The 71,860-nt window shown below is 48.6% G+C and overlaps 3 protein-coding genes across 3 annotated transcripts; all 3 read right to left on the bottom strand.

Moving 5' to 3' along the window:
- Positions 1-9,679: 9,679 nt before the first annotated feature.
- LOC100274568 (uncharacterized) lies at positions 9,680-10,908 on the bottom strand. The gene has a single exon (XM_008657837.2). The coding sequence runs from the start codon at positions 10,396-10,398 to the stop codon at positions 9,925-9,927; it is 474 nt and encodes a 157-aa protein (XP_008656059.1). The 5' UTR covers positions 10,399-10,908; the 3' UTR covers positions 9,680-9,924.
- A 580-nt stretch (positions 10,909-11,488) lies between these two features.
- On the bottom strand, positions 11,489-12,392 carry LOC100286352 (oleosin Bn-V). Its single transcript, NM_001159239.1, has one exon. The coding sequence runs from the start codon at positions 12,312-12,314 to the stop codon at positions 11,841-11,843; it is 474 nt and encodes a 157-aa protein (NP_001152711.1). The 5' UTR covers positions 12,315-12,392; the 3' UTR covers positions 11,489-11,840.
- Positions 12,393-13,353: 961 nt separating this feature from the next.
- LOC109941797 (protein CHUP1, chloroplastic-like) lies at positions 13,354-43,210 on the bottom strand. Its single transcript, XM_023300878.1, is given in 19 exon segments — positions 13,354-13,735; positions 13,829-13,861; positions 13,864-13,980; positions 14,121-14,181; positions 14,183-14,230; positions 14,386-14,567; positions 14,653-14,784; positions 14,927-15,082; positions 15,249-15,297; positions 32,781-33,805; positions 34,164-34,889; positions 34,983-35,100; positions 37,509-37,997; positions 40,788-40,975; positions 41,849-41,950; positions 42,436-42,591; positions 42,677-42,880; positions 42,975-43,024; positions 43,105-43,210. Coding segments are annotated over 19 exon segments (4,023 nt in total). The 5' UTR covers positions 43,193-43,210; the 3' UTR covers positions 13,354-13,636.
- Between the last annotated feature and the right edge of the window lie 28,650 nt (positions 43,211-71,860).

Genomic DNA, 71,860 nt, shown 5'->3' on the forward strand with positions numbered 1-71,860 from the left:
GTCCGAGCGGCTTCGGCGCTGCTTCCGGTGCCACCTTCCGCCGCGGCAGCCGGAAGAGGTTTCTCCATCGACGAGATAGTCGGTGCCGCCCGCGGATTGACCTCCAACTCTACGGCCTTCTGCTCGTCCTCGCCCCTCGAGTGGGGACGTGGGCGAGGGCCTTATGGCAGCAGCATCCGCCCTGAGGTCATCGCTGCTGCTGTTCGGCCGCTCGAAGCAGAAGTCGTTGTCGCTACTGGTGGAGCGGGCGGCGGCGAGCCATCTGTCGGCCTTCTGTTGCTCCGCAGGCCCTCCAACCGTGGGGGGATGTTCGTACCTGCGGAGGTGGAACCGGAGTTCCGTTTGTAATGGCACCTTGAGTGCCGGTGTCTTGTTCATTGTGGCTGTCGGGGCCTGAACATGTATGTATTTTCGGCACGGAGCCGTGTTTTTTCCTCATTTCGAGCACTAGGACTCACCTGCCGGCTAACTGAACCGCTTAACCAAGTGTGAGTTGCCTCGTGCGAAGGTGACGAGTGAGGTATCCGTATCCCGGAGGTGTAGGAGTCACTCAGCTCGGTCGGCCTTGCCGCCCGAGGCTTCTCTTGCTTAGTTAAGGGAACCCTCGGCCGCTCTTTGATGAGCCGAAGCCGGAGGCAGCGGTGTTAGCATGGACCGAGGCTGAGTTGGCTTGAAAAGAAGACTTCGTCGGCCGGAGCCTGGCCGGGCCGTCCACTGGCGGGACCAGCGCCGGAGTCGAGTTGTCGAAGCCACGAGCCGGGCCGGTGTCCTCGGAGGACAGCTGGCTGAGGCTTCGGGGCGGCCGGCCGAGCCGTCTGCTCGGGCCGGATTCCTAGAGGAGACCCTGGCGGCGGTGGCCCGGGCGTGGTGTTGACGTCGTCCTTCGTAGTGGAGATCCTTCGACCGCGTTGTCGTCCGAGGCTTGGTCGGACTTGCCGAAGGTGGAGTTGACACCAAGGGTGCTGCTGCTCCCCCTCCGTCGATGTCTGAGCCTGCAGGATCGGTTCATCTTGTAGTGTGCGTATGTTTTCTGCGGCCGCCGAGGCCCAAACATACTGTCGTTGTGTTGTAAAGCTGTGTTTCCTTTCCTCTTGTTTCGGATATCAAGACTTATCTGTCGGTAACAGAATTGTTTGTCCAAGCGAGAGTTACTTTTCACGGAAGGTGATGAGTGAGGTATCCGTATCCTGGAGGCGTAGGAGGCCCTCGGCTCGGTCAGCCTTGTCGCTTACGTGTACTCTTACTCATCCGTAGGATTCTGCTAACGATGTAGTCGAGAAGGCCCGAAAAATCGTTTCGGTAGAAAGGTTTCCGAGCATTAAGACTTGTTCGGTCAGCGGAATCGCTTATCCGAGCGTGAGTTACTTATCGCAGAAGGTGACGAGTGAGGTATCCATATCCCGGAGGCGTGGGAGTCCCTCGGCTCGGTCGGCCTTGGCTGCTTACGTGTACTCCGTCGTTTTCAGGATCCCACTTTTGAAGTAGTCCAAAAGCACGAAAGACGTTTTGGCAGAAAAGACTTTTTCCGAGGAAAATTTTGATGCAGAGGGGGTTCCCCCCTTCTAGCCCCCGAGGGAGGGTCGGGCTTTGCCGAGGCAAGGCTGACCCTTCCTTGATGGTTAGACTTTGTGCGTGGACGAGATGTACGAACAACTTGAAAACATCTTAAGGGTAGAAGCGACGTAGCTGTCGGATGTTCCAAGCGTTGCTGTAGACCTCGCCTTGACTGTTGGCCAGCTTGTACGTCCCGGGCTTCAGAACCTTGGCGATGATGAACGGCCCTTCCCAGGGAGGCGTGAGCTTGTGCCGCCCTTGGGCGTCTTGTCGCAGCCGAAGCACCAGGTCGCCCACCTGGAGGTCTCGGGACTGAACCCCTCGGGTGTGGTAGCGTCGCAGGGACTGCTGATACCGCGCCGAGTGTAGTAAGGCCATGTCCCGAGACTCTTCCAGCTGGTCCAGTGAGTCTTCTCGGTTAGCTCGATTGCTTTGGTCATCGTAGGCCCTCGCCCTTGGGGAACCGTATTCTAAGTCTGTGGGCAAGATGGCCTCGGCCCCATAGACTAGAAAGAACGGTGTGAAGCCCATGGCTCGGCTCGGCGTTGTCCTCAGACTCCAGACCACCGAGGGGAGCTCCTTCATCCATCGCTTGCCGAACTTGTTGAGGTCGTTGTAGATCCGTGGCTTGAGTCCTTGCAGAATCATGCCGTTGGCATGCTCTACTTGCCCATTCGTCATGGGGTGAGCCACGGCGGCCCAGTCCACCCGGATGTGGTGATCCTCGCAGAAGTCCAGGAACTTTTTGCTGGTGAACTGGGTGCCGTTGTCGGTGATGATGGAGTTCGGGACCCCCAAGTGATGGATGATGTTGGTGAAGAACGCCACCGCCTGTTCGGACCTGATGCTGTTTAGGGGTCGGACCTCGATCCACTTGGAGAATTTGTCGATGGCGACCAACAGGTGCGTGTAGCCCCCGGGTGCCTTCTGCAAGGGACCGACGAGGTCCAGGCCCCACACAGCGAACGGCCAGGTGATGGGTATTGTCTGCAGAGCCTGAGCGGGCATGTGGGTCTGTCTTGCGTAGAATTGACACCCTTGGCAGGTGCGGACAATTCTAGTGGCGTCGGCCACCACGGTCGGCCAGTAGAAACCTTGTCGGAAGGCGTTTCCAACAAGGGCTCGGGGCGCTGCGTGGTGATCGCAAGCCCCCGAGTGTATTTCTTGTAAGAGCTCCTGACCTTCGGTGATGGATATGCATCGCTGGAGGATGCCTGAGGGGCTGCGGTGGTAGAGCTCCTTCCCGTCGCCCCGCAAGACGAATGACTTGGCGCGCCGCGCCAATCGCCGAGCTTCGGCTCGGTCGAGGGGCAGCTCTCCTCGGTGGAGATATTGCAGGTACGGGGTCTTCCAGTTTCGATTAGGCGTGACCCCGCTCTGCTCTTCCTCGACGCGCAGTGCCTCACCCTCGGGGGCCGAGGGTGCCTCGGGCTAGGCCGAGGCCTTCTCGGGCTCGGGCGTGTCGTCGGTCTTGACTGAGGGTTGATGTAGGTCTCGGGAGAAGACGTCCGGGGGAACCGTTGTTCGCCCCGAGGCTATCTTAGCTAGCTCGTCCGCAGTCTCGTTGTATCGTCGGGCGATGTGGTTGAGCTCGAGCCCGTAGAACTTGTCCTCCAGACGCCGAACCTCATCGCAGTAGGCTTCCATCTTCGGGTCGCGGCAGTGGGAGTTCTTCATGACTTGGTCAATGACGAGCTGCGAGTCACCGCGAGCGTCGAGGCGTCGGACCCCTAGCTCGATGGCGATGTGCAACCCGTTGACCAGAGCCTCGTACTTGGCCACATTGTTGGACGCCGGGAAGTGGAGGCGTAGCACGTAGCGTAGGTGCTTCCCGAGGGGCGAGATGAAGAGCAGGCCCGCGCCTGCCCCTGTCTTCATCAGCGACCCGTCGAAAAACATGGTCCAGAGTTCCGGTTGGATCGGAGCTGTTGGGAGCTGGGTGTCGACCCATTCAGCCACAAAGTCCGCCAAGACTTGGGACTTGATGGCCTTCCGAGGGGCGAACGAGATTGTCTCGCCCATGATTTCCACCGCCCACTTTGCAATCCTACCCGAGGCCTCTCGGCACTGGATGATCTCCCCCAGGGGAAAGGATGACACCACAGTCACCGGATGAGACTCGAAGTAGTGTCACAAGTTCCGCCGCGTCAGGATCACCGCGTACAGCAGCTTCTGAATTTGTGGATAGCGGATCTTGGTCTCGGACAGTACCTCACTGATGAAGTAGACTGGCCTCTGGACGGGCAATGCATGCCCCTCTTCTCGTCTCTCAACCACGATCGCGGCGCTGACCACCTGAGTGGTAGCGGCGATGTAGATCAAGAGGGCTTCTCCGGCAGCGGGGGGCACCAAGATGGGCGCGGTCGTGAGGAGCGCCTTCAGGTTTCCAAGGGCTTCCTCGGCCTCAGGGGTCCAAGTGAAGCACTCGGCCTTCCTTAAGAGGCGGTACGGAGGTAGGCCTCTTTCGTCGAGGCGCGAGATGAAGCGGCTCAGAGCCGCAAGGCATCCCATGACCCTCTGTACGCCTTTCAAGTCCTTGATGGGCCCCATGTTGGTGATGGCCGCGATATTCTCCGGGTTGGCCTCAATGCCCCGTTCAGAGACGATGAACCCCAAGAGCATGCCTCGGGGGACCCCAAAGACACACTTCTCAGGGTTGAGTTTTACGCCTTTCGCCTTGATACACTGGAATGTCGTTTCAAGGTCGGAAAGGAGGTCAGAGGCTTTCCTCGTCTTGACTACGATGTCATTGACATAAGCCTCGACCGTTCGACCAATGTGTTCGCCGAACACATGGTTCATGCACCTTTGGTACGTCGCACCCGCATTCCTCAGACCAAATGGCATAGTAACGTAGCAGTACATGCCAAAAGGTGTGATGAAAGAAGTCGCGAGCTGGTCGGACTCTTTCATCCTGATTTGGTGATACCCTGAGTAGGCATCGAGGAAAGACAGGGTTTCGCACCCAGCAGTGGAATCCACGATTTGATCGATGCGAGGCAGGGGGTAGGGAACCTTCGGACATGCTTTGTTTAGACCAGTGTAGTCTACACACATCCGCCATTTCCCTCCTTTCTTTCTCACAAGCACAGGGTTGGCAAGCCATTCGGGATGGAATACCTCTTTGATGAACCCTGCAGCCATCAGCTTGTGGATCTTCTCGCCTATGGCTCTGCGCTTTTCTTCGTCGAATCGGTGCAGAGACTGCTTCACGGGTCGGGCTCCAGCTCGAATATCCAGCGAGTGCTCGGCGACATCCCTCGGTATGCCGGGCATGTCCGAGGGACTCCACGCGAAAACGTCGGCGTTTGCGCAGAGAAAGTCGACGAGCACTGCTTCCTATTTGGGGTCGAGCTCGGAGCCGATCTGGATCTGCTTGGAGGCGTCGTTGCTGGGGTCGAGAGGGACGGACTTAACCGTCTCCGCTGGCTCGAAGTTGCCGACATGGCGCTTCACGTCTGGCGCCTCCTTGGAGAGGCTCTCCAGGTCGGAGATGAGGGCCTCGGATTCGGCGAGGGCCTTGGCGTACTCCACGCACTCCATGTCGCATTCGTACGCGTGTCGGTACGTGGGGCCGACGGTGATGACCCCGTTGGGGCCCAGCATCTTGAGCTTGACGTAGGTGTAGTTGGGGACGGCCATGAACTTGGCGTAGCATGGCCTCCCCAGCACTGCGTGGTAGGTTCCTCGGAACCCGACCACTTTGAACGTGAGGGTTTCCCTTCTGAAGTTGGAGGGAGTCCCGAAGCAGACGGGCAGATCGAGTTGTCCGAGGGGCTGGACGCGCTTCCCGGGAATGATCCCATGAAAAGGCGTCGCGCCTGCCCGGACCGAGGACAGATCGATCCACAGGAGCCCGAGGGTCTCTGCGTAGATGATGTTGAGGTTGATGCCTCCATCCATGAGGACCTTGGTGAGCCTGACGTTGCCGATGATGGGGTCGACAACGAGCGGATATTTCCCCAGGCTCGGCACGCGGTCGGGGTGGTCGCCCTGGTCGAAGGTGATGGGCTTGTCGGACCAGTCTAGGTAGACTGGCGCCGCCACCTTTACCGAGCAGACCTCCCAACGCTCTTGTTTGCGGTGCCGAGCCGAGGCGTTCGCCACTTGCCCACCGTAGATCATGAAGCAGTCGTGGACCTCGGGGAACTCCTCTGCCTTATGATCCTCCCTCTTGTCGTTGTTGTGGGCCCTGCCACCTTCTGCAGGTGGCCCAGCCTTGTGAAAGTGGCGCCGAAGCATGGCGCACTCTTCAAGGGTGTGCTTGACGGGCCCCTGATGATAGGGGCACGGCTCCTTGAGCATCTTGTCGAAGAGATTGGCGTCTCCGGGAGGTTTCCGAGGGTTCTTGTACTCAGCAGCGGCGACAAGGTCCGCGTCGGCGGCGTCGCGTTTCGCTTGCGACTTCTTCTTGCCCTTCTTCTTGGTGCCGCACCGAGTAGACGCCTCGGGGACATCTTCCGGCGGGCGGCCCTGGGGCTGCTTGTCCTTCCGGAAGATGGCCTCGACCGCCTCCTGGCCAGAGGCGAACTTGGTGGCGATGTCCATCAGCTCGCTCGCCCTGGTGGGGGCCTTGCGACCCAGCTTGTTCACCAGGTCATGGCAGGTGGTGCCGGCGAGGAACGCGCCGATGACATCCGAGTCGGTGACGTTGGGCAACTCGGTGCGCTGCTTCGAGAATCGCCGGATGTAGTCCCGGAGAGACTCTCCCGGCTGCTGGCGGCAGCTTCGGAGATCCCAGGAGTTCCCAGGGCGCACATACGTGCCCTGGAAGTTGTCGGCGAAGGCTTGGACCAGGTCGTCCCAGTTGGAGATCTGCTCCGGAGGCAGATGCTCCAGCCAGGCTCGAGCGGTGTCGGAGAGGAACAGGGGGAGGTTGCGGATGATGAGGTTGTCATCGTCTGTTCCACCCAGTTGGCAGGCCAGCCGGTAGTCTGCGAGCCACAGTTCCGGCCTTGTCTCCCCCGAGTACTTTGTGATAGTAGTCGGGGTTCGGAACCGGGTCGGGAACGGCGCCCGTCGTATGGGCCGGTTGAAAGCCTGCAGACCTGGTGGTTCGGGCGAGGGGCTCCGATCCTCCCCGCTGTCGTAGCGTCCCCCACGCCTGGGGTGGTAGCCTCGGCGCACCCTCTCGTCGAGGTGGGTTCGACAGTTGCGGTGATGGTGCTCGTTGCCGAGGCGACCCGGGGCCGCAGGCGCTGTGTTGCGCGTGCGCCCGGTGTGGACCGAGGCTTCCAGCATGAATCGGGAAGTCGCGGTGCGATGCTCCGAGGGGTATCCCTGCCTTCGGGAGGCAGAGCTTTCGGCCCGTCGGACCGCGGCATCCTCCAGGAGATTCTTGAGCTCTCCCTGGATACGCCGCCCCTTGGTGGTTGATGGTTCCGGCATCGCACGAAGTAGTATCGCTGCCGCAGCCAGGTTCTGGCCGACCCCACTAGAAGCCGGTGGCGGCCTTGCCCTGACGCCATCGGCAATGCAGTGCTGGATGCCCTGGGGTAGATGACGCGCTTCTCCAGCCGGAGCTTGGCCTGCCCATTCCTGCCCGATGTCCCGGCGGAACGGCTCAAGTGTTCCTACTCCCTCGTCGAGCCTGGCCTGCATCTCGCGGATTTGCTCGAGATGTGTGTCCTGACCCCCCGCAGGGACTGGGACCACAGCTAGCTCCCGAAGGATGTCAACGCGAGGCACAGGCCTAGGGGGACCACCGTTTTCCGGTATACCAAGATGGTTGCCTTCGCCGGGACCCCCTAGATCAACGTGGAAACATTCACGACTTGGGCCGCAGTCCTCGTTGCCGAAGCTGCGGCTACCGTCGGAAAAGTCGGAAAGGCAGTAGTCGCATGCGGTCATGAAGTCCCGCATGGCACTGGGGTTACCAAGTCCGGAGAAATCCCAACAAAAGTCGGGCTCGTCATCTTCCTCGGAATCCGAGGACCCGTAGGTCGAGACGGATGTCAGCCGGTCCCAGGGTGACCGCATACCGTACCCCGGAGGGTTTGGACATGCCTCTATGAAGGCTTCCACCGAAGCGAAGTCGCTTGGTGGGTCAAGGCTGAATCCAAAAGGCACGAGATGGGAATCGGTCGGTACCTCCTGGTCGACGGGCGATGATGAAGTCGCGTCAGGGGCAGACTGCGCTGTCGTCTCGGGTACGAAGGTGATGCCCAGCAAGTCCTTTGCGAGCATGCTGGCGTCGTCCGTCCGCTTGGAGTTGGCGTGTCGCGGGGAAACGGCGCTCGTCTTCGTCTCAGACGCGAGGTCGACGCCCGACGTGTCCCCCGTTGGGGCGCCGGCGCCGTCGATTCGCTCGACAGCCGACGAGATGCCGCCTCCTGCTTGGCCTTGGTTGACTCGCCTCCTCCTCCATCGGTGGGGGAGGCGACGGGACAAACCCGAATGTTGTTCTTCCGCCACGTGGGGAAGACGTCGTCGATTCCGCCGCCGGTGGGCGGGTTGTCGGCCGCCATTGTCGCTGTCGCGCGGCGGGGGAAGGAGTATCATGTCGTAGCTGCCGTCGAGGGACATGAACTCAAGACTCCCGAAACGGAGCACCGTCCCGGGCTGGAAAGGTTGCTGGAGACGACCCATCTGGAGCTTGACAGGAAGTTGTTCGTCAACACGCAGCAGGCCCCTACCTAGCGCGCCAACTGTCGGCGTTTCGACCCCGGGGGGTCCCTGGACCGATGAGTAAATTGTCGCCGCGTGCCCCAGCCCAGATGGGTCGGCGCGAGACGGAGCGCGAAAGGGGGAAACCAGAGGGAGACAGGCGTAAAGGGGAAACCCGCGGCCTTCGTGTTTGTCCCGCGCCCAGGTCGGGTGCGCTTGCAGTAGGGGGTTACAAGCGTCCGCTTGGGGGAGAGCGAGAGGCTTTTGCGCGCCGTCCCGTTCCCCCGCGCGGCCAATCTTCTTGTACGAGTGCCCTGGACCTTCCTTTTATAGGCGTAAGGAGAGGGCCCAGGTGTACAATAGGAGATGTAGCAGTGTGCTAACGTGTCTAGCAGAGAAAAGCTAGTGCCCTAAGTACATGCCGTCGTGGCAGCCGGGGAGGTTTTGGCACCCTGTTCATGTGATGTCGTGGCCGTCGGAGGACCGCTGGGGCCTTGCGGAAGGACAGCTGTCGGGGCTGTCGAGTCCTTGCTGACGTCTCCTTGCTTCCGTAAGTGGCTGAGAGCCACCGTCATCATGGAGCACGCGAGGCGCCATCATTACTTGTTTACCGGAGCGAGCCAGATGGGACGCCGGTCTTGTTCCCTGTAGCCTGAGCTAGCTAGGGGTAGGATAATGATGGCCCCCCTGTGGCGTGGTCGGTCCGAGCCCTGGGTTGGGCGAGGCGGAGGCTCCTCCGAGGTCAAGGTCGAGTCCGAGCCCCGGGTCGGGCGAGGCGGAGACCATCGTCTGAGGCCGAGGCCGAGTCCGAGCCCTGGGGTCGGGCGAGGCGGAGTTCGTCGTCTTCCGGGGCCGAGGCCGAGTCCGAGCCCTGGGGTCGGGCGAGGCGGAGCTTCCTATGGCGCCCGAGGTCAGACTTGGCTGCTATTAGCCTCACTCTGTCGAGCGGCACAGCAGTCGGAGCGACGCAGGCGGCGCTGTCCTCTTGTCAGGCCGGTCAGTGGAGCGGCGAAGTGACTCCGGTCACTTCGGCTCTGTCGACTGAGGGGCACGCATCAGGATAAGGTGTCAGGCCATCCTTGCATTAAATGTTTCTGCGATACGGTCGGTCGGTGTGGCGATCTGGCCAAGGTTGCTTCTTGGCGGAGATTGGGCCTCGGGCGAGCCGAAGGTGTGTCCGTGGCTTGAGGGGGCCCTCGGGCGAGACGTGAATCCTCCGGGGTCGGCTGCCCTTTGCCCGAGGCTGGGCTCGGGTGAGGCGAGATCGTGTCCCTTGAGTGGACCGAGCCTTGACTTAATCGCACCCATCAGGCCTTTGCAGCTTTGTGCTGATGGGGGTTATCAGCTGAGATTAGGAGTCTTGGGAGTACACCTAATTATGATTCCCAACAGTAATAATTCATGAAACATGTTGATATACTTATTATATTTATGATTCATATGCTTTATGTTCTCTTGATCCATATTGGTATGGATCAATTTGAGATCATGATTTATATGGTTAATTGTCTTTTATATGTCATCATCATAATGTTAATTTATGCAATTAAAATGATATGGAAAATGTCTATAATTTTAACACACGGTATAGTACTAGGGCGTGGATGCATGACATGTGCACATGCATCATAAAATTAGCTACTGTCGTATATAACGACGACGCTGCTGAACAGCTTGGGACGATCCTCTGAATTAATTTCTCTAGCAGTGATTAAGCGAATCAGCTCGTACGTTTTCCTCCTCCATCGGCGGTGAAATGGTGGATCACATGTCGAGCAGATGCGTGGACGACGGGATCCCCGCAGCGGGCGTACTCTTGGGCGGCAGGTGCGCGGCGGAGGAGTGGAGCATGGCGGTGAGCTCCTTGGACGCGACGATGGACTTGTACATCTCCAAGACGAGGCGCCGCTCGAACTCGGTGGGCTTGCCGGGCGCCGCGACCCGCTGCTGCTTCGCGACGGCGCCGCAGGGCAGCGCGAGTGCCGACGCCCGCCTGGCCAGAGCCAGCATGCCGCGTACGCACGCGTCCCGCGCCCGTGCCAGCGCACGCCGCGGGCCCGCCAGGAGCACGCGCACCCGCCGCCGCAAGCGTGCGCCGCCGCCGGAGCGCAGGCGCCCCACCAGCTGCCGCGCCCGGAGCTCGGTGCCGTCGTCGACGTCCGTCAGCTGGCCCAGGCGGTGGTACTTGCGGCGACGGACAGCCCGCGTGGACCGTATTGGGAACGCCTCAGCCTCCATGGGAGGGGGGTTTCAAATTCAGGCTCGGTATATATGGCTATGGCGCCGGCCGGACCCTTCATTTATGCTTATGCAATGCAAGTACGTGCGCGGCTGGTTTCTTTGGGCGGGGCACTTTCACTGCTGCTGCGAAACTAAACCCAAGTCAGAAAGAGGGGCGGAAGGCTTCAGGGAATCAGGGTTGTTGTGTACGTGGTCGGGTCCAAGACAGCATCTTGGATTGGATCATCGGATGGATGGTCAAAGTAAAATGCCGTAGCGAAATGGAACATGTCTGTCCGGTAATGGTCAACGACTTAATTGCCTCGCGAGTGTGTATGTTTTTGCGGGCGCGTTCACGTGTTTGAAACGACTAAACATGATCTGTTGCATATGTTCGCACTCAGAACATGTGTGATGTCCTGGAATGACTGTTAAATACGCGAGTACATGTATACGGTGATTACTCGAAGTAGGACTAGTAATAAAATTTAAGGATCGGACTTGTAAGCTAGAATTAATTAAGTTTTAAGCTAGAATTAATTAAGGACTCAATCAATTTGTGAGGAAATATTCGGGTTGTGATCTATTATTCTATTACTAACTCTATTCAGGAGCAACGACGGGACGGGGAAGACTGGATGAGAAAATTTACATGTAGTGACAGGGTACAACTAATTAAATAGGTCGGACTATATTGGTCGAGCATTTTAGCTCAGCACATGTACTGCATGTCACCACAATAACCATACTAAGTCAGTCTGAGGTCCATAATAAGTCGTGCTTGGGTTCACGAGACACGACCATTTATGCGGTCTACGTACCTTAGATCACTGATGTCACTCTGATCGCCCTTTAACACCCCAAAGGGTAATTAAAAGACTACAGAGATTATAGCATGTGGCACACTAGATACACACATGACACAACCTTCTGTATGACACTTGTTATGCATCGTACGGGGACCACGCTATGCCAACTCCAGTTTTGGGATGGAGCAACCTCGGGAGGTGAGTACATACGTCGGATTGTATAGATGATTCAGCACAGAGAACAAAAATCCTAGGCATTATCTGCAACTGTTTGCAGAAGAAAGGTTGCCATCATTCTGTTCGACGAAAACTGAGCAAGGTTACCTATATATATTCTTTTCAACAACAATTAGTTGTTTTAAGGTTGTGAGAAAGACCATGAACACGAGTCTCTTATGATTTAACTAATGACCTAATTACACCAAGCGAAAGATCAAATTGCGCCAAGAGATCGAAATGAACAGCATCTCCTAGAGAAAGCAAGCAAGAGGACCAGAAATTGCTTGACAACACGGGCGGGGGATGATTGGAGCAGAGTACGCACACGCAATGCAAGAGGAACTAAGACGACGACGACGACAGCAATGATGACCTATAGCTAGCGGCACCACGGACGGGGGTTGCAGCACATGCACGCCGGGCGGCGCGCGCCTACGCGCCGGGCGCGGCGTCCTTGGCGCGGGTGCGCAGGTATCCGCCGTACTCGCGCGCGTAGTCCTTGACGTGGCTGGCGGTGTCGGCGATCCGGCTGCGCGCGTAGTCCACCCGGTCGGCGCCCACGGGGTGGCGGCCCGTGAAGTAGCGGTACATCCAGGTGGCCACGGGGAGCGCGGCGGCGGCGAAGGCGCAGGCGGAGAGCGCGGCGGCGACGATGGCGGAGATCACGACGGCGACGGGCACCCAGATGGGGCTGGTGAGCAGCGCGATGGGGCCCAGGAAGACGAGCGCCACCACGGCGCCCGTCAGCGTCACCCCCGTCAGCAGCAGCAGCACGGCGCCAGAGACGAGCAGCGTCAGGAACCCCACCACCTGCGTCGAGTTGGGCGCGCGGGTCTGCACCCGCCGCAGCAGCGTCGCCGGGTCCTCCACGCCGCTGCCAGGCCCATGCTGATGCCGGTCTCCCATGCTCGCTGTGCTGTGGCCGCCTTTGAGGGGAGTCCGGTCGGCGGTGGCGATCGGGTATCTCTCTGTCTTGTTGTGGCTGCTGGGAAATGGCGGGGAGGAGTATAAGGCGCGGAGAGGGACGTGCCCGCGCCGGCACGTGTCCGGGCGCCGCGCGTGCATGCGCGACGTGTGCCTCGCTCCCGCCCGGGCCGACCAACGGACGTGCTGCCTCGCTCCCGCGGCAGCTGCTGGCGGCCGTGCGTTTCTTCTCTCACTGTACGCGCTCTTCGGATCATGGCGCAGACACGGCTTAAAATTAACATGGCTCTTGTGGTCGTAGAACATAACACCGAGTTTTAAGTCGTGTGGTGTGGTGTCGACCACGCGCATGTGAATTAACATGAAAATACACTTTGTTTACCTTCTTCACTAGTATGTGCTAGGTGGGTAGGATCCTGGTTTGGCTTCGTGGGCTTGATGATAAAATTCGTTCTCAGACACGCCAAAGAGATGGGCCCAAACAATAAGCTCACAGAGTCACAAACGTTGTGGCCTAGATAAGGCCCAAGTAAACACGATTCACGGTCACGGCGACCCCGTCTGCCGTTTGGATTCCCCGGCAAGCGGCGGCGGCCGGAACCGGAACCCACGCGACGGCGACACTGGCACCGCGCTCGGAGGCGCTGGAGCCAGCCCCCTCCCCGGAGACTAGTAGGTGGCCAGCTCGCCACGGCCAACCACTGGAACTGTTCGGTTCCACTTCGGCGTTCAGGTGGAGCTCTCCGCCACAACCTCGACTGTCTCCGTTCAGGTGGACTTTTGTCTTGATATATGCTTCTTCAAGTCAGATCTGCTGTTCTAGCACTGTATGTGCGTGGGTGGTAACTGGTAACGGGTCAATTTCTTCAAAGTATCGAATGCGGTGAGGCACAAAGTAATTTTTTTTTCTTTTAACAAAGACGGCAAGGTTCATTCAGACGAATTATCTCCATGGGTACCGGACTAACCGAATGGACGCTTTTGACATTTTATTAGTAGTATATGCGTAGCAACAAAAACATGCCCAAGTGATTCATTTTCTGGAGCTGCCTGTTTACAGTTACAGCCTTTAAAATGAAAAGGTATACACTTGAGCTAAAACTGTTATATGCATGAACATAACCTGTCCTGCCCTTACTTTCATAAAAAATAAATGAACATAACCTGATGACTTGTATTCTCTTAGCATATACAACTTGCTTGACACCACACTGGAATTTAAACTTCTCTTTTGTACACAACTAAAAATCAGTATCCAGCAAGTAAGACCAGATGTGTGTTGAATCCTGTGTTCAACTCATGCTTCAGCCTTCAGATATCTGTGGAGCAGATTTATGTGTACTCATCTTGCTTCTTAGCTCTTCAAAAGCTTTCATGCTTTCTGCATCAAATCCCCCAGCAAACTGCAGAAGGTAGATGAATAAGTTACTGATTCGAAATATTCATATCACCTGTGAAGTACCTGGGTTCTGAAAATATTGGCGTGAGGATTTTACCTGATGAACACGGAAAGAGAACCTCACACCCTGCCACCCTGGAGAAGCAAAAACTCTCTATTGGGCTCTTTCTCAGTGCCTTCCAACGCATCAAGTTCTGATGCAACCCTCTTCATATACTTGTTCGCAAGCTGAACAGATGCCAATTTGATATATCCAACATGCAAATAAATTATTGAGTTCATTTAGGTGCATACTCTGAGTAAAATCATACCCACCTTCATAAGGAATTAAAAATGCATGTTTTTAACACATGTTTGGCGAAATTGGAGTGTATGCTAGAGATGCACACCTTGCCAACTACTCCGGAATCAGACAACCAGTCAACTGGGATCCCATACTCCTTGTAGCGTGAGGGACATGTCTCTTGTACGGAGTAGTGCATAGACACACTGCTCCACTCTGGCATAAGTATTGATGCTAGTTAGTACAATGAAACCATCACTTTTGAGTAAAATTATGTTCATCACATACATATCTTGAACCAGGCAAAAATGTTGCTGTTTCACTCTGAAGGACTATGCTAGAGAGAATACTAGGTCTGATGAGACACTTACTTTTCAAGCAAAGAATACATCTTCTTGAGAGCTTATTCACATGCAAGTTGTGGATCATCGGTAAAGGATGAAACCTTGTTCTGTAACTTTATCAGATCCTGGTATTCAAAAGCTGCTTCTCTTATTGCATCTGTTTTGCTCTCTGGCCAATCAAAATGCTTTAACACTGCTCGCTCATCAACCTAAAATGTGAAAATGTGTCATAAGTACAATAACTGGTACTTTGTAACAAAGGTGTAGTATGGAGGGCCTGTTCGGGCTGCTTACCAAGAAAGATAACTCCTCATCCAACCAATTTACAAATGCAACAACATCATCAATATTTACAAAGCTTGCTGCTCGGACCTCATTTGCTAGAGACTCAACAAATTCTCCTTGTGTCTCCACATCAGCTTTTACCTGGAGCATTCCATGTTTTTATAAAACATTTGTCACTTTGCATTATTAAAATTTGGTTACTAGTTATAATTATGTATTAATAGTGGAACTCATAAATTTGGCAGGATTCTTGTGCCAGGTGGTGCCGGCAAAAAATACTTACAGCTAAGAGGAATGTTGATCTGTTCTCGATCTCTCCAATCATGTTACTTCTGGCATCATAAACATTGGATGACATTGATCCTAAAGATGTCTCTCTTTTTGCTTCACGCTTCATGAGACTTTGATAGAACTCCACAATCTCCGGTGCACGGTGTACCTAGAGGTGGTAACGGGCCATTTAATTTAGCCTAGCAAATTTAAGGATCGGGTCAAGTTAGGGTCGAATCATAAAACAATACAATTTTGAACTAACAAAATTAAGGGCCTTTTTGGTTTGTGAAAGAAGCATTAGGGTCATGATCCATTACCACCCTTAGGTGTACCTTGTCACCCCATCCAAGGTTCCTTGGTAGAGCACCCGGAGGTGGCGGCAGTGGTGGGCAGTGGTGGTGTGTCACACCCGGGTTTTAGGGGTCCAAAGCCCGTGCGCAAACATAAACACCAGGTGTGCTGGGACCAAGTCTCACACATATGATGCATAGTGGCACATGATCGAATGTCACATCTTTACTATATAACAGGAGTTCTATACAAAATAATTAAATAATTACATCATACGAGGAAACGATCCAGCAACCCAAAGTTGACTGAGAGACGACGGCATAGACCTCTCACGAACTCGTCACAGCATCCTCCATGTGCCTCATCCTGTGGTACTTGTTCTTGACCTGTGGGGGGTGTGAGACAGCAAGAGTGAACTCACATACGTTCATCGCTCAACAAGTTGTGGGGAATAATGTGTATGAACTCGCCAAAGATGGGAGCTCACGTGAAGTGTAAGGCTTACGAAAGGAGATGGTTAGAGCTGAGCATTGCTTTTAAAGTTGGTCAAAATTTTATTAGCAGTTACTAAGTATAAGTAAATACCAACCCAATTAAATAGTAGAACAAAAGTAACAACATCACCTGCAATGCAATGCATATGGCAAATTGAATTTAGTTCCATAAATTAATCATGTGAGGGTCCGAGCTGCTCATGACCGTGAGCACGGCTAGTATACCAGTTTTACACTATGTAGAAGTTGCGCATCTTTACCCACAAGTCATGTTACCCATCTGCCAAGGGATCGCGACTTCCCATACACCTCTACCGAGGAGGCGAGGCAGGGTAACACTACGAGGCCTTTACAAAGTTCCACTAGCTTCAGAAAACCCGCTACAGTTTATAAGAAGCTCCAATGCAGGGATCCCTCGCATGACCGCCATCGCAGCAAAATCATCCCAAGGACCTCCCTACACTGACCACTCCCCTACTGCCCTTGCCCCTTTCGGGTAAGGTAGTCTTCCACTAGCTTTCCTAATTAATCAGCCAAGGGCGTCAATAAACCCTTGTGGTAGCACTGTTTTCCCGGGTGGTCGCTCCATGTTCCAATTAACATAATGATCTTATCATGAACAGTAAATAACAACTGATAATAAAAGTGTGAATATTGTATCTTCATACCCAAAACCACATAAAGCACTAGCAAGTACTACCCAAAAAGTTCAGTGGTAAGCAAGGTATAAAGATAATTAAACTAGGGTAACCTATTGGGTCCCATCAAAATTAACCTATGCAGATCATTATGATTAATTAGAACATGAGTGGGTAAAAAGAAGTGATCAAGGGCACAACTTGCCTGGGACTTGAGATTCCAGGTACCAACTTGCTCTTCAGATGACACGTGTCCTCACCGCTAAACGTAGCAATACAAACATACATGGTATAGGCAAAATTAACATTACACCAAACATATATGAAAAATACATATTAATAATCTACATATTGAAATAAGATCACAGGAACAGGGATTATTAATTTTGGAGTTATAGATTTTAAGTTATGGATTTCCAGATATTCTAGGTGTTTTGTACAAGATTAATTATCATATCAATTTTAATATGGCTTTCATGTCAAAACAGTGACACAAAATGATAAACAATGATTTTATAAAATTATAGGAATTGGAATGAATTAATTTGGACTAAATATGCATTTTCTATGAATTAAACAAATTCTAGCATTTATTTTTGCATAAAAAATCATTTTCTAATTCCTTCTTCTAGATTTTATAATTCTCTGGACTGGGCCTCAATTACAGGAAAGTCCAGGGGTTAATGCGCGAAAAGTCCCAAGACACAGATCTACCCTGCGGTGGATGGCGGGTTGATTTCTAAATAAGCCGAGGGCTCTTCTGTGAAACTGGCTCAGCGAAGGGGTACCAAGCATCCAGAGCCGCCCGATCATAAATCAGTGGCTATGATTAAATCTACATTAATCGAACGGATACGCGACGTGGACCGCCCGATCCAACATCAACGTCATGGATTTTATTAGGCGCGATCTGATCTACTCCCTCCGATCCGATTACAACGGTCCAGATCCCATCAAGTGAAGAGGTATCGCGATTTAATCGTGACCACCCATTCACGATCCGATGGCCCACACTGCCTGGTATCGTCTTCTCCCTCATAACCCTCAGACGGCGGCGCGGACCAGGTGACCAAGCAGGCCACGGCGGCGGCATTGACGGAAAGCGCCCATCGAAGTCCGAGCTCCCCATCGGTCACCACTAGGCGAAAAAGGAAGCGGAGGTAATACATAACTCGAGAGAGGCATTATTACCGAAGGTTAAAGCAGCCGGGAAACTCTCCGACCATGCGACAGCAAGGAATTCCAGGGACCTGAGCTACAAATTCCCCTGTACGAGTTTACGGAAGCCTCCACTGCATCCAGGCGAAGCTCCCCGAACAATCGCCAGAGACCGAGCGGTGGCACACCGTCGACTAAGACCCCCAGCGGCGGATATGTTCATGCCCCGCCATGGCGCACAACGGTGGTTAATGAAGACAGTATGGAAGAGCTCATGGCCTAGGTTTTATAGCCAAGCAGCGAAGTCCGATACAGAAGCCTGGAATTGCCCTGATCTTCCGAACCATACGCGTAGAGATCATCATCGGAGATTGCGGCGTTCGCCTGGGGTTGTTACGGAGTTCGCGCGTTCTGTTTGAGGACGAACGACCTGGCAGAGAGGGCCCGCAAGACAGCCACTGGATGCAACCTGCGCGGCAAAGGAAGACACTGACTAGGCGGGCCCGCACGTGTCATCCACAAGCGCGCAGACCGTGCGGTGGGAACCTGTCCAGTGGGGACCACCAGGCAGCCGTAGAGAGGGAGAGAAGCGCGGGAGTTATGTGGGCCTCGCATGTGAAATGAAGTTGGGTCGGATGAAGCTAGTGGGCCGAATCAGGGAACTCAGCCCAAACGCAGGGATTTATTCTTTTTCTTTTTTTTCTATTTCTATTCTCTTCTCTAGTTCAAGTTTACAATATTTAATTCAAATTCAAATTTCCTATTTTGAAGTTCAGGTTCCCAGTATCAAATATGATCCAATTTATGAATATAAACGCCACTATTTTCGATGTTAGTATTTTTCCTCCTCCCCTTTATTTAATTCCAGTAATAAATGTCTTCATTCCAATTTTCTTTCTCATTTCAATCCTAAGTTTGATTCTGAATTTCAAGCATATATTTGATGCATCAAACAGAAATCTCAGCATGACAATGCAAGTATAAATTATATATTTATTTATATTGATTGTTTTGTCCATGCAAAAAAACATATAATTCAATAAGGCATGATTTATGTAAAATACCTCACCATATTGTTTAGTTGGGAAAATAGTTCAAATACATAGCCAAAATTTATATTAACTTTTTATTTAACTTTAGGAAAATATTTCAATTGATAAACTTATTAGAAATACACTTTTAAATTGTAAATCTTTAGTAAATTTTTCTCAAATACCAAAATAGGATTTTAGGGTGTTACAAATTCTACCCCCTTAACAGAAATCTCGCCCTCGAGATTTGTAAGAAAAGGAATATAGAAAGCCAAATGTTTGGTTGCAGTTTAGCTTCGAGTTTTTTTTTCAAATGGTTTTAAGCACAAATGTTTTCTATATACTTTTTTTAGTCATTTAAATAAGGAAATGATTAGGAACACATTGGTATACTATGTTTAGCTATTAGGCAGAAGTAGAGAAGGTTGCGGTAATAAGGATTAGGGCAAAGAAAGATTCCATTACGGATGGTGTATCTTGACTCATCTGATGATTCCGTTTTGCCCTTTGGAGACTTGAGTTGGTGCTTATCCTCCCTTGACGTGGTTGGTCTTCTTTGGCCCTCAGTACTGGAGTTGCCATCCGAGTTGAGGACATATGGCTATAGCTAGGATAGCTAGGGTACATGAGGTAGTTAGATTTAAACAAAGTTTTACTTTGCTTTTAGGATATCTGGATTAGGCAACCTATGATGTAGGTTAGGTTGTTGTTTACGGACGAGTTAGTCCAAGGTATTAATTTAGGGTAAGATATGTTTATAGAATCAGGGCCTAATTTATGTCTAACTTAAGTAACTCAATTTGGATTAGCTCATGTTAGATTAGGTGGGATCTAGATCAGATTGGTATAACTAGATAAGATCTATTTATTTTAGGCTAGATCATGGTTGTTACTATAGAGTGGGGTAGGTATGCCTATTAGAACACGATAAATCCATAAGGATAAGGTAGAATCGTTTGAGGTCAGTTAGATCTATTAGGATGACACAAATTTTTTTTCAATATAAGATGAATCTACTAAGGTAATAGAGTATCTTTTAAGATAAGATGGATCTATGAGTGTAGGATAGACTCTTTCAAGATGAGATGGATATTGTTAGGCTAGATACTTTAATGAGTGATAATCTAGTTTATCTAGTTATTTTTATAAACATTTTTTTTCTATATGCAGATTACTCAACAACTCATCCCACTCAATCAAAGATCCAAATCAGACAAGTATCAGAAGAACAAGTATTCAAGCATATAGATAAAAAAATAGTTTTGTTTTTGTTACTAAGAATAGGTTTCCTATTCCTAAATGTCACTTTAGGTACTGGATTTCAAAGTGTGAAATCCACATTTGTCTTTGGAAAGAAAAGATAAGAATAATCAAAGTAAGCGGAATTAGATGAGAAAAGATTAAGGGAAGTTTAGAAAAGAATCAGAGTAGCGAAGGTAAGTAGACAATGGTTGTCCAGTTCTATCTAGGTTTCGTCCTACAGTCAACATTGCTCTGATACCACTTTTGTCACACCCGGGTTTTAGGGGTCCAAAGCCCGGGCGCGAACATAAACACCAGGTGTGCTGGGACCAAGTCTCACACATATGATGCATAGTGGCACAGGATCGAATGTCACATCTTTACTATATAACAGGAGTTCTATACAAAATAATTAAATAATTACATCATATGAGGAAACGATCCAGCAACCCAAAGTTGACTGGGAGACGACGACCTAGACCTCTCACGAACTCGTCACAGCATCCTCCATGTGCCTCATCCTGTGGTACCTGTTCTTGACCTGTGGGGGGGTGTGAGACAGCAAGAGTGAGCTCACATACGTTCATCGCTCAACAAGTTGTGGGGAATAATGTGTATGAACTCGCCAAAGATGGGAGCTCACGTGAAGTGTAAGGCTTACCAAAGGAGATGGTTAGAGCTGAGCATTGCTTTTAAAGTTGGTCAAAATTTTATTAGCAGTTACTAAGTATAAGTAAATACCAACCCAATTAAATAGTAGAACAAAAGTGACAACATCACGTGCAATGCAATGCATATGGCAAATCGAATTTAGTTCCATAAATTAATCATGTGAGGGTTCGAGCTGCTCATGACCGTGAGCACGGCTAGTATACCAGTTTTACACTCTACAGAGGTTGTGCATCTTTACCCACAAGTCATGTTACCCATCTGCCAAGGGATCGCGACTTCCCATACACCTCTACCGAGGAGGCGAGGCAGGGTAACACTACGAGGCCTTTACAAAGTTCCACTAGCTTCAGAAAACCCGCTACAGTTTATAGGAAGCTCCAATGCAGGGATCCCTCGCATGACCGCCATCGCAGCAAAATCATCCCAAGGACCTCCCTACACTGACCACTCCCCTACTGCCCTTGCCCCTACTGCCCTTGTCCCTTTCGTGTAAGGTAGTCTTCCACTAGCTTTCCTAATTAATCAGCCAAGGGCGTCAATAAACCCTTGTGGTAGCACTGTTTTCCCGGGTGGTCGCTCCATGTTTCAATTAACATAATGATCTTATCATGAACCGTAAATAACAACTGATAATAAAAGTGTGATCATGAATATTGTATCTTCATACCCAAAACCACATAAAGCACTAGCAAGTACTACCCAAAAAGTTCAGTGGTAAGCAAGGTATAAAGATAATCAAACTAGGGTAACCTATTGGGTCCCATCAAAATTAACCTATGCAGATCATTATGATTAATTAGAACATGAGTGGGTAAAAAGAAGTGATCAAGGGCACAACTTGCGTGAGACTTGAGATTCCAGGTACCAACTTGCTCTTCAGATGACACGTGTCCTCACCGCTAAACGTAGCAATACAAACATACATGGTATAGGCAAAATTAACATTACACCAAACATATATGAAAAATACATATTAATAATCTACATATTGAAATAAGATCACAGGAACAGGGATTATTAATTTTGGAGTTATAGATTTTAAGTTATGGATTTCCAGATATTCTAGGTGTTTTGTACAAGATTAATTATCATATCAATTTTAATATGGCTTTCATGTCAAAACAGTGACACAAAATGATAAACAATGATTTTATAAAATTATAGGAATTGGAATGAATTAATTTGGACTAAATATGCATTTTCTATGAATTAAACAAATTCTAGCATTTATTTTTGCATAAAAAGTCATTTTCTAATTCCTTTTTCTAGATTTTATAATTCTCTAGACTGGGCCTCAATTACAGGAAAGTCCAGGGGTTAATGCGCGAAAAGTCCCAAGACACAGATCTACCCCGCGGTGGATGGCGGGTTGATTTCTAAATAAGACGAGGGCTCTTCTATGAAACTGGCTTGGCGAAGGGGTACTGAAAGTCGCCTAGAGGGGGGTGAATAGGGCGAAACTGAAATTTACAAAGTTAATCACAACTACAAGCCGGGTTAGTGTTAGAAATATAATCGAGTCCGCGAGAGAGGGTGCAAAACAAATCGCAAGCGAATAAAGAGTGTGACACGCGGATTTGTTTTACCGAGGTTCGGTTCTCGCAAACCTACTCCCCGTTGAGGAGGCCACAAAGGCCGGGTCTTTTTCAACCCCTTCCCTCTCTCAAACGGTCCCTCGGACCGAGTGAGCTTTCTCTTCTCAAATCAACCGGGAACAAAACTTCCCCGCAAGGACCACCACACAATTGGTGTCTCTTGCCTCAGTTACAAGTGAGTATTGATCACAAGAAAGAATGAGAAAGAAGAAAGCAATCCAAGCGCAAGAGCTCAAAAGAACACAACAAATCACTCTCACTAGTCACTAAAGCTTTTGTGGAATTGGGAGAGGATTTGATCACTTGGGTGTGTCTTGTATTGAATGCCTAGCTCTTGTAAGTGGTTGGAAGTGTAAAAACTTGGATGTCTTGAATGTGGGGTGGTTGGGGGTATTTATAACCCCAACCACCAAACTAGCCGTTTGGTGGAGGCTGTTGTCGCATGGCGCACCGGACAGTGTCCGGTGCGCCAGCCACGTCACCAGGCCGTTGGGTTCCGACCGTTGGAGCTCTGACTGCTGGGCCCGCCTGGATGTCCGGTGGCACACCGGACATGCACTGTAGAGTGTCTGGTGCGCCACTTCGCGCGTGCCTGACTTCTGCGCGCTCTGGCGCGCATTAAATGACTCTGCAGGTGACCGTTGGCGCGAAGTAGTCGTTGCTCCGCTGGCTCACCGGACAGTCCGGTGTACACCGGACACGTCCGGAGAATTATAGCGGAGCAAATTCCCGAAGCTGGCGAGTTCCAGAGTCGCTCTCCTCTAGGGCACCGGACACAGTCCGGTGTACACCGGACACTGTCCGGTGTACACCGGACAGTCCGGTGAATTATAGCGGAGCGCCTCTGGATTTTCCCGAAGGTGAGGAGTTCGGCGTGAAGTCCCCTGGTGCACCGGACACTGTCCGGTGCGCCAGACCAGGGCACACTTCGGTTATCCCTTGCTCTCTTTGTTGAACCCCATTCTTGGTCTTTTTATTGGCTAAGTGTGAACCTTTGGCACCTGTATAACTTATACACTAGAGCAAAACTAGTTAGTCCAATTATTTGTGTTGGGCAATTCAACCACCAAAATTAATTAGGAAATAGGTGTAAGCCTAATTCCCTTTCAATCTCCCCCTTTTTGGTGATTGATGCCAACACAAACCAAAGCAAGTAGAAGTGCATAATTGAACTAGTTTGCATAATGTAAGTGCAAAGGTTGCTTGGAATTGTGCCAATATAAATACTTGTAATATATGCATGGATTGTCTCTTCAATTTTTGATATTTCGGACCATGCTTGCACCACATGTTTTCTTTTTGCAAATTCTTTTGTAAATCCTTTTTCAAAGTTCTTTTGCAAATAGTCAAAGGTAAATGAATAAGATTTTGCGAAGCATTTTCAATATTTGAAATTTTCTCCCCTTGTTTCAAATGCTTTTCCTTTGACTAAACAAAACCCCCCCTAAATGAAATCCTCCTCTTAGTGTTCAAGAGGGTTTTAGGATATTGATTTTGAAAATACTATTCTCTCCCCCTTTTTGAACACAAGGAGATACCAAATTGAAAAATCATACCAATTGAAAAACTCTTTTTTTTAAAAAAAAATAAGGTGGTGGTGCGGTCCTTTTGCTTTGGGCTAATACTCTCTCCCCCTTTGGCATGAATCGCCAAAAACGGAGTCATTAGAGCCCTTAGAATTTCTTTCTCCCCCTTTGGTCATAAATAAATGAGTGAAGATTATACCAAAGACGGGGTCCTTTAGCTTTGGACTCATGCTCTCTCCCCCAAAGATGTAGAGTGGCTTGGAGCGACGGCGAAGGATGAGTTACGGAGTGGAAGCCTTTGTCTTCGCCGAAGACTCCAATTCCCTTTCAATATACCTATGACTAGGTTGAAATAGACTTGAAAACATATTAGTCATAGCACATGAAAGAGACATGATCAAAGGTATATGAATGAGCGATGTGTGCAAATCAACAAAAGAAATTCCTAGAATCAAGAATATTTAGCTCATGCCTAAGTTTGTTAAAGGTTTGTTCATCAAGTGGCTTGGTAAAGATATCGGCTAATTGATCTTTAGTATTAATGTATGAAATCTCGATATCTCCCTTTTGTTGGTGATCCCTTAAAAAGTGATACCGAATGGCTATGTGTTTAGTGCGGCTATGCTCAACGGGATTATCCGCCATGCGGATTGCACTCTCATTATCACATAGAAGAGGAACTTTGGTTAATTTGTAACCATAGTCCCTAAGGGTTTGCCTCATCCAAAGTAGTTGCGCGCAACAATGTCCTGTGGCAATGTACTCGGCTTCGACGGTAGAAAGAGCTACGGAATTTTGCTTCTTTGAAGCCCAAGACACCAAGGATCTTCCCAAGAATTGTCAAGTCCCCGATGTGCTCTTTCTATTGATTTTACACCCCGCCCAATCGGCATCCGAATAACCAATCAAATCAAAAGTGGATCTCCTAGGATACCAAATCCCAAACTTAGGAGTATAAACTAAATATCTCAAGATTCGTTTTACGGCCGTAAGGTGAGCTTCCTTAGGGTCGGCTTGGAATCTTTCACACATGCATACGGAAAGCATAATATCCGGTCGAGATGCACATAAATAGAGTAGAGAGCCAATCATCGACCGGTATACTTTTTGATCCACGGACTTACCTTCCGTGTCGAGGTCGAGATGCCCATTTATTCCCATGGGTGTCTTGATGGGTTTGACATCCTTCATCCCAAACTTGCTTAGAATATCTTGAGTATACTTCGTTTGGCTTAGGAAGGTGCCCTCTTGGAGTTGCTTTACTTGAAATCCCAAGAAATACTTCAACTCCCCCATCATAGACATCTCGAATTTTTGTGTCATGATCCTACTAAACTATTCACATGTAGATTCGTTAGTAGATCCAAATATAATATCATCAACGTAAATTTGGCATACAAACAAATCATTTTCAAGTGTTTTGGTAAAGAGTGTAGGATCGGCTTTTCTGACTTTGAATCCATTAGTGATAAGAAAATCTCTAAGGCATTCATACCATGCTCTCGGGGCTTGCTTGAGCCCATAAAGCGCCTTAGAGAGTTTATAGACATGGTTAGGGTACTCACTATCTTCAAAGCCGGGAGGTTGCTCAACATAGACCTATTCCTTGATTGGTCCATTGAGGAAAGCACTCTTCACGTCCATTTGATAAAGCTTGAAGCCATGGTAAGTAGCATAGGCTAATAATATACGAATTGACTCAAGCCTAGCTACGGGTGCATAGGTTTCACCGAAATCCAAACCTTCGACTTGGGAGTATCCCTTGGCCACAAGTCGAGCTTTGTTCCTTGTCACCACACCATGTTTGTCTTGCTTGTTGCGGAACACCCATTTGGTTCCTACAACATTTTGATTGGGACGTGGAACCAAATGTCATACCTCATTCCTAGTGAAGTTGTTGAGCTCCTCTTGCATCGCCACCACCCAATCCGAATCTTGTAATGCTTCCTCTACCCTGTGTGGCTCAATAGAGGAAACAAAAGAGTAATGTTCACAAAAATGAGCAACACGAGATCTAGTGGTTACCCCCTTATGTATGTCGCCGAGGATGGTGTCAACGGGGTGATCTCATTGGATTGCTTGGTGGACTCTTGGGTGTGGCGGTCTTTGTTCTTCATCCTCCTTGTCTTGCTCATTTGCATCTCCCCCTTGATCATTGCCGTCATCTTGAGGTGGCTCATTTGCTTGATCATCTCCTTTATCAACTTGAGCCTCATCCTCAGTTTGAGTTGGTGGAGATGCTTGGGTGGAGGAGGATGGTTGATCTTGTGCATTTGGAGGCTCTTCGGATTCCTTAGGGCACACATCCCCAATGGACATGTTCCTTAGTGCGATGCACGGAGCCTCTTCATCACCTATCTCATCAAGATCAACTTGCTCTACTTGAGAGCCGTTAGTCTCATCAAACACAACGTCACAAGAAACTTCAACTTGTCCAGAGGACTTGTTAAAGACTCTATATGCCCTTGTGTTTGAATCATATCCTAGTAAAAAAGCCTTCTACAGTCTTAGGAGCAAATTTAGATTTTCTACCTCTTTTAACAAGTATAAAGCATTTGCTACCAAAGACTCTAAAATATGAAATATTGGGCTTTTTACCGGTTAGGAGTTCGTATGATGTCTTCTTGAGGATTCGGTGTAGATATAACCGGTTGATGGCGTAGCAGGCGGTGTTGACCGCCTTGGCCCAAAACCGATCCGATGTCTTGTACTCATCAAGCATGGTTCTAGCCATGTCCAATAGAGTTCGATTCTTTCTCTCCACTACACCATTTTGTTGTGGCGTGTAGGGAGAGGAGAACTCATGCTTGATGCCCTCCTCCTCAAGGAAGCCTTCAATTTGAGAGTTCTTGAACTTCGTTCCATTGTCGCTTCTTATTTTCTTAATCCTTAAGCCAAACTCGTTTTGAGCCCGTCTTAAGAATCCCTTTAAGGTTTCTTAGGTATGAGATTTTTCCTGCAAAAAGAATACCCAAGTGAAGCGAGAATAATCATCCACAATAACTAGACAGTACTTACTCCCGCCGATGCTTATGTAAGCAATCGGACCGAATAGATCCATGTGGAGTAGCTCAAGCGGCCTGTCGGTCATCATGATGTTCTTGTGTGGATGACGAGTGCCAACTTGCTTCCCTGCTTGGCATGCGCTACAAATCCTGTCTTTCTCAAAATGAACATTTGTTAGTCCTAAAATGTGCTCTCCCTTTAGAAGCTTGTGAAGATTCTTCATTCCAACATGGGCTAGTCGGCGGTGCCAGAGCCAACCCATGTTAGTCTTAGCAATCAAGCATGTGTCGAGTTCAGCTCTATCAAAATCTACCAAGTATAGCTGACCCTCTAACACACCCTTAAATGCTATTGAATCATCACTTCTTCTAAAGACAGTGACACCTACATCAGTAAATAGACAGTTGTAGCCCATTTGACATAATTGAGAAACAGAAAGCAAATTGTAATCTAAAGAATCTACAAGAAAAACATTGGAAATGGAATGGTCAGGTGATATAGCAATTTTACCCAATCCTTTGACCAAACCTTGATTTCCATCCCCGAATGTGATAGCTCGTTGGGGATCTTGGTTTTTCTCATAGGAGGAGAACATTTTCTTCTCCCCTGTCATGTGGTTTGTGCACCCGCTGTCGATGATCCAACTTGAGCCCCCGGATGCATAAACCTACAAAACATGTTTAGTTCTTGACTTTAGGTACCCAAATGGTTTTGGGTCCTTTGGCATTAGACACAAGAACTTTGGGTACCCAAACACAAGTCTTTGACCCCTTGTGCTTTCCCCCAACATATTTGGCAACTACTTTGCCGGATTTGTTAGTTAAAACATAGGATGCATCAAAAGTCTTAAATGAAATGCTATGCTCATTTGATGCACTAGGAGTTTTCTTCTTAGGCAACTTAGCACGGGTTGGTTGCCTAGAACTAGATGTCTCACCCTTATACATAAATGCATGGTTAGGGCCAGAGTGAGACTTCCTAGAATGAATTCTCCTAATTTTGCTCTCAGGATAACCGGCAGGGTATAAAATGTAACCCTCGTTATCCTGAGGCATGGGAGCCTTGCCCTTAACAAAATTAGACAATTTCTTAGGAGGGACATTAAGTTTGACATTGTCCCCCTTTTGGAAGCCAATGCCATCCTTAATGCCAGGGCGTCTCCCACTATAGAGCATGCTTCTAGCAAATTTAAATTTTTCATTTTCTAAGTCATGCTCGACAATTTTAGCATCTAGTTTAGCTATATGATCATTTTGTTGTTTAATTAAAGTCATGTGATCATGTATAGCATTAATATCAACATTTCTACATCTAGTACAAATATTAGTGTGTTCAACGGTAGATGTAGAGGGTTTGCAAGATTTTAATTCTACAACCTTAGCATGTAATATATCATTTCTACTTCTAAGGTCGGAAACAGTAGCATTGCAAACATCAAAATCTTTAGCCTTAGCAATCAATTTTTCATTTTCATTTCTAAGGCTAGCAAGAGAAATGTTCAATTCTTCAATCTTAGCAAGTAAATCATCATTATCATTTCTAAGATTGGGAATTGAATCATTACAAGCAATAGAATCAACCCTAGCTAACAAATTAGCATTTTCATTTCTAAGGTTGTCTATAGTCTCATGGCAAGTGCTTAGCTCACTAGATAATTTTTCACATTTTTCAACTTCTAGAGAATAAGCATTTTTAACTTTAACATGTTTTTTGTTTTCCTTGATTAGGAAGTCTTCTTGGGAGTCCAAGAGGTCATCCTTCTCATGGATGGCACTAATTAATTCATTTAATTTCTCTTTTTGTTGCATGTTTAAGTTGGCAAAAACGGTACGCAAATTATCTTCCTCATTACTAGCATTATCATCACTAGCTAGTGGAGGATTTGGATTTAACCTTCTTCTTTTTGCCGTCCTTTGCCATGAGGCACTTGTGGCCGACGTTGGGGAAGAGGAGTCCCTTGGTGACGGCGATGTTGGCGGCGTCCTCGTCGTCGGAGGAGTCGCTAGAGCTTTCGTCGGAGTCCCACTCGCGACAAACATGGGCATCACCGCCCTTCTTCTTGTAGTACCTCTTCTTCTCCTTTCTTCTTCCCTTCTTGTCATCGCCCCTGTCACTGTCACTAGATAGTGGACATTTTGCAATAAAATGACCAGGCTTACCACATTTGTAGCACACTTTCTTGGAGCGGGGTTTGTAGTCCTTCCCCCTCCTTTGTTTGAGGATTTGGCGGAAGCTCTTGATGACGAGTGCCATTTCCTCGTTGTCGAGCTTTGAGGCGTCGATTGGTTGTCTACTCGGTGTAGACTCCTCCTTCTTCTCCTCCGTCGCCTTAAATGCGACCGGTTGAGCTTCGGACGTGGAGGGACCATCAAGCTCGTTGATCTTCCGTGAGCCCTTGATCATAAATTCAAAGCTCACAAAATTCCCGATTACTTCCTCGGGAGTCATTAGTGTATATCTAGGATTGCCATGAATTAATTGTACTTGAGTAGGGTTAAGGAAAATAAGTGATCTTAGAATAACCTTAACCACTTCGTGGTCATCCCATTTCTTGCTCCCGAGGTTGCGCACTTGGTTCACCAAGGTTTTGAGCCGGTTGTACATATCTTGTGGCTGCTCCCCTTGGCGAAGACGGAAGCGACCGAGCTCCCCTTCGATCGTTTCCCGCTTGGTGATCTTGGTGAGTTCATCACCCTCGTGCGCGGTTTTGAGCACGTCCCAAACTTCCTTGGTGCTTTTTAATCCTTGGACCTTGTTGTACTCCTCCCTACTTAGAGAGGCGAGGAGTATGGTTGTGGCTTGGGAGTTGAAGTGCTCGATTTGGGCCACTTCATCAACATCATAATCTTCATCCCCTACGGATGGTACCTGTACACCAAACTCAACAACATCCCATATACTTTTGTGGAGTGAGGTTAGATGAAATCGCATTAAATCACTCCACCTAGCATAATCTTCACCATCAAAAGTTGGTGGTTTGCCTAATGGGACGGAAAGTAAAGGTGTATGTTTAGGAATGCGAGGGTAGAGTAGGGGGATCTTACTAAACTTCTTGCGCTCATGGCGCTTAGAAGTTACGGAGGGCGCGTCGGAGCCGGAGGTGGAAGGTGATGAAGTGTCGGTCTCGTAGTAGACCACCTTCCTCATCTTCTTTATCTTGTCGCCACTCCGATGCGACTTGTGGGAAGAAGCTTTCTTCTCCTTCCCCTTTCCCTTTTTGCGGGACTCTTCTGATGAAGCCTTTCCGTGGCTTGTAGTGGGCTTTTCGCCGGTCTCCATCTCCTTCTTGGCGTGATCTCCCGACATCACTTCGAGCGGTTAGGCTCTAATGAAGCACCGGCTCCGATACCAATTGAAAGTCGCCTAGAGGGAGGGGTGAATAGGGCGAAACTGAAATTTACAAAGTTAATCACAACTACAAGCCGGGTTAGTGTTAGAAATATAATCGAGTCCGCGAGAGAGGGTGCAAAACAAATCGCAAGCGAATAAAGAGTGTGACACGCGGATTTGTTTTACCGAGGTTCGGTTCTCGCAAACCTACTCCCCGTTGAGGAGGCCACAAAGGCCGGGTCTTTTTCAACCCCTTCCCTCTCTCAAACGGTCCCTCAGACCGAGTGAGCTTTCTCTTCTCAAATCAACCGAGAACAAAACTTCCCCGCAAGGACCACCACACAATTGGTGTCTCTTGCCTCGGTTACAAGTGAGCATTGATCACAAGAAAGAATGAGAAAGAAGAAAGCAATCCAAGCACAAGAGCTCAAAAGAACATAACAAATCACTCTCACTAGTCACTAAAGCTTTTGTGGAATTGGGAGAGGATTTGATCACATGGGTGTGTCTTGTATTGAATTCCTAGCTCTTGTAAGTGGTTGGAAGTGTAAAAACTTGGATGTCTTGAATGTGGGGTGGTTGGGGGTATTTATAACCCCAACCACCAAACTAGCCGTTTGGTGGAGGCTGCTGTCTGTCCGGTGCGCCAGCCACGTCACCAGGCCGTTGGGTTCCGACCGTTGGAGCTCTGACTGCTGGGCCCGCCTGGATGTCCGGTGGCACACCGGACATGCACTGTAGAGTGTCCGGTGCGCCACTTCGCACGTGCCTGACTTCTGCGCGCTCTGGCGCGCATTAAATGACTCTGTAGGTGACCGTTGGCGCGAAGTAGTCGTTGCTCCGCTGGCTCACCGGACAGTCCGGTGTACACCGGACACGTCCGGTGAATTATAGCGGAGCAAATTCCCGAAGCTGGCGAGTTCCAGAGTCGCTCTCCTTTGGGGCACCGGACAGTCCGGTGAATTATAGCGGAGCGCCTCTGAATTTTCCCGAAGGTGAGGAGTTCGGCGTGAAGTCCCCTGGTGCACCGGACAGTCCGGTGCGCCAGACCAGGGCACACTTCGGTTATCCCTTGCTCTCTTTGTTGAACCCCATTCTTGGTCTTTTTATTGGCTAAGTGTGAACCTTTGGCACCTGTATAACTTATACACTAGAGCAAAACTAGTTAGTCCAATTATTTGTGTTGGGCAATTCAACCACCAAAATTAATTAGGAAATAGGTGTAAGCCTAATTCCCTTTCAGGTACCAAGCATCCAGAGCCGCCCGATCATAAATCAGTGGCTATGATTAAATCTACATTAATCGAACGAATACGCGACGTGGACCGCCTGATCCAACATCAACGTCATGGATTTTATTAGGCGCGATCTGATCTACTCCCTCCGATCCGATTACAACGGTCCAGATCCCATCAAGTGAAGAGGTATCGCGATTTAATCGTGACCACCATTCACGATCCGATGGCCCACACTGCCTGGTATCGTCTTCTCCCTCACAACCCTCAGACGGCGGCGCGGACCAGGTGACCAAGCAGGCCACGGCGGCGGCATTGACGGAAAGCGCCCATCGAAGTCCGAGCTCCCCATCGGTCAACACTAGGCGAAAAAGGAAGTGGAGGTAATACATAACTCGAGAGAGGCATTATTACCGAAGGTTAAAGCAGCAGGGAAACTCTCCGACCATGCGACATCAAGGAATTCCAGGGACCTGAGCTACAAATTCCCCTGTACGAGTTTACGGAAGCCTCCACTGCATCCAGGCGAAGCTCCCCGAACAATCGCCAGAGACCGAGCGGTGGCATGCCGTCGACTACGACCCCCAGCGGTGGATCTGTTCATGCCCCGCCATGGCGCACAACGGTGGTTAATGAAGACGGTATGGAAGAGCTCATGGCCTAGGTTTTATAGCCAAGCAGCGAAGTCCGATACAGAAGCCCGGAATTGCCCTGATCTTCCAAACCATACGCGCAGAGATCATCATCGAAGATTGCGGCGTTCGCCTAGGGTTGTTACGGAGTTCGCGCGTTCTGTTTGAGGACGAACGACCTGGCAGAGAGGGCCCGCAAGACAGCCACTGGATGCAATCTGCGCGGCAAAGGAAGACACTGACTAGGCGGGCCCACACGTGTCATCCACAAGCGCGCAGATCGTGCGGTGGGAACCTGTCCAGTGGGGACCACCAGGCAGCCGTAGAGAGGGAGAGAAGCGCGAGAGTTATGTGGTCCTCGCATGTGAAATGAAGTTGGGCCGGATGAAGCTAGTGGGCCGAATCAGGGAACTCAGCCCAAATGCAGGGATTTATTCTTTTTCTTTTTTTCTATTTCTATTCTCTTCTTTAGTTCAAGTTTACAATATTTAATTCAAATTCAAATTTCCTATTTTGAAGTTCAGGTTCCCAGTATCAAATATGATCCAATTTATGAATATAAACGCCACTATTTTCGATGTTAGTATTTTTCCTCCTCCCCTTTATTTAATTCCAGTAATAAATGTCTTCATTCCAATTTTCTTTCTCATTTCAATCCTAAGTTTGATTCTGAATTTCAAGCATATATTTGATGCATCAAATAGAAATCCCAGCATGACAATGCAAGTATAAATTATATATTTATTTATATTGATTGTTTTGTCCATGCAAAAAAAACATATAATTAATAAGGCATGATTTATGTAAAATACCTCACCATATTGTTTAGTTGGGAAAATAGTTCAAATACATAGCCAAAATTTATATTAACTTTTTATTTAACTTTAGGAAAATATTTCAATTGATAAACTTATTAGAAATACACTTTTAAATTGTAAATCTTTAGTAAATTTTTCTCAAATACCAAAATAGGATTTTAGGGTGTTACATGGTGGGCCACCAGCTTTCCCTGGAGGTGGTGGTGGTGGAGGAGGTGCACCTGGTGCACGTGGCGTTTGTACTCCACTTGCAGTGTTGGTAGCCCCTGAAGCAGTGGTTGATCGAGGGGGAGGTGGTCTGGGAACTCTTGTTGCTCTCTTCTCAAAGTTGGCAAGCTTCATCTGGCTCCCCACCATGGTGCTGTTTTGGTTGTCACTGGATTCAGCATTGGCTGCAGGGGGCCTTTCTTTAATTTGAGCAAGTTTCAGAGGGAGTGCACCTTTTGGTGAGGAAATAAGAGCTTAACTATGTCCACCGCCAAACCTTTGTGCTCTTGCTTGCCCAGCCTTCTCTTTTATCGCGTTCTCCCGTTCAGTTGCAAGTTTGTGCCTATCTTTGTAAGCGGGATACTTCTCATCAGCAAAACCTTTGACTGTCTTGGACATCAATTGGAATGAGGACACGACATTTTCATCGTCCAAGACACCATTGGGAACCCTCTTTCCATATGTTGTTATGGCTGTACCATCTCCAGCATTTTTTAGCATGACAGCTTCCAGGGGGCCCTTTGGTTTCCTCCTCGGAGAACCACTGATGAGGGAGCCTAAACTACTGCTGTCATTCTTGCTCCTTCCCCACTTCTTGATTTTTTGCATCAGATTAGGCCTTTTTCTTATGAAACTGTATCTACTGGAAGAACTGTCAATTGAAATGTTGTCAAAGTCTTCGCTTCCAGGTGAAGAAGGCACTGAAGAAACACTCTCAAGATCTGTGTCACCGTGACCCCGTTCAGATCCTGCATACTCCAACATCAGTTGTTTGGCCCTGTCCTGTGATTTGAGGCTCAGTGTCCTGTTAAGATCACATGCAGAGACCTTCCATGATGGAGTCTGATAGTCCCGGAGCTTGAATCTCAGACAGGCATTGACCCAGTGCAGGTATACCAACTCCTCTACTTCACTGAACCTGTTCATTTGTAGGCCTTCCACTTGCTTTGTGAGGTCCTCATTTGTATGCCTCAGCTTGTTTATCTCTTCTCTTGCATTGGCAACTACATCACTCTACATGATAAATGGTAGGGTATGCCATTAGCACATGTTCCTGCTTCCCAAAGTATATCAAAACTATATGAATACTTTGCAGAAATCACCAGGTGCATTCTTGCCTCTTAGAGAATCGTTAATTCTGATGGAGTTGTTAAATGTAATGCTACCTCTTAAATCACGCTTTAATAAGTACATTAGGTAACTGCATGTTTCATTGTACTTGTCTGAAAATGTGTGAATACTAAGCTGTGTATTATCTTGCATAATGATAACCATGTATAAGAGGAAGGTACAATTTTTGCAGCCATCTTCATGAAACTTGTCTTCTGTTTATGAGAAAGGCAACTTGTAGACACTAATAGTACTAGGATACCTCAGTTATTTTCCCTTCAGCTGCATCCAACTTCACAATGAGATCTCTCTTCTCATACAACAACTCCTTGTTCTTCCTCCTTAGCTCAAGTACCTCCACTTCCAACTGCTTGAGCTTCTTCAGCTTCCGCTCAACCTCGGCTTCCTTTTTTACCGCCTCTTCCTCCTTGGCCTTCAATCCAATGACCTGCTGTTTCAGCAGCATTAGCTGATCTTTTGTCTGGCCCGCTTCCACCTGTATCTGCCGCTGCAGCTCCTTGATTTTGGTCCTAGCCACTTCGAGCTCTTTCTTGGTAACTGCTCCACGTTCCACGTCATCTTGCAGCTTCTTCCGCTCCTCCTGCAGTGAGTTTATGGTGTTATTGAGCATGTCGATCTCCACTGTCTTGATCTTGAGCAGCTTTTGCAGCTCAGCGACATCAATCTCCATTTCCTTCATTCCATAGTACTCCAGCAGCTCGCCCTCAAGCTTCGCCTCTCTCTCTTCCATCTCCTTCACCAGGCTGCGCAGTCCCTCTATCTCAGAGGCCTTGTTAGCCATGTAAGTGTTGTACCGTGACCATCCATTAACGTTGAAGCGATCGCTTGGTATAGGGATTTCAATGTCTCCTGACAGGAGGCTTTCGATCTCAAAAAGCACATCATCGTCGTCATCGTCTAGCAACCGGGCTAAGTTAATTATACCGCTGATTGTTTTAACCTCTTCCTTCTCTTCTTCTTTCTCCCCCTGTAACAGCAGTTGGAGAGATCATTATGACATTGGCTGCTAATACAACACAATTTTCTTTTAGCAAATTTTACTGATATACAGTGTACATACATGTTCAGAATTGTGAGCCTTATCATTCCCTTTCTTTGTTTGGCCATTGTCGAAGTGATCGCTTGGTATAGGGATGTCAATGTCTCCTTTTTTTGAAGAATCAGGAGGGGGGCCTCTACTGAGAATTTTATTGAAGATGAGAAAAGAAAATGTTACAACTTAGCCTTTTTACAAAAGTTAATTCGAGAGATCTAAATAAGAAGTTTAAATGCAATGGATTAGGAAGAACTACTCCTATGTCTGCCACAAACTCAGCCAATTCGGGATGGAGATGTCAAAGTTCCCACGCGCTCTGTGCATGATCAACCGCAACTCCTTACAGAATTCTTATGTACAATGATGAACCGAAGGATCTTTGTTTGAAAACAGCCACTCATTTCGGCTTTTCCAGATACTCCATGTCATGAGAATAATAATCTCCATAGAGAAGGGGACATTAAGCTGGTGTTTAAGGTTCGCTGATGCCTCCTCAGGATTAGAAATTCTGGGGGGGTTATGCCAATTGAGTTCCAGCAAGCTTTCGCAAAATTGCATCTGAGGAACAGATGATATAGAGTCTCCTCTCTTTGCCATAAACAGTTCTCGCAAGAGTAAGATTCCAGTTCCATGTTTTTCCTTCTCAGCATATCTCTGGTATTTAATCTATTTTTAAGCCACAACCAATAGAAAACTCTATGCTTAGGCTGACATTTGCTTTTCCATAAGTGCCTGTAGATAGGGTGAACCTGCGTCTGGCCCATAAAATGTCTGTAAGCTTTTTGAGAAGAGTAGTTGTTAGAGCCCCAAATGTATTGCCAACGGTCGGGAGCATTACTGAGGGCAATTTGCTCCCAAACCACCTGCAACTCCAGGTATTGATCATACGCTTGTTCAGAGATAGGCAAATGAAAAAAACCAGCGATCTGATCCTGCTCTTTAGCTTCTTCAATAGTCAATTTTGTGTTTTGACAAAAGAGAATAATTCTGGGAATTGTTGCCTTGGGATGTTCTAACTCCACTGATCCTCCTAGAACGAAATTGATCTGCCGTTGTCAATGACTGGGAGTGCCAGTCCCTTAAAGTTGGGAAAGAGCTTGATCATGCTCTTCCACCAGAAAGAACCAATGTTTCTATGGCCTGGGAGTCCACGAGACAAATAGTATTTATTCCAGACGAGATGCACCCAGGGTAAGTCGTTGTTATTGAAGAATTTATGCAAAAATTTGATCAGGAGAGCCTCGTTCTGGGTTTCAAGGCGAAGCACCCCCAGCCCGCCATTCACTTTTCTCTGAGTAACCGAATTCCAAGCAATCAGAGGCGGCTTCTTGGAACTAATGTCATTCCCTCTCCACAGACAATGTTTCCTGAACATGTCTATTTGCTTAATGATGGTTTTAGGTATCTTGAGCGTGCACATAAAGAAGGTTGGCAAGGCTGAGAAGACTGAATTTACCAACTCCAAGCGTCCAGCTTGAGATAAAAAATTTGAAGAGCAAGACAATCTCTTCTCAATCCTTTGAATAAGAGGCAGAAAGTGTTCCTTTCTGGGTTTCGCAAGGCCCAGAGGCAAACCAAGATAGGTGAATGGCATTTCTCCAATCTGGCAATTGAGAGTTCGAGAGAGGATCTCCATCTTTTCAGAAGGCACGTTTATAGAGTACATATTTGATTTGTTATAATTAACCTTAAGGCCAGTAGAAGAAGCAAAAGAGTTGAGAATTGCCTTGAGGAAGAAAAGTTGCTTAGGACAGGCCTCCATAATCAAAAGAGTGTCATCTGCATACTGAACAATCGGGAAATCCTGGTCACCAATATCCGGTAAAGGGAGCTTAAGAAGATTCCACAGTCTAGCCTTATTAATAATGCTCTGAAGAAGGTCGGCTGCCAAGACAAACAACAGAGGCGAAAGAGGATCACCCTGTCTAACACGTCTCTTGCAATGAAAGGGCTTACCAGGGACTGCATTGAGCAACACCAAAGAAGTGCCAGAAAGAAGGATGCTCCGAACCCAGTTGATCCACCTAGGACCGAAACCTTTGTGAGTCAGCACCTGAATAATCAGTTCATGCTCAACAATGTCAAAAGCCTTTTCGAAGTCCAGTTTGAGCACAATGATTTCTTTCCTTGAGGAGTGGCATAAGTGAATGTATTCATAGGCCCAAGCCAAGAAGTCCTGAATAGATCTTCCCTTGATGAAACCATATTGGTTCTTATGAATTAACCGAGACATGAACGGTTGCAGACGGTTTGCCAACAACTTCGTTAAGATTTTCATACTATTGTTTAATAGTGAAATTGGTCTATAATCTCCCACCTTATGCGGATTCTCCTTCTTCGGGATCAAAACAATGAAGGACCCATTGATACTTCTTATGCAGACCTCATCATGATAGAATTTTTTCACAAAGATCATAGAAATCTTGTGCAATGATATGCCAACACTTCTTGATGAAGTTTGTATTGAAACCATTAGGACCAGGTGATTTATCCGAAGGTAACGATTTTATAATGCTGTCAATCTCCGACTTAGTAAACGGGGAGTCTAACTCGTGAAGCTCTTCATTACGGATTAAAAGTTCTGTGAGGTCAAAAACAATGCCTGAGAAATCAGACGATCCCAATCTGCACTTGAAAGCGTCCCAGAGGAGACCAGATTTTTGTTCGTGCTCAAAGTGGATGATCCCATTGTCGTCATTCAAGGTGGCAATTGAATTTTTCCTGTGTTTAATGGTGGCATGAGCATGGAAGAAGCGGGAGCAAATGTCTCCATCAGTTACCCACTTAATAGCCGCTCGCTGCTTCCAATAAATTTTCTGAATGTTAAGCAGTTCGGCCACTTTTTGTTGCAGAATATCTCTGAAATTCCATTCCTCAATAGAAAGATCCTGATGCTCTTCCATGTTGTCAATAAGCTCAATTAGCAGCTTGATGTTTTTCACTGTTTTATCAATTTTTGGCAGCGATCTCTGCCAATCCTTCAGAACTTTTCGAGCATACTTGAACTTGGCAGTCAGGTTTTTAGCTTTGTCAGGGAGGCTAGGGAGCCCAATCCACGTAGTTTGAAAAAGATTCATGAAACCATCCAATTCAAGCCAAAAGTTTTCAAACCGAAAGATCTTAGGTTTAGGGATCTTAGACTTAAAGGAAACCAGACAGGGAACGTGATCGGAGATGTCTCGCGGCATCGTTTTAGCATAAGAATCCGGATAAACGATCGATCAAACCAATCCAGCCTCTGAAGAAGGGGTTCCCGCTGTCTGTTCGACCAGGTGTACGTTAGCCCGTGAAGGGGAATTTCAATCAAATCTAAGTTGCTTATTGCTTCATTGAACTTCAGCATAAGGTTAATATCACCCCCAATCCTATTCCTGTCCTCTGGCCGACGAATTAAGTTGAAGTCACCAACGAGAAGCCAAAGCTTGTCAGAAGGCATAGAGATATTATGAAGCCAGTTGAGAAAATCAATTTTCCCATGAGGGGTACAAGGAGCATAAACATTTGTAATAATCCAAGAACAAGCCGACAAATTTGAAGTAAATTCCACTGACTGAGCATAATTGTTTTGGAAGATAACATCCCCTGAAAGTTTTGAGCTCTTCCAAATGATAATGGACCCTCCCGAGTTCCTCACCGAGGGAACAAAAGCAAATGAGTCAAATTGAGAAGGACAGAAGTTTTTAAGGTAAGCCGAGTCAAAGAACTCCTTTTTTGTTTCTTGTAAACAAATAACATCACAACCAGCATCCCGAATTGAACAACGAATGGCATTCCATTTAGTGGTAGAGTTGATTCCTCTAACATTGTGACTCAGCACAGACCATTCCAGATAGTTAACAACATTTAAGTTACTCATTGAGTAAACAAGAAGTTTTTGAGCCATAACAATACCCAAACCAGTGGGTAAAGCAAGTTTCAGCCATCAAGCAAAAGATTAACAAAAGAGTAAAACAAGCACACACAGGTGCTAGCCAAGTATCCAGAAGTCCTGCAAGAACCGAATCTATAACCATGCACACCCAAAAGTTAGTGGGGCCAAAACCACAGCCCAGACCACCCGCCTTCCACCTAGTGCTTATCTTGCTTATCTTCATTAGTTGAATCATCAGTCCTCTCATCATCCAAATCCTTCCTGCCTACCCTCTGCTGACCAAGAGATCCCGCAGCAGATTTCTTCTTCTTCAAACGATGCTCAGAAAGGTCGTCCTCTGACAATTACAGAACATAGAACCTAGATTCTGAAGCACCTTGGAGGACAGTGGGGGGGCATCGAAGTTCTGCTGGCACATGAGGCAGTTCCTTTTTGGGCAGGCCCCATGTCTGAACCCAGCACGTGATTCTTTCAAGCGCTTGCTTCTTCTGAGCTCTGACTCCACAATGATTGGTGCCGGCGCATCACAACTGTCTGAATCCTTGGATTTCCCAGAAAGGACATCTTCCAGAAGAGAATCATTCAGACATTCCTTAGGGATGACAAAAGGTAGAGACTTCAATCCCGGCTCCAGCAGAGCTGGGGGAATCTCTGACAACAGAAAGGACTTCGACCAATTGAAGGCATCAGGTTGAAGTAGATTCGAGAGAAAAAAGGTGCCCAGTTCTTAGGGATGTCCACCGAGTGGTCAGCTAACCCAGCAGGTGCAAAGTATCTGGCCTAGAGTCTGGAAAATTGGGCAGATCTTTTCCTCTCCTCAAACATCTGAAACACAGGGTCAGGTTGCCATTCCTGAGTGAACATGAAATTCATCTCTAAATTCTGAAAGTGATTATTGTTTGGATCCCCAACATGGGCCTGATGAGGCAGCTCAGCAATATCAGGGTTATGGTCCACTTGAAGCACCGGGCCATCAACCTCCTGAGGCCCATTGAATGGGGCAGCATTGAAAGCAATCCCATCCTCTGGCAGCACATGTCCATTCTCAACAATATGGCCATTCTGAAGAGGTGCAATCTGGCCAGCACCAAAGGAGCTATCCGAGGACAAGCCCGAGTGTTGGTTACTGAGTTGAAGTTCGTCCGGTTGAATGGGTTGCACATCTGGCAGGATGGGCTGTGGAATTTGTTGGTTGGGTTGGACGTTCTCGATCCACTGGTCCCAATCCCCCTGGCCAATGCCATCCTGCTGAGCCGGCAGTTCTCCACCCACAGGCTCCGGAGGAAGTTTAGGTCAAGCCCAGCCGGGGGCATGGGCTGACCCAGCCCGAAGAAAACCAGGGGTAGCTGATGTCCATCTTCCGGGGTCGGGGGAATGGGGTCTTCATCTTGAGCCTGCCCGCCAAGCATGTTTTGCTGAATAATCTCACACTGAACAGTCCAAGAGTCACCAACGAAGCCCTCAGCCTCCGAAAAAACAATAAATTGGGGAACTTCCTCAAGGGAAGTGACACGAACACGAAGCAAAGTTCTAGAAACATTACTCCGATCCTCCTCCGAAAGAATCAACCTTCCAAACGACCCAATGGCAGCTTGCAAGTATTCAGAAGAACGGTAATCCAGAGGAAACCCCAGAAGCATAAACCAACACTCGTGGTTGAAAAAAGGGCCCGATGATTCCAGGCGTCATTATGACGAACCGCGGTGAAAGTAGCATCTAAATATTGCTGGGGGCCAAGCAGAACCAAATTGTCATGCTCCAAAACACTACGAAACTGCACTAGCACCTACCCCAAGTGGGAGCGCTGGATGGCTCTAACTCCGACCCTACGATGCTCCACAAGATACTCTCTGACCATGTCTCTGACCGCAGGGAACAAGTCCTCGTGCTCAGGCAAAGGGTGAATATTGATAATCGCCCAATCTTCATGCATTGGCAGTAATCTCTGCGAGACTGACCTGACCATGATCTCGCGATGCTGGACCACCGAAGCGCTGAAGCCTGGTGGGAGGAACGGCTCCGGGTCAACGCGCCGGTACGCCATTGTCAGATTTTCCGAGGATCGCCGGTGAGCCGAGAGCAATGAAGCGGTTTGGGGTTTTGGTGAAGTGACACCCAGCGAGAGCTCCAAGGACGCTACGGGCGCCTGTTCGTATATTTTTAATAAGACCGCCCTAGCGAACTCACTGAAGGAGGCAAAAATGGGAGGGGCCCCAATCGTCAGGGACCCCGGGGTAGGGCGGAACCAGGATCCGAAGTCCGGGAAATGAGACGACCCTTCCAAAAGGCAATTACTTTCAAAGGAAGGGAATGAAGAGAGGGGAAATCCAAATGCCGTTTTCTTAAGATTGCAAAACAATTCCAAATGCCCCTTGACTTTACAATACTGGCAGAGAAACGCTGAGGAAACCATACCAGACAAACCTGCCTTCCCAGGGATGGGAGAGGCCGAAAGGCCAGGCTCGGTCATGAAAGGCCCATTGCGCAGAATGGGCCGCCAATGAAGCCTACGGATCCTGGGGAGACCAGCAATTGAATTTGAAATTGAAAAAGGGCAATCATCACGCCCCTGACGACCGCGTCTAATCAAGCTTCCTTTATGCCTAGGAAGACCCACCGAAGAAGAAAGCCTGCGATGAGGATCGCTCATTGGGGTTCCCGAGGACAAAGCAGTGACAGGAAACCTTGAGCCCCGAGCTCCTGAAGAGGATCCCAATCTATTGAAGACAGAAATCCTCGGCGCATTCAAATTTCCAGAGCAGCGGGAAGGCAGCTTATGCCGATGAATTGGGATAGCGTTCGCACCAGTCAACGGCGGACACCTAGCAATATTAGCGAATGAAATTTTTTTCTTGCCCTTAACAAACCACCAGTTGGCATTCTCCTCCTGAAGGAATAATCTAAATTCATAGGTCCAATTTGGTCCACCAAAGTTCCACAGGTTGAAGAAAGCTTTAAATTCCGGACGAACAATGCATTTAGAATTGTAAATGTGAAACCCAACATCCTTGGAGGATACCGTGAAGCGGAATACCCGATCAGCAAGCGGGAAAACATTGAATCCTCTGGCAAAACCACCCAAAGCAGCTTGAAGAAGATGACCAACAGAAACCGGGTCAAGCTTGAAGATGCAGCGGCCAAACGAGACAACCAGCCAAAAGGCCGACGGAGAATCCGGACTTACAGAACACAGGAGAGGAAAACCGGCGCCTGGCATCAGCCTCAAAATAACGAACCCGGCCAGAAGTCCAGTCTTGACAAATCCATCACCCAAGACGAAGAAGACCAAGAAGAGGAGAGGGAGCGAAGAAGACCAAGAGGAGGGGAATGAGAAGGCACAAGGTGCTAATTGCTTAGTACCTCGGAGCGAAGCGTGCACACAGCCAACGCCACCTAAGCCCGAGCGAAGCGTGCACACAGCCAACGCCACCTAAGCCCGAGCAAACGCAGCGCGGCTTCAGATGAGGGCCGCCGGAGAGCCCCGCATCGGCTCATCGCCGATCAGGGGGTCTCCTTGAAGCAGGCTTGGAGAAGAGCCGAGCGCCGCTGTTCTTGAAGTTTTTTTTCCCCACAAGGGGGACAGGCAGCGGAGCTGTTTTTCCGTACCGCATTCGACCGATCGCAGGATGACAGTTCCATGTCAATGTCTCCTGATAGGAGGCTTTCGATCTCTGAAAGCATATCATCATCGTGATCGTCTAGCGGTCGGGTTGAGTTAATTATGTCGCTGATTGTTTTAACATCTTTTTTCTCTTTCTCCCCCTGTAACAGCAGTTGAAGAGATCAGTATGACATAGGCCACTAACACTTTTTTTAGCAAACTTTAACTGATATAAGATGTACATACATGTTCAGAATTGTGAGCCTTATCCTTCCTTTTCTTTGTTTGGCCATTGTCGAAGCTATCTCTTGGTATAGGGATGTCAATGTCTCCTGATAGGAGGCTTTCGATCTCTGAAAGCATATCATCGTCGTGGTCGTCTAGCGGCCGGGCTGAGTTGATTATGCCGCTGATTGTTTTAACCTCTTCCTTCTCTTCTTCTTTCTCCCCCTGTGACAGCACTTGGAGAGATCAGTATGACATTGGCCACTAATACAATACATTTTTCTTTTAGCAGACTTTAACTGATATAATATGTACATACATGTTCAGAATTGTGAGCCTTATCCTTCCTTTTCCTTGCTTGGCCATAGTCTGAAAACAGGGACCCTTGAATGAAGAATTCAAATGAACAGAAGAAACCTAAGGAAAGGAGTGCAGAACAAGATTGGTACCTCTGCTGTGCCTGGCCCTACTGTTAGCTCTCTGAAGAGTTAAAACTGCGACGGAGGCTACAACGACAAAGCCTAATCTCACAAGCATGACTCAGTGCACTCATCACTCTGCCTGCCGTCCTCAATCGGCAGGAGGGCCGAGACGATGGGGAGTTTCGATTCGTGAAAGAAAGGGTGGAGTGAAGTTTAAGCAGGCAAGAATGGATTTTTTTGAACGAAAGGTATGGATGGCCTAGCAGGCTAAACTCTCTTCATATATTTTAGACTGGACGAACTCCTTGCCTGCGAGAGCTGATGAACATAAACCACCAGAACACGTGGCTGGCTTTATTCATCCCGTTTGGTGCTGCTGTTTCCTGCATGTGTTTATCCGCTTGCGAAAACGCAAGTCCTTTTCATGTCTCTGTCCAGTCGTGTGGTACTATCTGGTAAATGACAAATTGTTCGAACCAAAAAATGAGCAAGCGGACGGTCCGGCCCTGAGGTCGGACGGTCCGCGGTCCGGACGGTCCGCGCCTGTGGGCCGGACGGTCCGCGCGTGCGCAGAACAGATTAGGGTTCCGAGTTTTGTGCTACGGTTGTTAGCTATATTCGCGGGATTAGCTCGGAATCAGTTGTGTAAAGGGTCCAGCCCCCCTCCTCTATAAATAGAGAGGTCTACGGCCGATTTGTAATCATCAACAATCGAATCAATACAACTTTTATTCGCATTTTACCCTAGGAGTAGTTCTAGTCTAGTTTAGGTTTAGCCTCCCAATCCCCAAATTCTTCGTCTCTCTTCGGCTCTACGTCGATTAGAGGAGTCTAGGTCGGCCGGCCCGAGCCTAGACACCACCTCGGATCTCTCCTCCCCGACGGGGTCCCTCCCGGGAGCGAGATCCAGACGCCGCCGGCGACTTCCGCCGCCTCTGCGTACGCGCGGACCGTCCGGCCTCAGGGCGCGGACCGTCCGGCCGTCAGGCATAGAAGCCCTAGCCGCGCACCAGGCCGCGGACCGTCCGGCCCCAGGCCGCGGACAGTCCGCCCCTGCGCAGAGAGTATCACCGCGCCTCACACCAGGCCGCAGACCGTCCGGCCCCGCGCGCGGACCGTCTGCCCCTGTGCAGAGAGCACCGCCGCCGGTTCTTCTTGAGTATTTGGCGCTCCGAAAAGGCGTCAACATACTTTTTGGCGACTCCGCTGGGGACAACATATCTAAGCTTATTAAATCGGCCCTCAATGGCCGGTTCAAGGGATAGCTCTGATATTTCTCCAAGCAACATCATAGAGCCGACTTGGGAAACCTTGCCGGCTGACGAGCAGCTCCAGTTTGAGGAGCACAAGGAGCAGATGATCCAGGAGGCGAAAGCAAAGTTCTTGGCCAACTTCAAAGTGGACAGGAACAACAAGGTCGTCCGACATCGGGCGACGGATCCGGCTTCGCTCCAACCCACGCCAGATATCCCCAATGTAAGTAATACCAACGATCTGCAATCTCTTAGAAATTATGTAGAAGATCAGCGTAAACAAATGCAGAACATCATAGGGGGTATGCAAAGCGATCTTAAGAGACTAGTACGTGCATTTGATAAATCTAGTACCGCAAATTTTCCTTCGCACGAGGTTGAGTTAGGAGATAACGCGTGTAACACATCGGCTACAGGTTGTCACGACCAGTCACAACCCCTTTATGGGATGCCGATGGACACATACCCTAAGCAACCGCAAATCGGCAGCAAACCAGCCGATCTGCACATGCCCGGACCGTCCGCACGTGAGCGCGGACCGTCCGGGCCAGCAACAGTCGGGCCTATTTTTAATGAGTTACCTAGATATGCGCCCGAGCCACCACACACGGCACAGAACCCAAACTACCCAGTCGGACGGTCCGCATACAACGACGGACGGTCCGCATATAACCACGGACGGTCCGGGTACGTATCCGGACAGTCCGCACATGAGTCTTTTGAGGAGGATTATTACATTAATCCTCGCCCGTCCCAGCAACACTTCCCATCACACTATGCAATACACCAGCCCATTAATTCAGGATCCAAAGCCCAGGAAAGCTTTCCGGCCCCACCTAGAAGGCCGCAAAGGAACGATCAAACCTATGACCCATATAGGGCAAATGAAAATGCACCACGTAACTCAAACCAATGGGGGGAAAGACAACATGCTAATGTCCAGCCAACCCCACCTATGTTTGACCAGAGAGCCGGTGGTCTCGCACCGGCTGCCATTGATATAGTAAGGGAAGAAATAGCCGGGGCGTTCCGAGATAAGCTCGGAGTAAGCATGGTCCCTGGGGGGCAATCATATCGGAAACCTTATGACAGCCGATTTGATCACCACCCATACCCACAGGGAACCAGGATACCCGAATTCGCAAAATTTTCGGGTGATCAAGGGAAAAACACACGTGAACATATAGGCCAGTTCTTAGCACAATTGGGAGAATTGGCCGACACAGAGGCATTTCGCGTACGTTTATTTTCATTATCGCTAACAGGAACCGCGTTTGCATGGTATGCCACTTTACCTCCTAATTCCATTTCATCATGGGGGGATTTAGAACAAAAATTTCATGATCATTTTTTCTCCGGTGATTATGAATTGGATTTGGTAGATTTAGTGTCATTGCGACAGACAAAAGACGAATCGGTTAATGATTACATCCGGAGATTCCGCGATACAAGAAACCGATGCTTTCAAATTCATTTAGCAGAAAAACAGCTAGTAGGATTAGCCTTTAATGGTCTACGATATTATTTAAAAGAGAGATTAGAAGGCATCCAATTTTTTACACTAGCACAGTTACACCAGAGGGCTTTGGCTTGCGAAAGCCGGAGCAAAGAAACTGCTAAAACCATGCGTCACAACGTACATATAGTAGAATGCGACCAAAGTAGCTCAGATGACGAATCAGCCGAAGTATATGCTGCTGAAATGGTTTGGCCAAAACAGGCCAAATCTTCGGCTTGTTCCTCCTTGCAGCCGGTTCAAAAGAAACGACAAGAGGAGGTTAAGTTTACGTTTAATGTTGGTAAGTGTGATAAAATATTTGACGAATTACTCAAAAATGGCAATATTAAAATAAATCACACTGTTCCATCCGCCGACGAGCTAAAACGTCGTGCATACTGCAAGTGGCATAACTCATTTTCTCATGCCACTAATGATTGTAATGTATTCCGACGACAGATTCAATCGGCCATTAATGAGGGACGATTGAAATTTCAGGAAATGCAGGTGGATACAGAGCCCTTTCCAATGAACGTGATCGACTTTGAGGGCAAGAAAGTCCTGGTTCGGCCAAACACGGCCGATAAAAGCAAAGGCAAAGAGGCAATCATCGGCAATTCTAAAAAGGCCGATGAGGATCATAAAGTTTCTTGCAGAAAAGTGGTAGCCGAGAAGACTCCCGATGGAGGGGAGACCCTAAAGGTGACCATCACAGCCTCCAGTACTGGGGGGCAAGCGCAGACAGGGAGACAGATGCAGGAACCCGTGCTGCGTATCCCGGACGGTCCGACACGTAGGCGCGGACGGTCCGGGACCCCACCGGACGGTCCGGAGAGCTCCGGCGGACGGTCCGGCCGTACTCAGGACTTACGACGGCCACATACTTTCAAACCACGACGACTAGAGATAGGTACGTGGAAAACAAATACATTCAAGGCAGCTGGTCGGTTGGTTAAAGCCGACCCAACTTTTGATCAATTACTGTCTAAATACGTTAAAAAGAAGGCCGGCCCCAGTGACCGACCAGCAAAGCGACCCCGCTCACCCATGCATGAGCAGCGCCAGGTCAGGCCGATTGGACCACCCCACCAATCGGAAGAAATGAAAGGTCATACTATACAAATGAGACCTAACATACCTGCATGGACACCTCCACCTCCATATCCACCTATGCCATATCCGTACACATATTTACCTCCGCCATATGTCCCAAATCAAATGTGGGGCATGCCACCATATCCATTTGGGATGCCACAGTACCCCGCTTGGGGGGCACCCCAAACATCTGTTTTCAACAGGTTGACGCCACCAGTACAAGACCGATTGAGCACTACTCAATCCGGTCACCAGGCACAAACCCAACAGGATTGCCGGACTACTCGGCCTTCAAGGCCGACCAATCCGACAGGGGGCATATGCCTGCAACAACTCAAAAAACAACAAAAGGGGACATCATCAAAATAGGCACCGCAGATGTTGTCATATAGGGAGACAATAAAGGGCCGATGATTTTCGGCGAATCGGCCAACGCAACCGAAAAGGATACGGCTACCATCAAAACAGCCGATCCAAAATACTCCATGCCTCGATGGTGCCCAGCGGGATTGACACGATCCCAAAAGAGAAAATTACAACGCCTAAGAGCAAAGGAGAGCCAGGAGAAGGAGGCGGAAAAGACATTTAATGACACACATCCATTATACCCGCCACCGCAAAAGAAATGGAAACCGAAGGCCGTTGAGAAAAATCAAACGGCCACAGAAATAGAAAGTCAATCTGCACCAAGCATGGACCGTCCGGCCCCTACGCGCGGACCGTCCGCCGTTCACCAGGAAGTCTCTGGACAACCTGCACCAGGCGCGGACCGTCCGGCCACCGCACGCGGACCGTCCACCGTTCACCAGGAAGCCTCCAACGACACGACAACATCAATGGAAGAGGACGACCTGCTGGGAGAAGACCTGGTCGACTACGAGGCTTCTCCAGAACACCCAGGTATGGATGTAAATATTATTACATTTTCTGCCGATTGTACTATTATCGGCGACGATGAACCTGTTGTTGCCCAGTTTGATTTTGGTCCTAAAGAAGCCGCCTTTACTAAACCAAAAGAATCGGTAAATCATTTAAAGCCGCTCTTCGTGCGCGGCCACATTGATGGGATACCGATTGCTAAGATGTTGGTAGATGGAGGGGCGGCTGTAAATCTAATGCCTTATTCATTATACAGAAAATTAGGTAAACAAGATGACGAACTTGTCAAGACCAACATGACCCTCAGCGGTGTTGGAACTGATAGTTCGATCAAAGCCAGGGGAGTCACGTCCGTTGAATTAACCATCGGGACTAAGACCCTTGCTGCTGCATTCTTCGTCGCTGATGTAGAAGGAAATTACAGTTTAATCCTAGGCAGAGATTGGATTCACGCCAATCAATGTATACCTTCTACATTACATCAAATGCTGATACAATGGGTAGGCGATGACATAGAACAAGTACATGCTGATGTATCGGCCTGCATCGCTGTGGCCGATGCCCCTGTACTCTGGACTTATGAGACTGCTACATGTCTCACAGGAGTAGACTTTTCTGATTATCAATTCATAAGTATAGATAAGAAAGGTTTCATTCCTGTAATGCTAGAGCCGATGGAGAATCGGCTAAATCCTAAATAAAGTTAAATGATGAATACACACAAATTTCATGAGTCTTTGGTCACGGACAGTTCGGCCGCCAAGGCCGGATGGTCTGGTCTTTCACAAAAGAGTTCGGACTTTAAGACCGAACATCTACCACAGCGAAAAGACAGTATTACGGATGATCCGGTCCACGAGACCGGAAAGTCCGCCATCACACAAAGATCATCTGATTCCTCTGTGGGGGACATGATAGAGGAATTCAGAGATCTTGATAAACTAGGACAGGGGTTTACATCGGCCGATCCTTTGGAGGAGATTGATATAGGAGATGGTAAAACTCCAAGGCCGACTTTTGTAAACAAGACCCTGGAGACCGATTCTAGAAATGAGATGATCGGTCTATTGAAGGAATATTCAGATTGTTTTGCTTGGAATTACACTGAAATGCCTGGACTAAGCCGAGAAATTGTCGAACATCGGCTGCCTATTAAGCCTGGTTTCAGACCTTTCAAGCAGAAAGCTAGAACATTTCGTCTAGATCTTCTCCCACGAATCAAGGACGAAATCCACCGGCTGCTAGAAGCTAATTTTATTAGACCTTGCAGATACGCAGAGTGGGTCTCCAATATTGTGCCGGTGGAGAAGAAGGAGTCAGGTAAGCTTAGAGTATGCATTGATTTTCGTAATTTAAATAAAGCAACTCCTAAAGATGAATATCCCATGCCCATAGCCGACACATTAATCAATAATGCATCAGGAAATAGAATTATTAGCTTCCTTGATGGTAATGCCGGATATAATCAGATTTTCATGGCCGAAGAAGATGCGTCTAAAACGGCCTTTATATGTCCATGCTTCATTGGTTTATTTGAATGGGTTGTCATGACATTCGGTCTTAAGAATGCTGGTGCTACTTATCAGAGGGCTATGAATCTGATCTTCCATGAGTTGTTAGGAAACATTGTGGAAGTCTACATTGATGATATTGTAGTCAAATCGGCTGAGTTTAGTTCTCATATAGCTGATTTGCGCAAAGCCTTTGATAAAATGCGTCGGTATGGTTTAAAAATGAACCCACGTAAATGTGCTTTTGGAGTGTCGGCTGGTAAGTTTTTAGGATTTGTCATCCATGAACATGGTATAGAAGTAGACCCTGACCGAATCAAGTCTATTCGGAATGTGGGGCCTCCGACGTGTAAGGTCGAAGTGCAGAGGTTTCTCGGCAAGGTGAATTATTTACGAAGGTTTATTTCTAACTTAGCCGGGAAGATTGATGCCTTCACCCCTATCCTTCGGCTTAAGAATGATGCTGAATTCACTTGGGGGAGGAGAGCAGCAGGAAGCATTTGATCTCATTAAAAAATACTTGTCTTCGGCTCCCGTGTTAAAAGCACCACAAGTAGGAGCACCATTCAGATTATACATTGCAGCTGAAGACAAGGTTATTGGGGCTGTTCTGACACAAGAAACTGAGGGGAAGGAGCATGTGGTGACATATCTAAGCCGAAGGTTGGTGGATGCTGAAACAAGGTACACTTTTATTGAAAAGTTATGCTTATGCTTGTTTTATGCATGCACCAAATGTAGATGTTATTTACTGCCTAGTCATTGCACTGTTTCTGGTCAAGCCGATGTAATCAAGTACATGTTGCATAACCCAATTATGAGTGGTAGAATTGGTAAGTGGGCTTATGCACTCATAGAATATGACTTGGCTTATGAACCATTGAAATCTATGAAAGGCCAAGTCGTAGCGGATTTTATTGTAGAACATCGGGTTAATGATATTCATGAACTAGACATATCATACCTCACTATTACTCCTTGGACTTTATATTTTGATGGATCGGTTTGCAATGAAGGGCAAGGAATTGGCATTGTGCTTGTTTCACCAAGTAATGTCTCCTTTGACTTCTCTAGCCGATTGAAAACGTATTGCACTAATAATCAAGCTGAATATGAGGCCCTCATATTCGGTTTAGAACTTTTAAATGGTATGGGAGTAAAACATGTGAAGGTATTTGGTGATTCTCAGCTGGTTGTCCAACAAGTGTTAGAAGAATATCAATGTCTTGATGGTACTCTAAATAGTTATCTTGAGAAATGTTGGAGCATAATCCATTCTTTTGACGAGTTCAGTATTCGACATATCTCTAGAGTTGAGAATCATAGAGCTAACGACTTGGCACAAGATGCATCGGGTTATCGGATAAAGAGAGGGAAATTTCACAAAACTGAAAATCTGATAACCAGTGCAGAGCCAAATTCCCAGGTCGCGGACCGTCCGCGTGTTGACGCCGAACCGTCCGAGGTTACCAGAAAGGTTCTCTTAATCGATTCGGCTGACAATAAAGCCGATGCAAGTGATTGGAGGACACCTATACTTAATTATTTGCAAAATCCCAATATCAGGACAGATAAGAACATTCGGCGAACAGCTTTCAAGTATGTTTTGATGAGTGATGAACTTTACCGCCGAACGGTTAATGATGTCCTGCTTAAGTGCTTGGGCCCAGATGATGCTATATTAGCCATGGCCGAAGTACATGAAGGAATTTGTGGTACCCATCAATCAGCTCCAAAGATGAAATGGTTGTTGCGAAGGTCTGGTTTTTATTGGCCTAGTATGACAGCTGATTGTTTCAAGTACTACAAGGGGTGCCAAGTGTGTTAAAAATTCGGCGACCTACAGTTGGTCCCTGCAGCCGAATTACATCCTATCATCAAGCCTTGGCCATTCAGAGGATGGGGATTAGACTTTATTGGAGAAATTCATCCTTCATCATCAAAGGGGCATCGGTTTGTGTTAGTTGCCACTGACTATTTTACCAAATGGACTGAAGCCGTTGCTCTAAAGAACATGACGCACAAGGAGGTGATTGAGTTCATAACTGAGCATATTATTCATAGATTCGGCATTCCCCAGACCTTGACTACAGATCAAGGTACTTCTTTTATGTCAAAGGAGGTACGTGAATTTGCTGAATTATACAGAATTAAGCTGCTTAATTCGTCTCCATATTATGCTCAGGCCAATGGACAGGCCGAGTCTAGTAATAGGACATTGATTAATTTGATAAAGAAGAAGGTATATGATAATCCTAAACATTGGCATAAGATTTTGTCTGAAGCTTTATGGGCTCATAGAATATCTAAACATAGTGCTACTAAAGTATCTCCTTTTGAGCTTGTCTATGGGCAGGAAGCAGTGTTACCTGTGGAAATAAGTTTGAATGCTGTCAGGTTTGCCAGACAAAATGATCTAACTGCTACTGATTATTATAATTCAATGATGGATAATATTGATGAGGTGACCGACAAGAGGATGATAGCTTTGGGAGCAATAGAAAAGGACAAGATCATGGTAGCCAGGGCCTATAATAAGAAGGTCAAAGCAAAGTCATTTCAAGTAGGGGATCTAGTGTGGAAGACCATCTTGCCTCTAAGGAATAAAGACCGGAAGTTTGGAAAATGGTCGCCAAGCTGGGAGGGTCCTTATAAAGTAAAACAGGTAATGTCTGGTAATGCCTATTTGCTACGAACATTACAAGGCAAGGATTTACCAAAGGCTTTGAATGGGAGTTTCCTCAAACAGTACCATCCTAGTATGTGGAAAGATGCCTAAGAGAACCGATGTGATCACATCGAGTTAGTTGCTTTTGGTTCGCCCGGCTCCACCAAAAGGCAGGGGGGCATATGTTCGAACCAAAAAATGAGCAAGCGGACGGTCCGGCCCTGAGGCCGGACGGTCCGCGGTCCGAACGGTCCGCGCCTGTGGGCCGGACGGTCCGCGCGTGCGCAGAACAGATTAGGGTTCCGAGTTTTGTGCTACGGTTGTTAGCTATATTCGCGGGATTAGCTCGGAATCAGTTGTGTAAAGGGTCCAGCCCCCCTCCTCTATAAATAGAGAGGTCTACGGCCGATTTGTAATCATCAACAATCGAATCAATACAACTTTTATTCGCATTTTACCCTAGGAGTAGTTCTAGTCTAGTTTAGGTTTAGCCTCCCAATCCCCAAATTCTTCGTCTCTCTTCGGCTCTACGTCGATTAGAGGAGTCTAGGTCGGCCGGCCCGAGCCTAGACACCACCTCGGATCTCTCCTCCCCGACGGGGTCCCTCCCGGGAGCGAGATCCAGGCGCCGCCGGCGACTTCCGCCGCCTCTGCGTACGCGCGGACCGTCCGGCCTCAGGGCGCGGACCGTCCGGCCGTCAGGCAGAGAAGCCCTAGCCGCGCACCAGGCCGCGGACCGTCCGGCCCCAGGCCGCGGACAGTCCGCCCCTGCGCAGAGAGTATCACCGCGCCTCGCACCAGGCCGCGGACCGTCCGGCCCTGCGCGCGGACCGTCCGCCCCTGTGCAGAGAGCACCGCCGCCGGTTCTTCTTGAGTATTTGGCGCTCCGAAAAGGCGTCAACACAAATTTTCCATTTGCTGATGTTACAGGTAGGAAAGCGTGCCTCTTCGTGGCTTCTGATTTGGCCATGCTGTATCTTAAAAAAAAGCATGCCCTGCCGTGATGCATAGCGACACATCTAGTCATCTGTGGCCTGGAAGCCAGTAGGCCCATTTGCTAAGCACGGCTGCACGGGGATGGGTGGTGACTGGTGTTGCTTGGATACCACATCACTACATCAGGCTCACATGATGTAGCATGTCCTAACTTGGAACCTTGGATGACTTTAGATTTATTTTTATCCAAATCAATAGCAGATTTTTATTGTTGTGCCCAATACCGTAGATTCTTACGATTTTTTCATCAACATTAAGGGCTAGTTTGGCAACCCTATTTTTTCATGAGATTTCTAATTTGCCAAGGAAAAATGAACTAAATTTTTTACAAAATAAAAAACCCTTGGTAAAATATGGTTACCAAACTATCTCTAAGACTGACTCCAAAAGAGACCATGCAAATTGAGCAGCCATTCAAGCCTTTGGCTAGCGTCTCTGGTTTGCCTGTCCAGTCATATGACACACGCTTTCAACAGCACAGGCAAAAAGGCAGCGGTAGTATAGTCCAACAAATGGAGCAGATGGTGGGGTCATGTTCTTAGACATAGAAAAAGGAAATGGCTGTCAGCCACAGTACAAGCTATTATGGCTTTCCTCTCTTTCCATCCGTTTTGCCTGGCTCGTTTGGCTGCCCTGTTGGAAGGTGTTTTGTACTACTACAGTAGCTCGTGAGCAGCTATTTTAGCTTTGCTTGTCCATTTAGCTGCTCTGTTGGAGTCAGCCTAAGATAACTTCATTTTCTCAAGAGATTTATATTTTTTCTAAGTGAAAATGAACTAATTTCTCTTGATAAAATAAAAATACCGTGGGAAAATGGAGTTCCTAAACTAGTCCTGAGAGGTAGTTTGGGAATTCTATTTTTCCAAGAAACTTCTATTTTACCAAGGGAAAATAGACTATTTTTTCTTAGAAAAATGAAAATCTCTTGGAAAAATAAATTTTCTAAACTAGCCCTAATCACTAAAATTTAGACTAGAATCTGAATAGACCCCGACTAGTTTCTGACATTTCGTGAGCCAAAAAGCAAAAGAAAAAGGGAGCAATTTGCTTTGTGCTCGCGCCCCTGCTCGCCACGCTCGTTCCACTTGCATGTACTCATTACTGCACGGTGTTCCAAATATAAGACATATCTAAAATACAATATAATGCAGTGGATTTGTCTAAAATCTATGTCTTACTATATTTATTACACTAATTAAAGCATTCAATAAATTAGATTGACCAATTAGTTAGTTCTTTGACTAGAGCATAGAGCTAAGACACAATATCTTCGTTAAGATATGTGTCTTGAGTTTTTTTATATATTTACCCCCTTAAATATACTCTAAGACACAATTTAAGATACCTATTGTACATACTCTTGGGATTGGACCTAGCTATGAGTAAAAATGGGGCGGGAAAATCTCGTACGACCTTGTTTTGAATATTGCTTTTTGTTCGTTTTGAATTGTTCGAAACAGATTAAAAACAGAATTAAAAGAATTTAGCTAGTTTTTTGACCGTTTTCGTATTTCCCGTTTTTATTTAGGATGATACCATTTTTAGATAATATGAAAAACATCTAGTATAAGATTTATGCAAGTTACATGTGTTGTGTTAAAAAAATGGTAAAGAGAAAAATAAAGCCGTAAGTACTTTGAATAATATAAATGACGAAGAAGAGTTATTTATATATTAATATATCACTTTATTATGTATCTGTGAAAACTATAAATTGTTTTTCTCTTCCACTAGAGTCTATCTTTTTTAACAATTTCAAATAACCGACAATCTTGATTCTTATTTCGACCTTGGTTTTTCGTTTTTGTTCCATCAACAAAAATACAAAAACAAAAATCCATTTTAGATGTTTTTCTCATTGTCTTCCATTGTTTTTATCCCTAATATAAGATATTGGATGAAAGTGCTTGTCCCCACGCTCAGCCCATCTCCACCCGGCCACCACAATCGGTATGAACTGCCACTTTCCAACTAGAGATGGCAATGAGTAAATATTCATAGGATATTACTATTCTATACCTATAACCACGACAAAAAACAATCTATTAGGTCACTCATATCCACTAATGTGTATGAGTCACCCATCCCCATATCCATGCAGGTATGAGTCACCCATCAGATCAACCATACACACTGTCAGTACCCAAAATCAGGGGTACCCTCTCCTACAACATGAAGACTCCGCACCAAAGCGACGTCCCTTAAGCCATAGGAGGACCGCGCCTGACCCCACCGGATGGGCAGGTCAAAGGGCGCCACGTGGCAGGGAAAGACACCACACCCCAGTAAGGCCGGACCCCCGCGGAAGGACACCGGACCCCTATATACACACAAGTCCAGAACCCCCGAGTGAGTCCGAACTCCAGCAGGGTCCCAGAACGAGAAGGACCCTAGTGTGTGCAGGGGTCCGACGCTGACACGTGTGCGGGCCTTGCCTTCCACTTCCCGCTCAGGCGAAAACCCGCTGCTTGTGGCCCATGACATAAGCTACCGGGCCGAACCTGACGAGAAGTCGTGCAGACCCTGCATTTATTGAGGAAAAGACGCGCCGCCTGCCACTGCGCTGACAGGCGACATGCCCTCTCAGCATTTAATGTGTCCCGTCCCATCCGCTGGAAGGCGGCGTCAAGGTCATCCAGCAGGCGGCGCGCCTGCTGGGTCTACTGGCAAACAATGCGCTCGTGCCGGGCGGCGCACTATACTCACCTTTCGTTCTGCAAGAAGCTTCCCCTGCGCGCCAAGGATACGCAGACCTCGAGCGACAGGGCACAGGAAGATTGCCTCGGCAACGGACATTAGAGGATCCAAGCTCTATATTCTTTATGTCCCTGGGCCCACATGTCGGGGCCCAGTCCTTTTTGTGCATGCCCCCTTTCAGCTATAAAAGGGGAGGCATACGACGTTACACGGGAGGCTCTCAGACCTAGCTTTAGGCATACACTCATAAGTTCATACAGGCTCCAAACAATACATCAGACAGTGGAGTAGGGTATTACGCTCCGGCAACCCGAACCACTCTAAACCCTCGTGTGCTCTCGTGTGTTGATCCACCAACCTCGTAGAAAGCAAAACGCTTAAGCCCCTCCTCTCTTCAGGATTTAGGGCGGGTGCAATCCGCCACCCGACCGGGGAGATTTCCTCTCCGACATTTGGCACGCCAGGTAGGGGCCTAGGCTTCAAGTTTTTTCTTGTTTTCTCGCCAGCATGATAGTGCGGATCATCGAGCACCACGCCGAAACCTTGGAGGATTTTGTGATGGAGCAAGAAGTTGCATCCTCCGCGCCACGAGCACCCGACCGCCCCGACTCTGGGACTGCTGTTGTGCATGCCATGCAGCAGCACACGCCAGCGCAGACGTCCTGGACTTCGTCGAGGGCAGCGCCTACGGCGCTGTCTGCGGCCAGGGAATTGCTACGCCACCCCCCTAGCTCCACGGCATCGCCGGGGGCCATGAGGCAGTGGCGCGACGACATCGACCGGCTGCTCGGAATGGCACATTCTACTTCATCCGGATCGAGGCCCCAATCATCCCGGCGCCAACGCGAGGCGACGACATCTGTGCGCTCGCCCTCCGTAAGGGGTGCACAGACCGACGACCTTCGGGCGGAGCTCAACCGTAGGCGTACGGGAGAAGACGCCCGAGTCTCTTTGGAAAGGGTGCGTGAGCGCCGTCAGAACATTGAGGGCCACAATCTCGATCGAGATTTTGCCGTGGAGGCACCGCAGACACCAGTGGGCGCCCGGTCCCAAATGGGTGTTCCCTTGGTCGGCGTGGGCTGCGCCGCCCTCGCAGACCATCTTCGCACGGCGTCATGGCCGCCCAAGTTCCAGCCACACCTGCCGGAAAAATACGACGGAACATCAAACCCATCGGAGTTCCTGCAGGTGTACGTTACCGCCATCACGGAAGCAGGTGGAAACACCACTGTGATGGCAACATACTTTCATGTGGCCTTGTCTGGACCTGCCCGGACCTGGCTCATGAACCTCACCCCGGGATCAGTCTACTCCTGGGAAGAACTCTATGCGCGGTTCGTGGCGAACTTCGCCAGTGCTTACCAACAGCACGGTGTGGAGGCCCACCTCATGCAGTAAGGCAGGAGCCCGGGGAAACCCTCCGGAAGTTCATCTCCCGCTTCACCAAGGTACGAGGTACGATACCTCGTATTTCTGATGCTTCCATTATCACGACTTTCCGACAGGGAGTACGTGATGAAAAAATGTTGGAGAAGTTGGCCACACATGACGTGGAAACTGTCCCCACACTCTTCGCTCTGGCCGACAAATGCGCCAGAGCCGCCGAGGGCCGTGCATGGCACTCGGCCCCACAAACTAGAGCTGCCCAGTCGGGTGGTACGGGGCCCATCCTCCGGGACGGAAAGAAGAAAAAGAAGAAGGACCACGACTACCAGAAGTCGCGATCCACTGCTCTGGTGGTCGCGGCAGCGACCGGAGGCCAGGGCGACCGCAACAAACGCCCGCGACCGCAGAAGGGTAACAGCGGTTCATGCCCTGTGCACCCACATGGTCGCCATAGCGCCATGGAGTGTCGCAAGATCATCGACCTCGCAAAACGCGTCAGCGAGCGGCGCGAGCAGTCCTCCAAAGACGGCTCCCCGCCTCGCCGCCAGCCCGGCAAGGAAAAGGTGGACGACAGTGAGGTGGTCGCGCCGGAACGAGACCTCGGGTATCAGTCGCCCGAGGGGGACCTGAAGGATATCTTTGCCGGAGGCTCCTACTCCGGTGAAGACAACTAGACGGACATCGGGTGAACTCCGTGTCCCCCGGTCTACGAAGCTGAAGCATGCCTTCCTCCGGAGGCCCATCCGGACCTCCCACGGGTCCGAGCTGCAGACAGGTACATGCAGAAGTGATCACATCCAGAGGCAAGGGTTCTCGTGTCAAATGCGGATAGAAATCTTGGGTCGGCGGCAAGTGCCACACCAAGAGGTGCTCCACAACTCTCCCCCAGCTGGGAAGGACCCTCCAAGGTAACGAGATTGCACCGACCCAGGGGCAACTATCTAGCTACGACTGGAGGAGTACCTTACCCTGATGCCAATATCTCTGTAAGTTCTATCCATAGAGCAAGACAAAGGGGTTGAGTCTGTTTCCTTTTTTAACTAAATGACGCATACGTGTATGATAACCCGATGGGGTCTGCCCCCATGAACCCGGACTATTGGTCTGCACACATGCACGACAAGTTATGAAGAAGAAACTACCCCCCCTCAGTCGTGCTCTTGTGATAGTTCCATCTTGCTGCTCCATGGTCCCACCTTGCAGTCTTTTAGATAAAAACTTTCAGCTAACCCACCCGTACGGGTTCCATCTGTCTAACATGATGACATCCGAATTGAACAGCTAGGCTTGCAGTTTAGGGCCCCTGACACGAAAGTGGGGAGGTCCGATAGCCTTGGGGCTAGCTCTAGAAAATGGGATCCCGTTCCATAGGGTAGTCTAGAGCCCATGTAGCCGCTCAGCCAGGTCCTGTACCATGGGCCTACATGCTCCACCACCCCGTGACAGAAACTTAGTATCTAGAGTCATAAGTCCTGCGGGTCCGACAACCTCGGGACCGGAACTAGAAAAGGGACATTAGTCTCCTAGGGTGGTCCGGAGCCCGCGCAGCCGCCCAGCCTGGTCCCGTACTGTGAGCCTGCACACTCCACCACCCTGCGACAAGTGTCCTAGTATCTAGAACCGTGACCCAAGGGGGTCCGGAAACGCAACTTGGCCACCCAGACTAAAACCTGCAGGTCCCGAGCATGTATCAAAGGGCGACTAATGTCAGACAGAGCACCCTATGAGGTGTGCTACTAATGCTTTCTAAAAGTTGTGTACAGATCTAGATCCCGGCGAGTTGCCTCCCGAGGATTATTGACAACCTTTTCAGAAATGCTGGTATCCAACCTCAACACATTAAGCCTGCATCCCAGGCGGGGGGCCAGGGAAGAGTCAACAACATCGCACACAGCAAGAACATGCATTACACAGATAAGTGTTAAATACTGCTTAGAAGACTATATTTATTTCTTTACAAAAACAGGGAAAGGCCTGGGGGCCGGTTCTAAAGAACGGATGCCCATTCCATAGGGTGGTCCGGAGCTTGTGTGGCCGGTTAGCCTGGTCCCGTACCCAAAATCCTGCACACTCCACCACACCATGATGGGCGTCCTAATATTTAAAACTATAGTCCTATGCGTCCAACAACCTGGAGGTCCGGCTTTGAAGAACAGACACTTGTCTCCTGGGGGGTCCGGAAGCCATGTAGCCGCTCAGCCAGGCCCTGTGCCATGGGCCTGCATACTCCACCGTCGTGCGGCAGGTGTCTTAGTACTTGAAGCCACCATCTAGAGGGTTCGGACACGCAACTGGGCTTCCCAGGCTAAAATCCTACATATGTTATTACATTTTGCTCTCAAAGCAAATACCATTACATTCCCTTACAAGCGGGACCCCAGCTCCATTTCCGCAGGAATGAACTACCTCCACACCAGAAGGGCCATGGGATATCCAACTCCGAGCGGCTCCCCAGCAGAGGCAACCGCATCAGCACCGACGACGACGGTCGCCTCTGCATCGACAACTTGCCAGCAGCGGCAATCATCCCAGCATGTGCGCCGCTGCAGGAAGGACCTCGCCCCCGTCTCCCTACGGGGGGCGACAACAAGCCATTAAAGCCAAAGAGCCGGAGGTCCAGCAGCAGGTGGCACTGACGGTCTCGCCGATGGAGGCAACCACCTCTGCGGTGGGGAGCCTCACCAGCGGCGGCGACCACCTCAGCACAGACGACAGCGGCCACCTGCACACCCGTACCGTACCAGCGAACGGCGGTCGCACCAGCGCGCACGAAGAGGTCTTCACTCCCGTCCTCACTATGGGAGTGAGGACAAGACCATCCAAGAACGCCGCCCCCACCCGCACGGTGTACGATGTCTTGTACGACCTCCCAGTACGGCTGGTGCCGCAGGAGAAGCCGTGGGTGTGGCCAACCCGCGCACGGCGTGACCGTCGCCCGTATGGTGGACGGGCAGCCACGCTCCGCCCCAGCAATAGGAGGCGGCGCCGGAGGTGGCACCGGAGCCGCCCAGGCCGGGAAGCCAGACACGCGGTAGCTGACAGCGCCACAGACGGCGAACGCCCTTCTCCTCCGAACACTGAGGGAAGAAGCGGGCCGCTGCCCACGCGGAGGCGGGTCCCAACTCGGCGCACCCTCCTCCCCAGCACGGATGATGAACATCCTTGAAGCTGAGGGCAGGAGGGAGGCCGTAGCCCGGTTTGCTTCTCCCCACCACAAGGCTGGTAGTCATCCTTCTGGATGACCACCGGTGGGGGACTGCAGCCAGGCTGCGTGATGAAAATCCTTGAAGCCGAATGGTGGTGGAAGGATGCCAACCCCCATGGGGTTGCACCCCTCCAACGGCAGCAGGAAGAAGACAAGATCGGCGACACCACCACCACGAGCGCACGCTCTCCGACGATGAAGTCGCCGGAAGAGACAGCCTTGACGCGGATCCCTCCAGAAAACACCGGCGCACCCCATCTGGAGGCCCAGAAGGCGAAAGCGCGCGGTGGTCGCAAGAGGAGTGAGGCATGTCTGCTGCCCAGGGGATTGACCCCTTTTTAAAGGTAGACCCCCCACTCGCGCCCCTGAAGCGTCACGGGTGGAGTCTCCCCCAGCGTGCACCAAGGATCTCACCTTATGACACGGGGGCCAGGCCCCACATGTCATGCAAACTAACCCCAAGAAGGAGCGTGCGACTACCCTTCGGTTACGCGCCCCTCCATTCCCGGGGCAACCAGCGACCAGGAAGGCGAACCGCCCTGCAAGGGGCATGCAGCCGCCCCACGATTAAGCATCCCTTCATCTTCGCCGTATCCGGCGGTCAAAGAGGCGACCCGCCACGCAAGAGGCGTGCAACCGTCCCACGGTTGTGTGCCCCCTCAGCTCTGCCACAACTGGCGGTCCAACTCAGGGGCCCAGGCCCACACGTCATGTAACCGGCGCGCCGGTTACCGTGTGCAAAGAAACTGCACCGCCGCCTACGCCAATGTCATGTCCTCTCGGGACTGTCACGGATTCTGAAAAGGTAAATTTTTCAAAACCAGTGCAGCGACTCGAGGCAGCCCCGCATGGCCCAACAGTGCCGTTAAGTACGACGGTCACGGGTCAGTTAGCCGTGGGAATAGGCACGGCAGTTGGCGTGGTCATGGGTGGGCCGGCAGTAGTTGCGGCAACGGGCGCACGAAAGCAGTGGTCCAACCGCCAATCAGACTCTGGTCCCACCTACAAGCTCGCAACCTCCCCTGAGGCGGGACTGGGGGCCACTGTCAGTACCCAAAATCAGGGGTACCCTCTCCTACAACATGAAGACTCTGCACCAAAGCGACGTCCCTTAAGCCACACGGAGGACCGCGCCTAACCCCACCGGATGGGCAGGTCAAAGGGCGCCACATGGCAGGGAAAGACACCACACCCCAGTAAGGCCGAACCCCCACGGAAGGACACCAGACCCCTATATACGCACAAGCCTAGAACCCTCGGGTGAGTCCGAACTCCAGCAGGGTCCTGGAACGAGAAGGACCCTAGTGTGTGCAGGGGTTCGGCGCTGACACGTGTGCGGGCCTTGCCTTCCACTTCCCGCTCAGGCGGAAACCCGCTGCTTGTGGCCCATGACATAAGCTACTAGGCCGAACCTAACGAGAAGTCGTGCAGACCCTGCATTTATTGAGGAAAAGACGTGCCGCCTGCCACTGCGCTGACGGGTGACATGCCCTCTCAGCATTTAATGTGTCCCGTCCCATCCGCTGGCAGGCGACGTCAAGGTCATCTAGCTGGCGGCGCGCCTGCTGGGTCTACTGGCAAACAGTGCGCCCGTGCCGGGCGGCGCACTATACTCACCTTCTGTTCTGCAAGAAGCTTCCCCTGCATGCCAAGGATACGCAGACCTTGAGCGACAGGGCACAGGAAGATTGCCTCGGCAACGGACATTAGAGGATCCAAGCTCTATATTCTTTATGTCCTTGGGCCCACATGTCGGGGCCTAGTCCTTTTTGTGCATGCCTCCCTTCAGCTATAAAAGGGGAGGCATATGACGTTACACGGGAGGTTCTCGGACCTAGCTTTAGGCATACACTCATAAGTTCATACAGGCTCCAAACAATACATCAGACAATGGAGTATGGTATTACGCTCCGGTGACCCGAACCACTCTAAACCCTCGTGTGCTCTTGTGTGTTGATCCACCAACCTCGTAGCAAGCAAAACGCTTAAGCCCCTCCTCTCTTCAGGATTTATGGCGGGTGCAATCCGCCACCCGGCCAGGGAGATTTCCTCTCTGACACGCACAAAGATTAATCATCTACCAAAATCATATATTATACAACATCAAGAATATCCATCTAAATACCATTACAAAATTTCTAGCTTCATTCAATCATCCATTCAACATCACCATAGATAATTGAATAAAGTAGCAACACTAGGATAATACCATATAACATATTACATGTTCTATTACATGGTCATTGAAAGTCGCCTAGAGGGGGGTGAATAGGGCAAAACTGAAATTTACAAACTTTAAGCACAACTACAAGCCGAGGTTAGCGTTAGAAATATAAACGAGTCCGAAAGAGAGGGCGAAAACAAATCACAAGCAAATAAGGCGGATGACATGGTGATTTGTTTTACCGAGGTTTGGTTCTTGCAAACCTACTCCCCGTTGAGGTGGTCACAAAGACCGGGTCTCTTTCAACCCTTTCCCTCTCTCAAACGGTCACTTAGACCGAGTGAGCTTCTCTTCTCAATCAAACGGGACACTAAGTCCCCACAAGGACCACCACACAATTGGTGTCTCTTGCCTCGGTTACAATTGAGTTGATCACAAGAAAGAATGAGAAAGAAAAGCAATCCAAGCGCAAGAGCTCAAATGAACACAAGTCACTCTCTCACTAGTCACTATTTGATTGGAATGATCTTTGGACTTGGGAGAGCATTTGATCTCGTTGGTTGTGTCTTGTATTGAATGCTATAGCTCTTGTAAGGTGTAGGAAGTCTAAAAACTTGGATGCCATGAATGGTGGGTGGTTGGGGTATTTATAGCCCCAACCACCAAACTAGCCGTTTGGTGAAGGCTGCTGTCGAATGGCGCACCGGACAGTCCGGTGCGCCACCAGACACTGTCCGGTGCGCCAGCCACGTCACCCAACCGTTAGGGTTCGACCGTTGGAGCTTCTGTCTTCTGGGCCACCAGACAGTCCGGTGGTGCACCGGACAGGTCCAGTAGACTGTCCGGTGCGCCTTCTGGCGCGTGTCTGACTTCTGCGCGCACTGTAGCGCATTTAATGCTGTTGCAGGCGACCGTTGGCACTGTAGTAGCTGTTACTCCGCTGGCACACCGGACAGTCCGGTGCTACACCAGACAGTCCGGTGAATTATAGCGGAGCGGCTTCCAGAATTCCCGAAGGTGAGCAGTTTGGAGTCGGGTTCCCTGGTGCACCGGACACTGTCCGGTGGTGCACCGGACAGTCCGGTGCGCCAGACCAGGGCACACTTCGGTTGACTTTTGCTCTCTTTGTTTGAACCCATTCTTGATCTTTTTATTGGTTTGTTGTGAACCTTTGGTACCTGTAGAACTTATAATCTAGAGCAAACTAGTTAGTCCAATTATTTGTGTTGGGCAATTCAACCACCAAAATCAATTAGGAAAGGTGTAAGCCTATTTCCCTTTCAATCTCCCCCTTTTTTGGTGATTGATGCCAACACAAACCAAAGCAAATATAAAAGTGCAGAATTGAACTAGTTTGCATAATTGTAAGTGCAAAGGTTACTTAGAATTGAACCAATATATATCCTCAGAAGATATGCCTGGATTGATTTCTTCATATTAAAATTTTGGACCACGCTTGCACCACATGTTTTGTTTTTGCAAATTCTTTTGTAAATTCTTTTCAAGGTCCTTTTGCAAATAGTCAAAGGTAAATGAATAAGATTTTGAGAAGCATTTTCAAGATTTGAAATTTTCTCCCCCTGTTTCAAATGCTTTTCCTTTGACTAAACAAAACTCCCCCTTAATAAAATCCTCCTCTTAGTGTTCAAGAGGGTTTTAGATATTAATTTTGAAGAGGTTATACCAATTTAAAATTCTATCAAAAATAAGATACCAAATGAAACCATTTTTCTTAACACAAACTTGAAAGACTAAATTTTTGAAATTGGCGGTGGTGGTGCGGTCCTTTTGCTTTGGGCTAATACTTTCTCCCCCTTTGGCATGAATCGCCAAAAACGGATACTTGAGTGAGATATAAGCCCTTTATACTTTCTCCCCCTATGGTAAATAACATACGAGTGAAGATTATACCTATCGGCGTTTCGACCCCGGGGGGTCCCTGGACCGACGAGTAAATTGTCGCTGCGTGCCCTAGCCCAGATGGGTTGGCGCGAGAGAGAACACGAAGGGGGGGGGGGAACCTCGGCTCGTGTTATCCTGCGCCAGAGTGGGTGCGCTTGCAGTAGGGGTTACAAGCGTTCGCGAGGGAGAGAGGGAGTCCCGCGCGACCACCCTCCCGTATGAGGGCCCTGGCTTTTCCTTTTATAGATGCAAGGAGAGGGTCTAGGTGTACAATGGGGGTGTAGCAATATGCTAATGTGTTCGGCAGAGAGGAGCCAGAGCCCTATGTACATGCCAACGTGGCTGTCGAAGAGGTGCTAGAGCCCTGTCTACGCGGTGTTGTGGCCGTCGGAGGACCGTTTGAGCCCTGTAGAAGCACAGCTGTCGGGGCTGTCGGGACCTAGCTGACGTCTCCTTGCTTCCGTAAGGGGCTGAGAGCCACCGTTGTCATGGACGCACACAGGGAGCCATCATTACTTGTTATTGGGGCGAGCCTGGATGGGATGCCGGTCTTGTTCCCCCGTAGCCTGAGCTAGCTAGGGGTAGGGTAATGATGTACCCCCTGCGGCGTGGTCGGTCCGAGCCCAAGGTCGGGCGAGGCGGAGACTCCTCCTGAGGCTGAGGCCCAAGGTCGGGCGAGGCGGAGCTTCCTGTGGCGCCTGAGGCTGGACTCAACTGCTGTCAGCCTCACCCTGGCGGGTGGCACAACAGTCGGAGAGGGGCGAGCGGCGCTGTTTTCCTGTCAGGTCAGTCAATGGGAGGGCGAAGTGACTGAGGTCACTTCGACCTTGCCTTCTGAGGCACGCGTGTCAGGATAAGGCGCCAGGCGATCCTTGCATTGAATGCGCCTGCGATATGGTCGGTTGGTGAGGCGATTTGGCCAAGGTTGCTTCACTACGAAGCCTGCCCGAGCTGGGTTTCGGGCGAGTCGAGGGTGCGCCCGTTGCTGAGGAGGCCCTCGGGCGAGGCGTGAATTCGCCTGGGACTACTGTTCTCGCCCGAGGCTGGGCTCGGGCGAGGCGAGATCGCGTCCCTTGAGTAGACGAAGCCTTGACCTGAATTGCACCCATCAGTCTCTGCAGTTTGCGCTGATGGTGATTACCAGCCGAGTTTAGGAGTGTTGGGGGTACCCCTAATTATGGAACCCGACAATACCAAAGTTGGAGAGCGGTGTGGAGCTACGGCGAAGGATGAATAATTCGATGGAGTGGAGTGGAAGCCTTTGTCTTTGCCGAAGACTCCTTTTCCCTTTCAATCTATTACTTGGTATTAAATGTACTTGACACCACGTTAGTCATAGCACATGAAAGAGACATGATCAAAGGTATATTAATGAGCTATGTGTGCAAAACATCAAAAAAAATTCCTCGAATCAAGAATATTTAGCTCATGGCTAAGTTTGTTAAAGGTTTGTTCATCTAGTGGTTTGGTAAAGATATCGGCTAATTGTTCCTTGGTGTTAATATATGCAATCTCAATATCTCCCTTTTGTTGGTGATCCCTTAGAAAATGATACCGAATGGCTATGTGTTTAGTGCGGCTATGCTCAACGGGATTATCCGCCATGCGGATTGCACTCTCATTATCACATAGAAGAGGAACTTTGGTTAATTTGTAACCATAGTCCCTAAGGGTTTGCCTCATCCAAAGTAATTGCGCGCAACAATGGTCTACGGCAATATACTCGGCTTCGGCAGTAGAAAGAGCTACGGAATTTTGCTTCTTTGAAGCCCACGACACCAGAGACCTTCCCAAGAACTGGCAAGTCCCCGATGTGCTCTTTCTATTAATTTTACACCCCGCCCAATCGGCATCCGAATAACAAATTAAATCAAATGTGGATCCCCGAGGGTACCAAAGCCCAAACTTAGGAGTATAAACTAAATATCTCAAGATTCGTTTTACGGCCGTAAGGTGAGCTTCCTTACGGTCGGCTTGGAATCTTGCACACATGCATACGGAAAGCATTATATCCGGTCGTGAAGCACATAAATAGAGTAAAGAACCTATCATTGACCGGTATACCTTTTGATCGACGGATTTACCTCCCGTGTCGAGGTCGAGATGCCCATTAGTTCCCATGGGTGTCTTGATGGGTTTGGCATCCTTCATCCCAAACTTGTTTAGAATGTCTTGAATATACTTTGTTTGGCTAATGAAGGTGCCCTATTGGAGTTGCTTCACTTGAAATCCCAAGAAGTACTTCAACTCCCCCATCATTGACATCTCGAATTTCTGTGTCATGATCCTACTAAATTCCTCACATGTAGATTCGTTACTAGACCCAAATATAATATCATCAACATAAATTTGACATACAAACAAATCATTGTCAAGAGTTTTAGTAAATAGAGTAGGATCGGCTTTTCTGACTTTGAAGCCATTAGCGATAAGAAAATCTCGTAGGCATTCATACCATGCTCTTGGGGCTTGCTTGAGCCCATAAAGCGCCTTAGAGAGTTTATATACATGGTAAGGGTACTCACTATCTTCAAAGCCAGGAGGTTGCTCAACATAGACCTCTTCCTTGATTGGTACATTGAGGAAGGCACTTTTCACGTCCATTTGGTAATGCTTAAAGCCATGGTAAGTAGCATAGGCAAGTAAAATGAGAACTGATTCTAGCCTAGCTACGGGTGCATAGGTTTCACCGAAATCCAAACCTTCGACTTGTGAATATCCCTTGGCCACAAGTCGGGCTTTGTTCCTTGTCACCACACCATGCTCATCTTGCTTGTTGCGGAAGACCCACTTGGTTCCTACAACATTTTGCTTTGGACGTGGAACCATATGCCATACCTCATTCCTAGTGAAGTTGTTGAGCTCCTCTTGCATCGCCACCACCCAATCCAAATCTTGAAGTGCTTCCTCTACCCTATGTGGCTCAATAGAGGAAACAAAAGAGTAATGTTCACAAAAATGAGCAACACGAGATCGAGTAGTTACCCCCTTTTGAATATCACCGAGGATGGTGTTCACGGGGTGATCTCGTTGGATTGCTTGGTGGACTCTTGGGTGTGGCGGTCTTGGAACTTGTTCATCTTCCTCATCTTGATTATGGGCATCTCCCCCTTGATCATTGCTCTCATCTTGAGGTGGCTAAATTCCTTGATCTTCTCCTTCATCATTTTGAGCCTCACCCTCATCTTGAGTTGGTGGAGATGCTTGCATTGAGGAAGATGGTTGATCTTGTGCATGTGGTGGCTCTTCGGATTCCTTAGGACACACATCCCCAATGGACATGTTCCTTAGCGCGACGCATGGAGCCTCTTCATCACCTATCTCATCAAGATCAACTTGCTCTACTTGAGAGCCGTTAGTCTCATCAAACACAATGTCACAAGAAACTTCAACCAGCCCAGAGGACTTGTTAAAGACTCTATATGCCCTTGTGTTTGAATCATATCCTAGTAAAAAGCCTTCTACAGCCTTAGGAGCAAATTTGGATTTTCGACCTCTTTTAACGAGAATAAAACATTTGCTACCAAAGACTCTAAAGTATGAAACATTTGGCTTTTTACCGGTTAGGAGTTCGTATGATGTCTTCTTGAGGATTCGGTGTAGATACAACCGGTTGATGGCGTAGCAAGCGGTGTTGACCGCCTCCGCCCAAAACCGATCCGAAGTCTTGTACTCATCAAGCATGGTCCTTGCCATGTCCAATAGAGTTCTATTCTTCCTCTCCACTACACCATTTTGTTGTGGTGTGTAGGGAGAAGAGAACTCATGCTTGATGCCCTCCTCCTCAAGGAAGCCTTCAATTTGAGAGTTCTTGAACTCCGTCCCGTTGTCGCTTCTAATCTTCTTGATCCTTAAGCCAAACTCATTTTGAGTCCGTCTCAAGAATCCCTTTAAGGTCTCTTGGGTATGAGATTTTTCCTGCAAAAAGAACACCCAAGTGAAGCGAGAATAGTCATCCACAATAACTAGACAGTACTTACTCCCGCCGATGCTTATGTAAGCTATCAGGCCGAAAAGATCCATGTGTAGGAGCTCAAGTGGCCTATCAGTCGTCATGATGTTCTTGTGTGGATGATGAACACCAACTTGTTTCCTGCCTGACATGCGCTACAAATCCTGTCTTTCTCAAAATGAACATTTGTTAGTCCCAAAATGTGTTCTCCCTTTAGAAGCTTGTGAAGATTCTTCATTCCAACATGTGCTAGTCGGCGATGCCAAAGCCATCCCATGTTAGTCTTAGCAATTAAGCAAGTGTCGAGTTCAGCTCTATCAAAATCTACTAAGTATAGCTGACCCTCTAACACTCCCTTAAATGCTACTGAATCATCACTTCTTCTAAAGACAGTAACACCTATATCCGTAAAAAGACAGTTGTAGCCCATTTTACATAATTGTGAAACTGAAAGCAAGTTGTAATCTAAAGAATCTACAAGAAAAACATTTGAAATGGAATGGTCAGGTGATATAGCAATTTTACCCAATCCTTTGACCAAACCTTGATTTCCATCCCCGAATGTGATAGCTCTTTGGGGATCGTGGTTTTTCTCATAGGAGGAGAACATCTTCTTCTCCCCTGTCATATGGTTTGTGCACCCGCTCTCGATGATCCAACTTGAGCCCCCGGATGCATAAACCTACAAAACAAGTTTAGTTCTTGATTTTAGGTACCCAAACGGTTTTGGGTCCTTTGGCATTAGATACAAGAACTTTGGGTACCCAAACACAAGTCTTGGTGCCCTTGTGTCTGTCCCCAACATACTTGGCAACTACCTTGCCTGATTTGTTGGTTAGCACATAAGATGCATCAAAAGTTTTAAATGAAATGTTATGATCATTTGATGCAGCAGGATTTTTCTTTTTAGGCAATCTAGCATGGGTTGATTGCCTAGAACTAGATGTCTCACCCTTATACATAAAAGCATGATTAGGGCCAGAGTGAGACTTCCTAGAATGAATTCTCCTAATTTTGCTCTCGGGATAACCGGCAGGGTACAATATGTAACCCTCGTTATCCTGAGGCATGGGAGCCTTGCCCTTAACAAAGTTAGACAATCTTTTAGGAGGGGCACTAAGTTTGACATTGTCCCCCTTATGGAAGCCAATGCCATCCTTGATGTCAGGGTGTCTCCCACTATAGAGCATGCTTCTAGCAAATTTAAATTTTTCATTTTCTAAGTCATGCTCATTAATCTTAGTATTAAGTTGAGCTATGTGATCATTTTGTTTCTTAATTAATGCTAGGTGATCATGAATAGCATCAATATTAATATCTCTACATCTAGTGCAAATAGAAACATGCTCAATGGTAGATGTAGAGGGTTTGCAAGATTTTAGTTCAACAATCTTAGCATGTAAAATATCATTTTCACTTCTAAGATTGGAAATGGAAGCATTGCAAACATCTAAGTCTTTAGCCTTAGCAATCAATTTTTCATTTTCAATCTTAAGGCTAGCAAGAGAGATATTCAATTTTCAATCTTAGCAAGCAAGTTAACATTATCATTTCTAAGATTGGGAATTGAAACATCACAAATATTAGACTCAACCTTAGCAATTAGTTTAGCATTTTCATTTCTAAGGTTGGCAATAGTATCATGGCAAGTGCTTAGCTCACTAGATAATTTTTCACATTTTTCTACTTCTAGAGCATAAGCATTTTTAACCTTAACATGCTTCTTATTTTCCTTAATTAGGAAGTTCTCTTGGGAGTCTAAGAGTTCATCCTTCTCATGAGTAGCACTAATTAGTTCATTTAATTTTTCTTTTTATTGCATGTTTAGGTTGGCAAAAAGGATGCGCAAATTATCCTCCTCATCACTAGCATTATCTTCATCACTAGAGGATGCATATTTAGTGGAGGATTTTGATTTTACCTTCTTCTTTTTGCCGTCCTTTGCCATGAGGCACTTGTGGCCGACGTTGGGGAAGAGGAGTCCCTTGGTGACGGCGATGTTGGCGGCGTCCTCGTCGGAGGAGGAGTCGGAGGAGCTCTCATCGGAGTCCCACTCGCGACACATATGGGCATCACCGCCCTTCTTCTTGTAGTATCTCTTCTTTTCTCTCCTCTTGCCCTTCTTGTCGTCGCCCCTGTCACTGTCACTAGATAGTGGACATTTTGCAATAAAATGACCGGGCTTACCACATTTGTAGCACACTTTCTTGGAGCGGGGCTTGTAATCCTTCCCCCTCCTTTGCTTGAGGATTTGGCGGAAACTCTTGATGATGAGCGCCATCTCCTTATTGTCTAGCTTAGAGGCATCGATGGGTTGTCTGCTTGATGTAGACTCCTCCTTTTTCTCCTTTGTTGCCTTCAATGCGACCGGTTGTGCTTCGGACGTGGAGGGGCCATCTAGCTCGATGATTTTCTTTGAGCCTTTGATCATCAACTCAAAGCTCACAAAGTTTCCTATTACTTCCTCGGGAGACATTAGTGTATATCTAGGATTACCTCAAATTAATTGAACTTGCGTAGGATTAAGAAAAACAAGGGATCTTAGAATAACCTTGACCATCTCATGGTCATCCCATTTGGTGCTCCCGAGGTTGCGCACTTGGTTCACCAAGGTCTTCAAGCGGTTGTACATGTCTTGTGGCTCCTCCCCTTGGCGAAGCCGGAAGCGACCGAGCTCCCCCTCGATCGTCTCCCGCTTGGTGATTTTGGTCACCTGATCTCCTTCGTGCGCGGTTTTGAGCACGTCCCAAATCTCCTTGGCGCTTTTTAATCCTTGCACCTTGTTATACTCCTCTTGACTTAAAGAGGCGAGGAGTATAGTGGTGGCTTGAGAGTTGAAGTGTCGGATTTGGGTGACCTCATCCGAATCATAGTCTTCATCCCCCGGTGATGGTACCTGTACTCCAATCTCAACAACATCCCAAATGCTAGTGTGGAGTGAGGTTAGATGATGCCTCATTTTATCACTCCACATATTATAATCTTCACCATCAAACATAGGTGGTTTGCCTAATGGGACGGAAAGTAATGGAGTACGTTTGGAAATGCGAGGGTAGCGTAAGGGAATCTTACTAAACTTCTTGCGCTCATGGCGTTTAGAAGTTACGGACGGCGTGTCGGAGCCGGAGGTGGATGGCGATGCAGAGTCGGTCTCGTAGTAGACCACCTTCCTCATCTTCTTCTTCTTGTCACCGCTCCGACCCGACTTGTTGTGTGAAGGGGATCCCTTCACCTTGTTGGCGGACTCCCCGGATGGAGCCTTCCCATGGCTTGTGGCGGGCTTCTCGCCAGTCCCGGTCTCCCTCTTGGCGGATGCTCCCGACATCACTTCGAGTGGTTAGGCTCTAATGAAGCACCGGGCTTTGATACCAATTGAAAGTCGCCTAGAGGGGGTTGAATAGGGTGAATCTGAAATTTATAAACTTAAGTACAACTACAAGCCGGGTTAGCTTTAGAAATATAAACAAGTCCGAGAGAGAGGGCGCAAAACAAATTGTGAGCAAATAAAGAGCGAGAAACGATGATTTGTTTTACCGAGGTTCGGTTCTTGCAAACCTACTCCCCATTGAGGAGGTCA

The sequence above is a fragment of the Zea mays genome, chromosome 8 (assembly GCF_902167145.1).
Source record: "Zea mays cultivar B73 chromosome 8, Zm-B73-REFERENCE-NAM-5.0, whole genome shotgun sequence".
In the NCBI taxonomy this organism is placed as follows: domain Eukaryota; kingdom Viridiplantae; phylum Streptophyta; class Magnoliopsida; order Poales; family Poaceae; genus Zea; species Zea mays.

Coding starts and splice junctions, on each gene's coding strand:
- LOC100274568 (XM_008657837.2), bottom strand. CDS start 10,398: ATGGAGGCTGAGGCGTTCCCAATACGGTCCACGCGGGCTGTCCGTCGC.
- LOC100286352 (NM_001159239.1), bottom strand. CDS start 12,314: ATGGGAGACCGGCATCAGCATGGGCCTGGCAGCGGCGTGGAGGACCCG.